Source organism: Neltuma alba, unplaced genomic scaffold, assembly GCF_004799145.2.
Source record: "Neltuma alba isolate B1F8T4 unplaced genomic scaffold, ASM479914v2 tig00004055_pilon, whole genome shotgun sequence".
Classification (NCBI taxonomy): domain Eukaryota; kingdom Viridiplantae; phylum Streptophyta; class Magnoliopsida; order Fabales; family Fabaceae; genus Neltuma; species Neltuma alba.
In genome coordinates, this window is record NW_021633545.1 from 83,839 (window position 1) to 155,552 (window position 71,714).

The 71,714-nt window shown below is 31.7% G+C and overlaps 8 protein-coding genes across 14 annotated transcripts; 5 read left to right on the plus strand and 3 right to left on the minus strand.

Annotated features, from left to right (window-relative positions):
- Window positions 1-18,974: 18,974 nt before the first annotated feature.
- Window positions 18,975-26,875, minus strand: LOC114743582 (BURP domain-containing protein 3-like). Of its 2 annotated transcripts, XM_028931800.1 has the most exons (5): window positions 26,871-26,875; window positions 24,585-24,617; window positions 24,341-24,440; window positions 23,484-23,737; window positions 18,975-19,734 (listed from the first exon to the last, which is right to left on the minus strand). In XM_028931800.1, the coding sequence occupies exons 3-5, from the start codon at window positions 24,423-24,425 to the stop codon at window positions 19,204-19,206; spliced, it is 870 nt and encodes a 289-aa protein (XP_028787633.1). In that variant the 5' UTR covers window positions 24,426-24,440; window positions 24,585-24,617; window positions 26,871-26,875; the 3' UTR covers window positions 18,975-19,203. The 2 variants fall into 2 exon arrangements, with proteins under 2 accessions (XP_028787633.1, XP_028787632.1); XM_028931799.1 differs by lacking the exon at window positions 26,871-26,875 and having other exon boundaries at window positions 24,585-24,660.
- A 2,167-nt stretch (window positions 26,876-29,042) lies between these two features.
- LOC114743578 (isoflavone-7-O-methyltransferase 6-like) lies at window positions 29,043-29,732 on the plus strand. Its single transcript, XM_028931794.1, has one exon. It carries the CDS (start codon window positions 29,043-29,045, stop codon window positions 29,730-29,732), a length of 690 nt encoding a protein of 229 aa, XP_028787627.1.
- Window positions 29,733-31,971: 2,239 nt separating this feature from the next.
- Window positions 31,972-35,030, minus strand: LOC114743575 (BURP domain-containing protein 3-like). Of its 2 annotated transcripts, none has more exons than XM_028931792.1 (4): window positions 34,846-35,030; window positions 34,643-34,745; window positions 33,534-33,821; window positions 31,972-32,814 (listed from the first exon to the last, which is right to left on the minus strand). In XM_028931792.1, the coding sequence occupies exons 2-4, from the start codon at window positions 34,736-34,738 to the stop codon at window positions 32,284-32,286; spliced, it is 915 nt and encodes a 304-aa protein (XP_028787625.1). In that variant the 5' UTR covers window positions 34,739-34,745; window positions 34,846-35,030; the 3' UTR covers window positions 31,972-32,283. The 2 variants fall into 2 exon arrangements, with proteins under 2 accessions (XP_028787625.1, XP_028787624.1); XM_028931791.1 differs by having other exon boundaries at window positions 33,534-33,793; window positions 34,846-35,025.
- Window positions 35,031-38,301: 3,271 nt separating this feature from the next.
- Window positions 38,302-38,799, plus strand: LOC114743579 (isoflavone 7-O-methyltransferase-like). The gene has a single exon (XM_028931795.1). The coding sequence runs from the start codon at window positions 38,302-38,304 to the stop codon at window positions 38,797-38,799; it is 498 nt and encodes a 165-aa protein (XP_028787628.1).
- An 11-nt stretch (window positions 38,800-38,810) lies between these two features.
- Window positions 38,811-41,273, plus strand: LOC114743580 (isoflavone-7-O-methyltransferase 6-like). Its single transcript, XM_028931797.1, has 2 exons — window positions 38,811-39,071; window positions 40,971-41,273. The coding sequence occupies exons 1-2, from the start codon at window positions 38,811-38,813 to the stop codon at window positions 41,271-41,273; spliced, it is 564 nt and encodes a 187-aa protein (XP_028787630.1).
- A 2,907-nt stretch (window positions 41,274-44,180) lies between these two features.
- LOC114743574 (isoflavone 7-O-methyltransferase-like) lies at window positions 44,181-45,874 on the plus strand. The gene is made up of 2 exons (XM_028931790.1): window positions 44,181-45,172; window positions 45,343-45,874. Exons 1-2 carry the CDS (start codon window positions 44,402-44,404, stop codon window positions 45,643-45,645), a joined length of 1,074 nt encoding a protein of 357 aa, XP_028787623.1. The 5' UTR covers window positions 44,181-44,401; the 3' UTR covers window positions 45,646-45,874.
- Window positions 45,875-48,132: 2,258 nt separating this feature from the next.
- On the plus strand, window positions 48,133-50,153 carry LOC114743581 (isoflavone 7-O-methyltransferase-like). The gene is made up of 2 exons (XM_028931798.1): window positions 48,133-48,904; window positions 49,851-50,153. The coding sequence occupies exons 1-2, from the start codon at window positions 48,137-48,139 to the stop codon at window positions 50,151-50,153; spliced, it is 1,071 nt and encodes a 356-aa protein (XP_028787631.1). The 5' UTR covers window positions 48,133-48,136.
- On the minus strand, window positions 48,709-54,102 carry LOC114743573 (pentatricopeptide repeat-containing protein At3g22150, chloroplastic-like). 5 transcript variants are annotated; one of them, XM_028931786.1, is made up of 4 exons: window positions 51,485-54,102; window positions 51,067-51,290; window positions 49,843-49,915; window positions 48,754-48,827 (listed from the first exon to the last, which is right to left on the minus strand). In XM_028931786.1, the coding sequence occupies exon 1, from the start codon at window positions 54,084-54,086 to the stop codon at window positions 51,609-51,611; it is 2,478 nt and encodes an 825-aa protein (XP_028787619.1). In that variant the 5' UTR covers window positions 54,087-54,102; the 3' UTR covers window positions 48,754-48,827; window positions 49,843-49,915; window positions 51,067-51,290; window positions 51,485-51,608. The 5 variants fall into 5 exon arrangements, with proteins under 5 accessions (XP_028787622.1, XP_028787617.1, XP_028787620.1 ...); XM_028931789.1 differs by lacking the exon at window positions 49,843-49,915 and having other exon boundaries at window positions 48,709-48,827; window positions 51,608-54,102; XM_028931784.1 differs by lacking the exon at window positions 49,843-49,915 and having other exon boundaries at window positions 48,709-48,827.
- Window positions 54,103-71,714: the final 17,612 nt, after the last annotated feature.

The following is a 71,714-nucleotide window of genomic DNA, read 5'->3' on the forward strand; positions in this document are numbered from 1 at the left end:
CCCTCAACCATAATTAAATAGGAGAGGAAAGGAGAATATTAAGGCAAACGATTATGGTATCTTAGAAAAAATATATCATAAATCAACTTACCTAACTTTCTTAATTTAATTAAATTAGTTAAATAAGTTTTATATTAAGAACTGGAAGAGTATGTTAATATTCCCTCTGTTTCTTTTTATAAGAGCGTGAAAATTGAATTGTCTTAGTCTTTTTTATAAAAGCTTATTTGAAGTTGTCTGAACATTCAATACATTTTTACCATTTTTACCCTCAATTAATTTTATACATTGCATTAATTAAAAGGTTGACAACTTGACATACTACATTTTCTTTCATACTTTCTCTCATTATTACTCTATTTTTCTCCCTTACTTACCCGCTTTTGAATAATGGTATACTTAGAAAGGGAAAAAAAAAGTCATTTCTCACACATTTATTATTTTTAACTAATTTTAACTATTTTTTAAATCAAGTAATTTAGTTATTAGGCTTTAATAAAAAGGACCAGAGAAAGTATTATTAGCTAAGGGTAATAAATTAATAATTTTAACTGTAAGGAATATGCTAATTTTCTAAATATGCCCTTATTTATAAGAGGATAGTTGAGAGAGAGAGAGAGAGAGAAATAGGGGAAAAAATGAAAAAATGTATTGGAAAAATATAATGCAATTAATCAAGGATAAAATTATTAAAACTGCATTTAATATTTAGACAAGCCCAAAATTAAATATTACTCCTCTGATCCTATTTATAAGTCACTTTCAATATGTTTCATACAGACAAAGAAAAAACTTAAACCACTACAAAAAAATAGACTTTAGGCGACGACTTTCGGCGGCGACAAAAGTGTCGCTGCTGAAAGTGGACCTTCAGCGGCGAAAATGGACCTTCAGCGGCGACTTTTTTTGTCGCCGCCAAAAGTGGACCTTCAGCGGCGACTTTTTTTGTCGCCGCTGAAAGTATAATATAATAATATATATTTTATTTTACAATATTAATAAACAAATTGCCGAAAATGGACCTTCAGCGGCGACTTTTTTGTCGCCGCCGAAAGTGGACCTTCAGCGGCGACTTTTTTTGTCGCCGCTGAAAGTATAATATAATAATATATATTTTATTTTACAATATTAATAAACAAATTGCCGAAAATGGACCTTCAGCGGCGACTTTTTTGTCGCCGCCGAAAGTGGACCTTCAACGGCGACTTTTTTTGTCGCCGCTGAAAGTATAATATAATAATATATATTTTATTTTACAATATTAATAAACAAATTGCCGAAAATGGACCTTCAGCGGCGACTTTTTTGTCGCCGCCGAAAGTGGACCTTCAGCGGCGACTTTTTTTGTCGCCGCTGAAAGTATAATATAATAATATATATTTTATTTTACAATATTAATAAACAAATTGCCGAAAATGGACCTTCAGCGGCGACTTTTTTTGTCGCCGCCGAAAGTGGACCTTCAGCGGCGACTTTTTTTGTCGCCGCTGAAAGTATAATATAATAATATATATTTTATTTTACAATATTAATAAACAAATTGCCGAAAATGGACCTTCAGCGGCGACTTTTTTGTCGCCGCCGAAAGTGGACCTTCAGCGGCGACTTTTTTTGTCGCCGCTGAAAGTATAATATAATAATATATATTTTATTTTACAATATTAATAAACAAATTGCCGAAAATGGACCTTCAGCGGCGACTTTTTTGTCGCCGCCGAAAGTGGACCTTCAGCGGCGACTTTTTTTGTCGCCGCTGAAAGTATAATATAATAATATATATTTTATTTTACAATATTAATAAACAAATTCAATCTGGCTCAGCGGCAAGAAGGTTGGACACGAAGGGAGGCGGTCACGAGTTCGAACCTGGAAGAAGACACATTTAAGGTGAAAATATTTAGACGATGACGTGGCGAGGAGGAGTGACGTGGCAATGACGTGGAGGTGGCTAGTGATGATGTGGCGGTCGGCAGTGATGACGTGGCCGTCAATGGCGATGACGTGGAGGTCGACGGTGCTGACGTGGCGGCCGGAGACGATGACGTGGCACCGGCGGTGATGACGTGGCATTGGTAAAGCCAATTCTTCTTAGGCATTACTTTCAGCGGCGACAAAAAAGTCGCCGCAGAAAACACTTTCGGCGGCGACACGAAAAGTCTTTCAGCGGCGACAAAAGTGTCGCCGCCGAAAGTGTTTTCTGCGGCGACTTTTTTGTCGCCGCTGAAAGGCTTTTCAGCGGCGACAAATGTCGCCGCCGAAAGTGTTTTCGGCGGCGACATTTGTCGCTGCTGAAACTTCTAAAAGTCGCCGCTGAAAGTATCTTTTAACGGCGACCTTTTTAGTCGCCACTGAAAGTTTTCAGCCACGGCTGCTACGGCAACGACTTTTCAGCGGCGACTTGTCGCCGCAAAAAACTTTCGGCGGCGACTTTTGTACTTTCAGCGGCGACTTTTGTCGTCGCTGAAAGTCAATTTTTTTGTAGTGAACTTCATTAACTCTTATTTAAAATTTAACAACTTTCTAACTTTATCTCTGTTTAATATATATTATACATCATGTAAACAAAGTCAACACAATAATAAATGAAGAATAAAATCATACATCCATACAAAATTTTTTTCTCAATGCCTTATAAACAGACCAAAAAATATCTTCTCTCTCTGTCTATAAATAGGACTAGAGGAGTATAAAAAGGACCGAGGAGATTCAAAATTTTGGATTTTATAAAAAAAGACTGGAGGTAGTACATGCTTTATTAAGGGGACCGATTTCAAATTTCTCCGAAATTGACCACAAGGTATTTGTTTCTTGGAGGGTCCACTGATCTTAACAATTTGTTTGCCATTCGACTTTCTTCATCTATTGATAAAGATAATTCCATATAAGGTCTCATTTTCATTAATTAAGGACTTGTCTATTGAGTGTGTTTCTACCAATAGTTATCAAGCTTTTAATTACTTCCATAAATTCATTCATACTTTAATTTTTCCTTTGTTTCCTAGCCATTTAACACGTAATATGCACAAAAGTATAATGAAGATACTAGCTTCCAACCCTTCCTGTGTTTTTTTTTTTTTTAATTTTTTAACCAAGGCAAGTAATCAGTTCAGTACTGAGATTACAGTTTAAATTAGTAAGAATCAAGATGTGACACATATAAAATTACAAAGATGGATAGTTTTTAATAATTGATTTTATTAAAAATACTCCTTTTTAATAAAGTATTGAAAACTGGATCATCAATGAAACAAAAAATAGTGTTCCACCCAAGCCGATCAATAGTATGCGGCTTCAATAAGGCTTATCACCTAATTCCCTGTTCATAAGCCGTTCAATTCCCTGTTCATAAGCCGTTCAAGTGCTGTATTCGCCGTTCAATTTATGGGCTGCGTGCAAGCTGTTATTGAATGATGTTTATGAGGTCTCTGCAAGCAGTCATGTGGTATTTGGAATTCAAATTCAAATTGTCTATATCCCGCGTTTTGTTAGCCAAAGATGGATATAAAAAGGTCAGTACAGCGAAGCAGGGATATCATATTTCTTTCGGCCTCTGTTTTTTTTTTATTTTTTATCATCTTCTATATTGTTTTTATTGTTTCCTCTTGTATTTTGATTAAGATAAATCATGTCTGTCTTTTGGGGAGATCCGATCAGCCTTGCAGATCTAACGTATGGAAGAAGTGAGGCTTACATACTGGTAAAGTTTCACTGCATTTTTTTCATGGAGAAGAGGCTATTTGGGCGTGGTTAGAGGCAAGCTTTGAACATGTTGGCCTCTGTCGATCATTTGCTATTTCATGAAGTGATTTATGTTGTTATGATTGTATGTATTTGTTTTTTTCGTCCTTCACAAATTTTTTTTTACTTACCTGGTTTGATTCTTCTATTTCATATGCACCCCAATGAACAGGGTATTTGGATGCCGCCAACCATGGGAGACGATGAAGTCTTGGAACGTCTGGTTGGAAGGTTTAGATAGCGTCGACCTTACAGGATCACAAATTTCTTTATCAACATGAATGGACGACAGGTTAGCTCTACATACCTTGATAGCTTTGGGGAGGAGACGAGAGTCATAGATGCTTGGGACGTAATGAAACAGCACAGTCATTCATCAAGAATTGATTTAAACTTCCGGTTTTATTTGGAACTGCTTTTCAGATGTGTCTGGATTTTTGAATGAATTTTGTGGACCATGTGTTGCTGAAGTAAATGGTGGATATTGCAGTGAGGTTATATTGGCTGATCGACATAGGCAATCTGAGGGAGAAGGGTTACATTGCATGATAATGAAAAGCCACGAAACAATTTCCACTGTAACAACAAAGAACTGAAATTCGCAGAAACGCAGGAAAAGAAAAAAAATAGAAACGCAAGTTCGAAAGCCAATGACCACACTAATTAGTCGATCCCTGATTCATCAAGGAAGCATTCAGAAATCGGTTCTGGAATTACCCCATAGATAATCATAAAAGGAAAGAAGACCCATAATAGAAGATAAGTTTATCTCTTATCAAAAACAAAAAACTTCAAGTCTTTAATCTGAAACGGAAACAAAACGAAGAAGAACAAGCATGAATAATTTCAGGAAACAAGAGATAAAAGAATGAAGGAAGGAACAAGAAACTTTAATCATTGGGGAGAATGAGAATCAGATGAAGAAAGAGAAGAAGTACGAAGAAGGTTCCCTTTCTACAGGACTCAGGTCAGCTCGCATCTCAACCAACACTTCCTTCTTACCCATCTTTGCCGGCCTCACCGCTTCCCCTTCTTAATTTTTCTTTCTTTCCCTTTCTTTTCTTTTTCTTTCACCCACTCTTCCGTCACCTTATTATTAGTTATTGATATTATTGATTACTGATTATTAATAATTGATTTTTTAAAGGCCAAATACCAATAATTAATATATATTTAAAAAAAAAGCTAAATCAAACACCAATAATTAATATATATGTGTGTGGAAAAAAAAAAGTAACTTTGTTACTAAAATATCATTTATCAATCTCTTATTGATAATGAAGTGTTAATGTGGAAGGCTAAGTGAACAATCAAAATCTGATTCTTACAAACTCAACGGAAAATTAACAAAATGAATAATCTATAATTGAAATGTGGTTAAACTATCTAGGAAACATGAACATGAACCAAAAACAAAGTTAAATAAAACCCAAGATATGATTTTTTAATGTGATTCAAGATTCACTTCTTATAAGAATATGATTTTTTATTTACTTAAATAGGATTTAAATTGCAGATACAGAATTTAGGAAAAATACATGAAATTTTGAAATTAATTATTTATTTCTCTATTTAAGCATTTGATTAACATATCATTTAATTATTACACTCTTTATTTAGTTCAATATATTCAAATATTAATTAACATATTATTCAAATTCAAAATTAATTATTAATTTTTTCATTTGAGTCTTCAATAAGAATCTTATTTAATTCAATATATTGAAATCCAAATCAAAATATTATCTAAATCTCATTAATTAAATTTATTTGGATGTCATAATATCATAGATGACTCATTTTTAAATGAATCAGATATTACAAATTTTTAAAAGTATACTTAATCATTGATTAATAGTCAAAAACATTAATTGAGGACACATCCAAATATCCAAATCAAAATATTATCCAAATCTCATTAATTAAATTTATTCCTAATTTTTATCTTTTAATTTTAGCTTAAAACAATTATTGGGTGGCAAAAAATGATGTTTTATTTTTCTACTTGAAATTTTAAACATTCACTTTATCTTATTTGAATATCCAGATTATAAAAAGTTTGAAGTTACATTGATGACACACACACACACATATAAATGTATATTTTAGATCTTGAGGACACATCCCCTTAAACATCAGGATTATGTTTAAGGATACGTTATACAGAATCCATTGACAACAAATGTTGAAATGAATTATGCAATTTCTTTTGCTTGCGGAATAAAACTCATATCTTATGAGCTATTTGAAAATAAATACACAAACTTCATATAAAGCTTAAAAACTTATGAAACATATTATTTAGTATTGTAATAGGATTAAATATTTATTTGTTACTCCTCCGGTCTTTAATATAAAACATATTTAACTAATTTGATTATATTAAGAAAGTTAAATAAGTTAGTTAATTATAAAAAAATATGACATATTTTTTCTAAAACACCATAATCATCTTCCTTAAACATAATCCTCCCTCGCTCTTGTACTTGATTATAGTTCAGAGAGTATTCATAGGGATAATTTACAGAAAAATTAATAAATATAATAATTAGGTCTTATATTTAAGACCAAAATTAGTATCTCTAATGAATAATAAAAATGAAATAAAATTTAGATCTTGGTTTTGCTATCAAAGTATCTTTTTTCGGTCTGCTCAAGCATATACTATATATAATAATTAGAATTGTTCTATAAGATAATATAATGTTGCAACATTTATTTTGATGGCACGGATACAGCGTCAAAGTGAATACCATGAGTTTTCCACAGTCACTTCCCATCAATTTCCCACACATTTGCTATCAATTTTGTACAGTGTTAGTGCTGTTCACTTAGTAATATGTATATGAAAAATTAATATTTAATAAAAGGAATGGCATGGATAGACAGTGAAGTAGCCAATCAGATTGAAGGAGTCATATTGAAATAAAACTATCCAATGGTTATAAACTAATGTCAAGAAAGTTGTTACTATTCATCAACATCAACATCGTCTTTTAAAAGAACATACACATACCTGTTTCTATTGCATTAAAAACAAAGTTGTTTGCCTCTCATTTTAGATGCTACTATTGCTCGAATATTAGAATAGCTTGTATGATCTAAACCCATGTCTTCCGATAATATATTTGAGCGCAAGCTCCATTTGAAATCTACCCACAGATATAGCGATAAATGCATAACATCATCTTCACCATCCATGGGCAATGGATCATATGTTAATGGATGCTTTTCGTCAGGTATTATCTTTACACATGAAAAAGAAATTCTTATGATAAGGATAATTATAGACATATGTTCCTATTTCCTGTATTATGTTCTATTTATCACGTCCTAATTTCTATGTTCTTATTAGGATTAATCAATTTAGCTGAAACCCATTGTTCGAGTTCATCTTCTGCTGGAAACAATAAAGAAGACTCACATACTTATATGGGAGTTGAAAAAATTCAGGGTTTTGGCGACGTTTTAGATTATATCAATACTCAATCATCCACTGATGTTCTACACAAAGGAAGAAAAAAACCTATTATGCTGCAAGATATAACAAACGTATCTTCCAATCTAACAGACAGATTTCAAAGGAATATGCTCACAGGTATGTGTTATGTTTCAATATCTATTACCAATAATTCTATTTAATCCTATATTTGTATGACACAGGCATTTGCAACTTTCAATTTGTCAACCATAAAAGACCACATTTTGGAGTGCAACCTCTAACCCGAAAAAGTGCTAGGAATAGAGGTCTGGAAAATAATGATGTCAACAAACCTCCATGTAGAAGAAGAAAGACAAGTGATCTACAGCAAGGTTAGTCAATGAAATTAATTTCAAAGAATACATTTAAGAGTCACATTCGTTTCTCATGTATGTAACAGAACATGGTATTATTGGTTTGAATATTAACAATTACATAAATTACATGGGTTTAGATGTAACAGATGTTTATTCTCCAATAAAGTATATTTGATAACAGATAACTTGAATAAATATCATTAACGTACAAATTAATAAATTTCACTAAACTCAACCTGATTTCCTTTAAAGTTTACAAGTTACGTAAAAATCAATTAAAAGTATATAAATATTGTTCGGTGATATAAAAATTAAAGTTTTCATTTTTTTATGTAATATTTTAATTTTAATTAAAATCTACAATGGTTTTAAAAATAATTTTCTTATAAAGAATAGAAAACTTTGATTTTTACTTGACTAAAAAATTTTTGCATATCTTTTCATTGATTTTTACACATGTTGTAAATTGTGAAAGAAAGTCCGTTTAATTTAGTGAATTTTATTAATTGATATTAGTTTTAAAAATAAAATGTAGGAGAAAATATAGGAGAAAGTGTAGAACGTTTGGATAAGGACAATATAGTGCTTTTAAATTTATACTTCAATATTTGGTTCTTTTAAATAAATTTAATTGTTATGATCTCTTTCCATAAATATCACTCCCTCTTGGTTGTTCTTTTTCATTCTCCCTAGAATTAATTCAATTTACAAAAGTGATGATGGGAGTTTTGTACATAGATGGTAATTTCCTTTTTTCTTGTAGATTTCACACCACAAGAAAAATATTACAAGGACATTCATCGGATGATTGATGCTAGTGATAGAGATGATTGTGAAGATTATTTTCCAAACACTGACAATGTTGCAGGTTACTACGTGTAAGTTTGCTGTTATATTTGTTATTATTTCATATTTTCACATATATGTGTGTGTGTACATGTATGGATTATAGTATATATGATAGTTTTCTTAAATATGACCATATTTTGATACGTGCCACTCAGGTAGTAATTCTGATTTAGGTCATAGTACCAGAAGAACATGTTTCTAGAATGACATTAATTATGAAGGTAATCTTATTTCCTTTAAATTTGAATCTTCACGCCATAATTTATTCCTCATAAAACTAATTCACTTCTTATATTTTATTAGCATACATTGATGAGGGAGATCCAATACATAAATGCAAATTCTGTGGAGCCAATGGAAATGATAGAGTTGTTGCTACTATATTTGATCAGGACAACAATCAAGACGAAGTGATTGATGAAATAAAACAATATTACAATTGTAGGTATATCTCTGCATGTGAAGCATCATGGCGCATGTTTGGATTTGATGTCCATCATTGTTTTCCTCCTGTTGAAAGTTTGAGTTTTCATCTACCAAATCAACAATATGTGATTTATTCTAATACTGATGATGTTGCAGAGTTACTAGAAAAACCAAGAATTTGTGAATCACAATTCTTGGCTTGGATGAAAATCAATAAAGATGGCGGGTTGGCTTCAACTCTTACATATGTTGAATTTCCTAATTATTACGTCTACCAAAAAGATAAACGTCAATGGAAATAGTGAGAAAGAGGTTTTGCCGTTGGTAGGATCACACATGTGTCACCATCATCTGGAGAATTATATTATCTTAGATTGTTACTAACTACTGTAAGGGGTCCCACCTCATTTGATGATATCAAAACTGTTGATTGTATGGTTCATGATACTTTCAAATCTGCATGTTTTGCTCTGGGACTCTTACAAGATGATAATGAATACATTACTGCAATCAAGGAAGCAGCCATATGGGCATCTGGAATTCAATTAAAGAGGCTCTTTGTCAGCATGTTATTATGTTGTTCTTTACAACAACCTGACATTGTATGGAAAGAAACATCAAAGCTACTATCAGAAGATCTATTTTACATATCTTATAATGATCCGTCTCATCAGGTTCGATAACTTTAATTTATATTTTATACAAAGTATGTTTATCTATAGAGAATATTCATGTTTATATTACTGGTTGGTTGTCTTTTGTAGATATCCATATCTCTCTATCTAAAAAAGAGAATGCTGCTTTGAAAGAGATTGATAATCTACTTCATGCAAATGGGAAAAGTCTACATGAATTTCCTTCATTACCGTTACCAACAGAAACTCCAACAATTGATCTACACAACCATCTCATACTACAAGAATTGAGTTATGATAGACAAGCCTTATCAGAGGAAGCTAATACACTTTCCCAGAGTTTGAATGATGAGCAACTATTCATATATAATATCATATTGTCCGCAGTTAATCTATCTGACGGTGGGTTTTTCTTTGTGTATGGGTATGGTGGAACAGGCAAAACATTTCTTTGGAATGCATTGATAACAACATTACGTGCAAAAAGTGAAATTGTACTTCCAGTTGCATCAAGTGGAATAGCTACAACATTATTACCATCTGGCAGAACAGCACATTCAAGGTTTGCAATCCCCATTCAAATCACAGACTCTTCTGTATGTGGAATAAAGCAAAACTCAGCACTAGCAAATCTGATTAAGTCCACAAAGTTAATCATTTGGGATAAAGCATCAATGGTTCAGAGGTATTGTATTGAAGCATTTGATAGAACGTTAAAGTATATTATGCATTCTAATGCACCATTTGGTGGTAAATGCATTGTCATGGGTGGTGATTTTCGTCAAATTCTTCCAGTCATACCAAAAGGTACAAGAGCTACAGTTGTTAATGCTTCAATTAATTCCTCATACTTATGGAATCATTGTAGAATTTTGAAGTTAACAAAGAACATGCGACTAACTTCAACTGCTATTCCCAGTTATAAAGAAAAGTTAGATTGGTTTTCAAATTGGTTGCTACATATTGGTGATGGAAAATTAGGTGAATCAAGTGATGGTGTTGCAGAAGTTGAAATCCCTAAAGAGTTGTTGCTCACAAATTATAACAACCCACTTCATGCTATTGTGGATAGTACATACACAAATCTCCTTCATAATTTAGCTTCTGGTGAATACTTCAATGACAGAACAATCTTGGCCCCAACAATTGAAATGGTTGATCGAATAAATCACTACGTGTGTTCTTTGTTACTAGGAGAATCATTTGAGTTCCTCAGCTGTGATTATGTGTGCAAATTTGGTCAATAAAGTGATACAATGGACAGCCTCTATACCACAGAATTCTTAAATAGTATTACATGCTCTGGAATGCCACCACACAAGTTACACTTGAAAGTAGGAGCACCAATTATGCTATTGCGAAACATAGATCAAGCTTCAAGTCTGTGTAATGGGACACGCATTCTAATATCTCATCTGGGACAAAGCGTGATTGAAGCCATAACATTGAATGGGTCAAAACCCAACCAAAAAGTTCTAATTCATCGAATGGATATGAATCCTTCTGAAAGTCATTGGCCGTTTAAAATGCAAAGGAGGCAATTCCCAATAATGTTATCATTTGCAATGACAATCAACAAAAGTCAAAGCCAATCATTAAGGCATGTTGGTCTATATTTGCTTAAGCCTGTTTTCAGTCATGGACAGCTATATGTTGCCTTATCCAGAGTAAAGAGCATGGATGGTTTAAGGATTGTTGTTGATGATAAAGATGGTTGCCTGAAGAGAACTACAACAAATGTTGTGTACAAAGAAATATTTACAAATGTAAATAGTACAAATATTTAGTTTGTAGTAAATTATTGATTGTCATCAATACTATTACATGTAATTAGATGCACGGGCGAGTAAAATCTAGTTCAATGAACAAGTCGACACATTGTTTCAATGAAAAGTCTCCGTTGTTTCTTTCATCGATCTCAGTCACAACATAAGAGAAAAGTCTTCGTCTGGTTGCACACTTGCATGTCAATCTTCAATTATTGCAGTTAAATGCATTTACAGCTGGCAAAAAAAGTTAAGTGCATTTATAGCTCAACTATTTATCCATAGGGAACTGTTTCAGTGTTTATCAAGATTTATGATGCTCATCACAATAGTAATATCTGCATTTAAGTATAGTTTCAATATATGGACTAGACCTAAAATTTTCATCTAATTATTTTTAAATGGAAAAATCATCTTTTGAAAAATGACAGTTAACGAATTATTTTTATTTTAGATTTTGCTACACATTAAAATAATTTTTCAAAAATATTAAAAGAAAAAAAAATTATATCTGGACCATTCAAGTTAAATTTGGATGGCCCAGATTTTAGTGCTCATAAAAGATGATCGTTGAAACTAAATCCTTATACATAGTACATATGAATTGTGTAAAATTTTTCAATTATTTGGTCCATTCATACTGAGTGTTAGAAAATAAACCGGCGGGAAAAGAAATGTTACCTGGTTCGAATTGGCATTGAGTTACAATTAGCTCCTGCATAGAGTTTAGACTATTAGACACTAAGCTAAAATGGCACAATGAATCACAGGAGAGAGGAGGTAACTGAAAAGCCCAATGATTTTGGTGTGTCGTAACTTATAACCAAGTTTTGGCAAAAGTACACATGTACATATCCATACATGCATATTTCACTATTAGAAAAAAGATCTTTTATACTAATAAGAATAGACATTTGACATCAAAAAAACAACTGGTGTATAAATAGGAGATGGTAGAAGTCTGATCTTTTTACTCCGGTTGCAAAACCAGTTTAAAAAATGCTACTTTTAATACAACGCGTTGTTATTCCAACCTCTGTGTGTGTATCAAATAAGAATAAAATTAATAAAAAAATTGGTAAATTTTAAGGTAGAGTTAAAAAATTTTGAAGTTTTTATTGACTATGATGAAACATGTTAGAAGCAGCATATAACGAAAACCAAAAGAGTAACTAACTTATATAATTTTCTTAGTCTATGCAAATTGATTGTTTAACTCGTATACAAAGCATAGGAGGGAGAGAGTATTTGCATGTCTATTCTATCCGAAGGCAAAGCCATTCTTTTATTGTACACAGCTTTATTTTATTCAAAGTCATTTGGACGGGAAAAAAAAACTTGAGTCTTAAGCTTTCTAACTAAATATAAATTTATCCGAACACTTTAAATTTACTTTGCGTCTTCAATGTTAATGGGAATGAATGATTCTTTTTATCGTCTTAAGTTACGATAGAATAATAACACTTGCGAAAATAAGACTACCCAGTAGTTTATTGATAGTTTTCTTTGTACTAACTGCGGAGTAGATATAAACGAGAAAGAAAAGTCCTGCCTTTCAGAAGTTTCTTTCAGTGGGGATTGTTAGTTGTTACTCATGCAAAACTCCAGGAAGCCATACGCAATTGGGACGATAATTTTGAGGTGAGAATGAAATGCTATCCCCAATTCATTTTATAACATCCAGTTACCCGAATGCGCGGCTTAAGGAATACTACGTTAATAGAAGTTAAAATAATAAATCTGAGTTCAAGCAATTAGTCGAGGTGGTAGCGGCCTTAACTTGTAAAGAGGAAAACACAAATTTGAATCTCAAAAAACATATTTATTAGCAGAGTTATTTCTTAACCACTCCTGGTCCAAAAGTAATTAGTCTCGAGTCTAATAATTAGTTTCGAGTTCAATATAACTTGAACATAACTTTGTTCTACCTAAAAAGAATAATAAATTTGTAAGTAATGTACTTTAATCACTTGTCTGTTTAGTTTTCTTTTACTGACTGTTAATGATAGTTTGCTTTGAATTCTTTTAGTTCTATTTATGAGAGATTTTCAGTATATTTAACAAAAACTAAATAAAATTTATAAGGCATTTTTAGTATATTTTACATAAACCAAATAAAGTCTTAAATTGTATTAACTCTCAATTGAAATATAAAAATGTTCCAACTTTTCTTTTACTTAATATATATATATATCTTTCCAAAACATAATTACCTACACTGAAAAAACAGAATAGTACATTCATAGTAAAAATTTAATAAAATAACTTATAAATAGGATTCAAAAGATATTTTCTTTTTACTTTATAAATAGGACAGAGGAGTAGTAACTTGTGGAGTACATAAATCAGAAAGAAAAGTCTTGCATTTAATTACTGTTTCAAAGCTATTGCTCTGCAAAACACCAAAAAGCCATACGCATTATGGTAATAATTATCTCAAAATCAAATCAATCACAGCCAAACTCAATATTTCAACTCGAATTTAAACACACCTAAAGTATCTCTTTCATTAGGAAGGGCCATTTTGAAATTTCTCCGAAGATGACGATGTGTTCTTTGTTCTTCCAATGGTCCGTTTAGTCTCTTTCACGTGTCAAATTATTGAATGAAAATGTTATAGGTCTGCAAGACACCAAAAAGGCATGCATAGTACGATACTCTCGCTGTTTATAAGATACGTTACTACTAATTAAATTATGCAGTTTAAAAAAGTAATTAAAATTAATTAAAAGTAATAAATATATAAAAATTAAACATCTTTTTTTATGGGTATCCTTATTTAATAAGAGAGCAAATAAGAAAGAGAAATACTAGTAACAAAATATTTGGAAACAAAATTATATTTTCAACATATTTATTATTTTTAACTAATGGTTCACTATCCATGAATTAGTTATTTGAAGCTTATATTAAGAATCGGACGGAGTAGCGTGATAATAACTATACTCAAAATCGCTCACAACCGGACTCAATATCCCAACTCAAATCCAAACACATAGCAAAATATGTTTCATTAAGAGGGACCATTTCAAAATTTCTCCTAAGATTGCTATGTTTTCTTGTTCTCTCCACGGTCCATTTACCTACCGGTGATGATCAATGCATCATGAAGATATTCCATCCTGTTCAAAATATAAGAAGTTGGTTTTCACAAAAAAACTAGAAGTTGGTTTTCACCAAAAAAAACTAGAAGTTGGTTAACTTTTCTCACATACTAAGAAATGAAAGTTTTGGTCATTAAATGTGTCCTAACATTTACCAAAAAATGATAAATTTTTCCTATTCTACCTTTACAAAAATGATGAAGTTACATTTAGAGAAAATCCCAAAAAAAGCTCTTGGAATATAAGAAATTCCTGATTAGATCCTGAAATTGTGTAAATGACAGAAAGAGTCAATGACCAATCTGTCATTTGTAAAATCAAGAGAAATTGATAACTTTGCCCTAGCTAAGCAAAAGGGAGTAATTATTTTCTAAACGAATCTAAGTAACACTTATACTGTTCTAGTAATTACATAATTTGTTGTAATTAATAACAAGACACCTTCACATGTCTGACTAAGCAAAAGTGAGTAGTTATTCTCTAAATAAATCTAGGTAACGCTTACACTATTCTCATGATTACATGATTAGTTTTAGTTAATAACAAGGCACCTTCTCATGGGACATTCCTGACTACGAAAAAGTGAGTAGTTATTATTTACACGAATCTAGGTAACGTCTAAATCATTATAATGAATAGATACAAATGAGGGCAAAATTGTCAATTCTTCTTGATTTTACAGATGACAGATTGGGTCATTGATCCTTTTTGTAATTTATACAATTCTAGGACCCAATTAGAAATTTCCTATATTCCAAGGGTTTTTTTTGGGATTTTTCCTTACATTGAATGTAATATTTTTATTATCTTTCATCTCTCTCCTATATTTAATAGGGATGAAAACAAAAAATAATAGTAGTTATCCTAATAACGTTTTTTATTTGGATAATAATTTTCTTCTTACCAATGTTTTATATTATGGGCTAGAGGAGTAATTAAAAATTCCAGGAAAGATTCTTTTTTTTTTTTTACCTGGAATTCCAAGGAAGATATCTGAAGCAAAGGAAATGAAGGAAAAGTGATGTGACGTTGTGGGGAAAAAAATATAGCAGTGGTGTGGAAAAGTCAAAGTGCGAGTAGTGTAGGGAAATATATCAAGCGTTTTTCTTTTTTTTTTGGTGAAGGAAATATATCAAGCTTTTAACAAGGAATGACTTATGACAATATTTTATTCGTCAGTCTTTTATAGGCTTTAATATTTTTTAAAGTACACATTCAAATTTAATGGCATGTATAGAAATAGAGGGGCCAGGCTAACGTGCCATCCCGTTAACAAAGCCCTGCATGCCTGTTTTACGCAAAAAGCTCAATTCATTCTTCCTCTTCTTCTATCACGGTAGACAATAATGTCTAAACACAATTTTTTTAATTAATAAGAAAGAGAATGTAGTACATGCTAAGTTACCAGCCTTTTAATTAATGCAATATATAAAATTGATTTGGAAAAAAAATAGTAAAAATACATTAAAGTTCAAACAACCACAACTCGGATTTTTATAAAAAAGGACAAAGGTAATTCAAATTTTAGGCTCTTATAAAAAGAAGCGGAGGAAGTATTAACCTGAATAAATTTGGAGTGGAATAAGAGGAGCCATGATATTTCTGCAATTTTCATTATCTACAGCATAGATATTTCTGCAATTTTCATTATCTACAGCATAGCCCTCTATATATCTATGAAAATAAGTCATCATAATAGTATTTTCGGCCAAATATGCTTTACTACGAAGTTCTCTGGTATGATTGCATCCTACAAGGAAAACACAATCATTTGTTATATATATCGAAAAAAAAGGAAGTACATCACTTCCAAAGAGTTCACTTGATGGCTACATAACTTCAGTTCCCTTATGCATCATATAAGGTGAGGACATAGGTTCATATAAAAGAAATAGGAGCTGTGGTATTTCTGCAATTTTGCTTTGCTTACGTAAGATTTGAAAGAACACTTAAAGAACCTTGTGTATAAAGCTACAAATTAGATGAACTAATTAATCAAGTATAAAGCTACAAATTAGATGAGCTAATTAATCAAGGCGCATGAGTTGGACCCCAAATACAGAAGTTCTTCAGATAAAATAACTCTTAAAAATATTATGAGATATCGTTTAGGAATTTCGTCACATAATTATTGTCTAGGACCTCAATTATTAAGAACAAGCTAAAAAGTCTGCCCATCACATCTAATTCTGGATATTGCAGTGCATGGCCAATAAAATTTCTCAAAAGTTTTTTTTTTGGGGGGGTGTTGCAGTAACAATGCATTTTTCTCTGTTTTGAAAGTTCTTCATACTGTACACTGTAATGACGGCTGACAAGTGACAACTTCAAAGAAATTTCCTATGGCCACACTGCAACGACACAATTAAATTATTGAAAGAGTAAAAACAAATGGGCATAATAATTGATCATCCCAAGACCACAATTCATTATTTGTTTGTACATTCAGAGGTTCTCCAATGGGAGAATTATAAACAACTGGCAACCAAATAATGAAATTGATTATTTATATGACTCGATCAGTGCACACTTTTTTTTTTTTTAATGAAGGGATCAAAGTCCTCAAGAACAATTATTGAGATTGAACGTTATTATGAATAAATTATGCGGACATTATTTGTTCTTTGTTTATAATTTCCATTTTACTCTTCAATTTTCATTTTATTTGCAAGAAGAATAAATAGGAACAAATAGTAAGCAAGACGAAAATGAAGCTTATTCCCTCTGAATATTTCTACAAGAGCCATTGATCAAAGGGAATTTGTATAATGAAAAGGTAAGAGAAGAGAGATTGGTCATATTCACCAAATCATATGTATGTGATTTCAAACTTAGAAAAAGAAATGCTAAACTATTTTGTAAGAAATGCTGATAACTGGTCCTAACGGCATTTCTTATGTCATTAAAATGCTATATAAGAAATGATATTTTATGAACTACTCCTTACGATGAAAGGAATATAATATACACACATATATCACATGAGATAAAAACAAATTTTTCTTGCAAAAACGATAAAAAAAAAAAGTAATTCCCTTAGTAAAACACAAAATTAAAACCAAAAAATAAAGGGAAAATTGGGGATAAACCCCTATTGAAAATTTAATTGGGAAATAGAACCTAAGAATTTTGTGCAACTTAACTTCTATTTTGTGCAACTTATCTTCCTTTGTGTGCAATTTATCTTTCCTTGTGTGCAATGATCTTCTTTTGTACTATGTGCAACTCAATTTCCCTTTGTGCAAATAAAACTCTCTTATATGCAAGTCATCTTCCCTATGTACAAACTAATTCCTTATATCCAAATAATGTTATGTGTTTTCACCAAAAAAAAAAAATAATGTTCTGTGCAAACTCTCTTCCCTTTGTATAACTTATCTTTCTTTATGTGCAACTAATCTTCCCTTATGCAATCAATCATCCCATTTGCCAATTAAATTTCTAATAAGGGATTTATCCCCAATTTTCCCAAAAATAAATTTCAAATGAAATAATAATAAGAAAATAGGAAAGAGATAAGAGATAGAAAACCAAAGACAATAATGAATAAAGAAAAATATAAATATTATATAACTTTGTGACCAATATATAAAGATTTTATTATTAAAAAATACAATGAAGGTCGTGCTAGTGTAGCAACAAGAGTGATGATTGTATGCTTGTTGTCCTTGCTTGATTATTCTTGTATTTCTCAAAAAAAATTAGAAAATGCTTTCTTAAGGAGAATTATAATGAGGTCCTAAGGAAGAAATATAATTACAAAACAAGTCTTATAAATTGTCATTCTCTACTCTAAAACTTAACTTAGATTGTTATTAAGACTTTTTAGTAATTATTTTTTCTTTTTGGGACTTCATTGTAATTCTTTCTCTTTTACCGTTTAGGCTATAATAGGGTTAGGAATTCCAAGTCCAATTAGCTGAACCAGTCATTGAGAGGTACTTGAAACATCAAAACCTTTATTAAGATACACATGAATTTTTGGCCCCCGCACGCATACATATACATAAATATTATGTGTAAGATATGTGTCTTGTTATTTTATTATTGTTAGATGTTAAAATACGTATATGTACTTCTAAATGTGTCTTTCAGTTCTTATAAATTCATCTTTTACAACACATATGTACATTTGTAATGAATTTACGTGTGAACTTGACATAATGGATATATATAAACAATTTGACATCTCTTTAATTGTCATACATCCTCTAACATGAATAAGTTCTCATCACAGGATGACTTCTTGATGCAACCTACTCACTTATTAACTCTTTCTGGTAGTAAAGTGCCATTATGATGAAAGATGTAGCAGTAGAAATAATGCTGATCAGTTCATTGTTGAAGAAGAGGAGTCTATCACTCACATAGAGCCTAGCCTAGCCTCGCACACAAGAGGGGGAGTTCAGATAGGTTTTGCCTCAAATTCGCATGGCCCATTGTGATTGAGATTTTAGTGGATATTATAGGTATAAAATCTATATCTAGATCACATTTATAATTGAGATTTTAGGAGAGGTGTTATTTATCAGCTATGTTCATTTTTTTTTTTTAGAACTCTGTGTATATCAATTCAGTGTCTCAGTCTTCATATAAATGAGACGATTATTCTAAGCTTTATTTCTCATAGTGAAATTTGCTTCTCCTTGTTGTCCGTGGTTCTTTAACTCCCTTATATTCAGTGTCTCAGTCTTCATAAAAAATAGTAAACTTGGAGTGTCCACATCTAATCTGAGCAGTTCAGATCGGTAATAATACTCTCTGAAGTTATCAAATGTCTTATTAAAAAAAAAAACCAAAACAAAACAAAACAAAACAAAACGAAGAGCACCTCCCGAGAGATTCCTTGGATACGTAGAAGCGAAAGGAGCATCAGTGAGATGGATGCTAATTAGGCGTTTGTTTTGGGACCCACAGAACAGTTTCTTGAGCAAGGAAGTGACAGACAGGAACACTCCCTGGCTTCACTTTGAGCACTTGGAAGGCCAAATGTTTTGGGTTCCATTCTGATGTGTCTGTGTGACATACAGCCACTGCCTTCACTCTGCTCCCATCTTCGCCCTGCAACGGCACCGTATAGGCTCTTGTACTCTCCATTTTGTGACAGTAAAAGACGGCATACACATAACTGAGCTTGTGGCTCACCACTAGATTCGCTTCTCCTACCCTCTTCACTCCATGCATTATTCTGTATTCTTGCTTCTTTGTTTCTTTCTTCTTCATCACTTCTGTAGATAAAGCTTCCACGTGTCTCCCAAGCTTGGAAGTGATAAAATCAACCATGGATTCCAACGACGTCGCACAGTACTTCTCCTCTCCTTTAAGCCCTGACTCTTCACACTCTTTAATTATATTCTTCATCATCTCAGCTTCTGTGGACCCAGCTTTCACAGAAAACTTTCCCAATATTTCATCCATCTGCTTATCGAATCATAAACACATAAGTTACATGAGATACTTACACATATACGTATACTCCCTTTGGTCCAAATGTAAGAACTAGTGTAAGATAGTTTGCTTTAAATCCTAAATGCAACACATCAATCTACTTTGAATCTTAAATTTATACTCTTTATGGTTTTTATTATAAACTTCTTATGGCTTTTATCATAAACTTCAAGTAACTAATTTGTGTATAAAGAAATATCAGTTAAAATTAGTTCAAAGTTATAAAGAGGTAAGAAATATTTTGTTCCCAAATATGCCCTTTAAATAAATGAGAAAAATGATAGAAGAAAATGTAATGAGAGAGAGGGGCAAAGGAGAGAAAATAGATAATTAAGGATAAAATTGAAAAAAAATGCATTAAATACCTGCAAAAACCCAAATTTTAACTTATAAAATGGACCACATCTCTTCCCATATTTGAAGCTAATAAATGTAACATCCCGAATTTTCTCAAGATGAACAGAAAAGAAAAAATTTATTAAAATTATTTAATGGCTAAATAAAATTGGAAAAATTAACAAATATTGATTTTCAGGGTTTAGAAATATTTTAGAAAATGTATTTCCCCAAAAGTGGCTTAAATAATTTTAATAGATAATTTTAAGAGAAAAATGGTTTATTTTCTCAGAAAATTGTGGAAAATACTTAGAGACTTATATTTAATCTGAAAATTTTAAGATAATATTTGAGATAGTAAAGAAGGTATTGGAGGCATAAAATCCTTAAAATGAATTAAGGATTAATTTTTGAAATTAAGAACTATTTTTTTTTAGAAAATTCAGGGAAAATAACTATGAGATGATTATTTGACCCGGAATTTTTATGAAAATTATTTTAGGGGTCAAGGAAGCTATTGGTATTGGATAAGAAAAATCCACATAAAATGTGATGGATTAATTTCTGAGTTTATTTTACATTTCCAGAATTATAGAGGAAGGATGAAATCTATTAATATATAAAAGTAGAGTACAAGGCATGAGTACATGACAGCATGACAAGTGGCATCACCAATGATAAGATAAATGTTTTTTTTTTCTTTTCTTTAAAAAAAAAAAGGCCACACCCCATTATGCCATGAAATGTGGGTGGATAGTTTCATAATAAATGTGGGCACGATTTATAGAACTGTCATGCATGACACGAAAAAAAAAGATCCCATGTTTCAGATTTTTTTTCTAATTTATGATTACAAGTAATTTTGAATGTGTGTAGTTTTTTGAATATATGCTAGGTAATAAATTAAAATACCATCCGTTTTAGGAGTGAACGTGGAGAGTTTTTTGACCAAAACATGTTAACATTATGCCACGTGATAGGCTTTTCTCAAAAATAAATATAATGAATTTTTATATGTAAAAAAATGCAGATATCATGTTACAAATTTATTTTTAATTTCCTGATTTCAAGTAATTTTGAACGTGAGCTATTTAATTCCCATGTTTTGGATCATGCACTATGAAATGTGGGTGGATAGTTTCATAATAAATGTGGGCACGATTTATATAACCGTTATGCATGTTTCAGATTTTTTTTTCTAATTTATGATTACAAGTAATTTTGAATGTGTGTAGCTTTTTGAATATATGCTAGGTAATAAATTAAAGTATCATCCGTTTTAGGAGTGAACGTAGATAGTTTTTTGACCAAAACATGTTAACATTATGCCACGTGACAGGCTTTTCTCAAAAATAAATATAATGAATTTTTATATGTAAAAAATATGCAGATATCATGTTACAAATTTATTTTTAATTTCCTAATTTCAAGTAATTTTGAACGTGAGCTATTTCTTCAATATATGGTGGCTGTTAAATTTTAAAAAAAAATTATCTCTTTTAAGGATGAACGTTGGCAGTTTTTTAATTATACTTAAGTGAAGTAATATTTTTTGTTTAGTTAGGATCATTAATTCCAAAAAAGGTGCCACACTGCCATCATAGATAAATAAGAAATTTTTTTTTTAATAAAAATAAAAATTTGAAGGAATCTCTGTGGTAGTGACTTTTGATTATTACATCACATTATTGTGCTGTATTTCAAATTTTACCCCCATACCATTACCTAGGTCCGTCCCACGCCTCATAAGCTAGCCTTAATGGATTTGAACTAAAGGTTCTTAGGAATTATAAATTCAGAGAGGAAGGGTGCATCAAGGTAAGTATATCTTTATTGTTGCTATATTATTAACGTTGAAAAAAAAAATAGTGATAGGTGGAGTTGGTAAGTAGGACAGGATATCAATACCTTAAGCATATGTTTAGATGCAAGATAGATTAAGTTTATTATGCCCAAAAGTAGGTACTATACATCCATTCAAGGGGTTATTTTTAACTGATTATTTATCATCAATGCTATCTATAGGAATCAGAGAATCTTGATGAAGAAAATTATGTTCCTACAATATCAATTGTAGAAAAATAGTATTTGGAAGGCATTAATTGGTGAGGAAGGAACAATAGGTAGCCCCATTAGTGGCACCACTTGTGATGCTATGGATACTGAATGTACTGGAGCAAATGGCCAAGTTTGACTCTTTTCTCTATGCAAGGATAGGCCACTTAGTCATGATGACAAATAAACATGTTGCTAATGTATAACATATTTTCTTTCTTTCTTCTAATTTGTAGGTATAATATATAAGGTTTCGATCACAGTTCAACGAAGGGACATAATGTAAAGTGATAACAACTATTTGGCTTTAATTATCCTACACTTTATCAATGCTTATTATTATATTTGTATTTGAAGCTTTTGTTAGAAAATTGATGTAGAGATACCTAATTTTCATATCAAATACCGCGATGCACAAGTCCCTGTTAATACATTTTTAGTCAAATGGATCTAGTGACTGCTGATCGATATAGCTAATATACCCCGTGCTAAATATCCATCTACTTCACCTTCTATTAAAAATCACAAATGACTTTTATTTTTTTGGAATTGTGAGTGACCTGCTTCTCTAAAATTACATTTCTTTGTGAACTTCTACCAATTTTCTGAATATCTATGTGGTCATATGCAGGTTCGGATTGTCCCAGAAGGTGTTAATAAGTTCAGCAATTTGATTGGTTCAATATATTATCTTGATGGTGAATCAGCCAAAGATCTAGCATTAGAGCTTTGTGGAAAATGTATGTACTTCATTTGAGTAATGATACTACCATTATTAATTTTATTTAGTCAATTGTTATTTTACTTGAGCTTTTATATAATAAGCTACTTCTGCACCACACCTTTTTAGTTGATTTATGAAAACTCTATCATGCTTGTAGCTACTAGAATATGTATGTAATTGAGGTAGCCTTATAAAAGACATGTAGTCCTTAAACTCTAAATGATGGGCATGATATGTTATTGAAGGAATCTTATATTTATTGGTTTCGAAGCTTGTGCTGACCCTTGGATTCAGACAGAACACATTAGTCTTGCTGTTCCTACTGGGCTTTCCTTTGCTTTGAGGGATTTATTAAAAGTGGTTTAAGCCTCTATGGTTTCTATAGACAATCTGTTCTTAATGTATTGTTTTGCTTGATAGAGTAACCCAACATCTCCCCTCATACTTGTTTTTTTCCGTCTTTCTTAACTCTGTATTCTCTTCTTCATGTGCATTTGGGGTGTGATATAATTAATGATAGTCCAGTGCGTGATTCAGATTCGTGTGGACATTTCAATCAGTCACTAGAATTCAAAGTACACCTAAATTAAAACCTTACAATTACCTTGCTAGAAGAGAAGGGAATGGATTTCACGACTTCACGAGGCAGGACGCAGGCTTGGTTAGAAGTGTTGGTGAAGAACAAGTTCATTTTGTGAGCAGGCTTCAAGTCTTTTTCCAGAAAGATGAGAGACGCGTAGGGGTTATGTTGGAGTTGGGTCTCAGGCTCGTCATAAATAATGAATACACCTCCAGCATACTGTTGAAATGCAGCTGACATATAATGATCATACTTGGCGTGCATTGTAGTGTGCCCACCTATAATTAGCACATCAAAGACACTTAGATATATAATGTGAACTTTGAGTTTGCCACACAAGTGCAAGATAGTATTTCTTAATTAGAGAGGCAGTAATATACTACGGTTACCAGCAGGATTAAACGCATTTACAGGGAGTGCTCAAGCCACTAACTCTACAATGCCAGTGGCAAAATAGTATTTCTACAGCAAGACTATTGTACTACTCAATACAAGACCTAATTAACTTGAGTAAATTAAGAATATTAGTTAAATTAGTTAATATGATATGTTTCTTCTAAAATACCCTGAGTTTCTCCTTTAATTTCTTCTCTTTCTCTCCTACTTGATTATTGTTTTAAAAAAAATCAATGGGGTTAATTTTAAAAAAAAAAAGTGATAAATATGTGAAATAGGTTTTGCATATAGGATCAATATTAATTCTCCAATTAGATTCTATATTAAGGACAGAAACAGTACCGACTATTGGGATGATGGTGTAAAAAAGTGTGGCGGATAGCATTTTCATAAATAAGGTGTGAAACTTTTTATAAAACCGGTGCGGAGAATCTTTTTCAACTGCAGTAAAAGAAAGAGCCATGAGGCAGAGCTACAATACTAACCAGCTGATGAGTGGAGGACATCTGAGATAGATTTGGGCATGGGAGTATTGGGAAGCATGGACTTCCAGTAAAGTTCAGGAGGCATGGCAGCATGGGCAACCTGAGATTTCATAGATAATATACAAATACACATCCAGAATATAGTTTCATTAGTCCAAGAAAAAGAAAGAAAGAAGAGAAGGATGCACTAACAGAAACACATGAAGTTTTGGGATCCATATTGTGAAAGTAAGTCGAAGCTCACCGTGAGAAGTGCAAGGATGGGGAGGAGTGAAAGCTTCATGATAAGAGAAACTTGATACTAAAACTGCAAATAATGAGTCTATGATAGTAATGAGAAGCTAAGATGAATTTAGATGGAGATATGGAGAATGGCAAAAATACTGTTATGCCTGTGAGGTATGGGACCCAGACTCGGATCTCAATATCCATATGATTTGGAAAGCTCACATCATTTTTTTTTGTTTTGTTTTATAGCTTACATCAATTATGAGTGCTCACTTTGATTAAAACAAAATATTACGAGTGTTCCCATTGTCTTCAACATCAAAGAATGGGAAAAACAAGTCAAAAATCCCTACTTAAAATTTTTTGTTAATGAGAATGATCTGAACTTGAGTATTGATGCTCGTGTATGAAATTTTACAGGATATCCATACTTTCTATATATAAAAACATACCAAGTTCTTCTAACTAATAAAATTTTTAAGCAGAAAATTTTCACTTATTTTCCTTAAAAAATATTAGAATAATACATTTTTTCAATAAAAAATTAGCACTTTCCACTTATTTTTAAACTAATAAACTTTTTTGGAAAGGTGTATATAAACTTTTCAAACATTTGTTGAAGCGTGTGAATACAATTTTGGAACATATGATCTACTAAGAAGAAAAGGAAAAAAATTATGACCGTGGACAAATTTTGCATTTTTTTTTAATTCTCAAACACCTAAAATAGAAGAAATTATTATGAAGGCTCTTCATCCTTCTTTGCAAAAGAAAATAATGTTTGGAAATTGAATTGCCCTGGCGTTAACTACAGCACCGAAACTGACAGTTATAAATATATAAATAATTGTAATCTTAGTGTTAAATAATAAAACTGTCACTTAGCTTGCTTATAACAATTTACCACTTCCAGGTCTAATATCTAATACGAGCTATGTAGTCTTCATACATTTTTTTTTCCTAAGTATAAGTATCTTTCTATCGGAGGCAATCCTATTTGAACCAATATCAAGCACTAATATGGGTACTTCTCCCTATCCCAAATCTTAGTTTGTCATATTATAAAGGACTAATATCTTCTATTAAATCCAATCCCCCTATTGGCTACCTTATTTATTTTTTGCATAAAAGGACGATGAACCTCCGTGATAATTTCACGTATTCAGTTCCTTGCGTATAAAATATTTATACATTTGGCAATATAATTTTTTTGACAAATAATCAATTCTCCATACACCTTTATGCTGTGTTTGGTTCGACAAAGGAAAAGAGAGGAGAAGGATTTCAATGGAGGAAAGGAGAGGGCAGGGGAAGGGGGGAGAGATATAGAGGGGAGGGGAAGGAAGGAGAGGAGAGGGGAGAAATTTTAATAATCCTTTGTTTAGATTGATTGGAGGGAAGGAAGCTGAGACATTTTAATGATATCTTATTTGACATAAGAGGGGAAGGACATGAGCTATTCAAAAATTAACTACTTCACTCGTATAAAATTTAAATAAATGTTTTTATTTTTTTATTTTATCAATATGCGTGAGGTAATTTATCAACTTAAAAAAAAGAGACTAGGTTGTGCTTTTGCCAGAAGCACAACTCATTGAGAAAAACAAAAAAAAAAATTAAAATCAAATTTCTTTCCGCAATGCTATTCGTTGATTCTATTGGGTTCAAAAGGAAAATTACATTTATTATCTTTTATTTCCTTATTTTTAAATTTTAACTAATTAAAAGATTAAAAATTGCTTAGTATCTAGCTTAAGTTAATACTACATTTGGTCTTAATTATAAGACCTCATTTGTACTCTATATTGACTTTTTCAAAAATATTATAATTCTTCATTGATTCTTTTTTTGTCCCAATGATTTTTATCATTTCATTTTTTTTAAACAAATTTTGAATAGTTTAATTTTTCTAGTTGAATTGTTGAATATAAGGGGAGAATGAAGTTGAGTTGATTAGAGCTATTAAAATTGTAAGATTGAGAGAAAACTGTAGAATGAAATTAAAGGGTCAAAAAGAGGATGAAAGAAAAATTATATTATTTTACTAGGGCTGGTTATGAAATTAAATATTTTCTCTTTCATCTCTCTTCTGAAAAAACCCACTTTTGAAAAGGATACCAAGAGAGAGAAAGGAGAGAATGGAAGCCCCTCCCCTCCTCAAAAATTGTTCCAACCAAACGAGGGGATGGGAACAGCTCCTTTCCCTCTATTGAAAATGTTCTAGCCAAACGAGGAAAGAGGACCACTTTCCTCCCCTCCCCTCTTTCCTGAAAATCGCATACCAAACACAGTGTTAAGCTACTATCTCTTATCTTCAATATAAAATCCAGTTAACTAATTTTAAAAAATTAAAAAAATTATCAAATTATTTTAAACTACTTATATTTATCATTTTTCTCCAACTAATTTGCCTCATTTATAAATTAATATATAATATAATGATACACTTAATTGTTTTAAAGAGATTATGTAACATATACTCTAATTAAGTAATTTACTAATTTTTTTTATTTTTTCAGATTAGTCAACTGAGTTATATATTAAGAACCAGAATAATATTATTTATTATCATACTGTACCTTTTGATACGAAAAAGCTATCATCTTTAGAGAAACATGACTTTTTAACATTTTTAAATACGGCTGATTACATTTCTGCTCTTAATTCTTTTATCTATTTTCTCTCAAAATGTCCAAGCAGATTCTGGTAACATCTTTTGTTGATGACTCTCCTTAAATTTAATTCCTAACAAAAATTATATATATTCAACGATTTAATTCGTATAATCTTAATGCATAAAAACTTGTGTGAAATATCCAATTGAGTTGTTAAATATAATTTCCTGCAGAACACTCAAGTTTAATAAAAACTAAAAAGTTTTTTCCAACAACAAATGTTATTTCATGAATATTACATATTCTAACCATAATATAATGAAATGAAAAAAAGAAAAACAAAGGCAATCAAATCAATCGCTCATCCATAATACAGTTCAACTATCAGAGAGCGTACAAAGGCAAAATAAGGCTCAATAATTCATCATCCACCTGGCCATAATTGTCCAATCCTTCCACAAAAGTATTGGCTCTCTATTCTCCCATTGTAACGATAGTTTATTGGAGAACAGGGCTTTGGATCATGATCCATCTTTTTCCTATTATGTTTTGTAGGATGAGGAGATAAAATCGGGACAAAAAGAAAATGAGATGACAAAGAAAAGAGAAAGAAAAAGTGTAGAGAATATGTTTAAATGAATAAAAAAACATAGAAAGATGACTTATTTTACAATCACAATAATACTTGCATAATAAAGAATAAAGATGTAAAAATACTTATAAAATTTGAACAAAGCAAACACTACCAAAAAAAAACCTAGTACTGCTGAAAAATTATTTCATTGCTAATTTCTAATTAATTATTCAGTTAGCATCGCAAACTTTGGTGATTGAAATTTTTTTGTCAATGATTTGTCGCCATTGATAATTCATTGCTAAATAAAAATTTCATTGCTAAATTCCGTCGGTAATCACATGTTTTCTTTGTAGTGAGAAGCCTCTAGTCAAAGGAAAGTACAAAGGATATGAGGTGGAAGAATCCTATGTCAAGGAGACCCATCCTCCTCTCATGTTGCGATGATGATGAGGCAGGATCAATGAAGATGAGAAAGAAGCCGAGATGTTGTACGTTGTGCTTGATTCAGATGTGCAAAGAAGAGGTTGGCGACTTTGCCTTTATCAAGGCGGCAAGATTGAGGGCATGGTAAAGAGGGAGTGATATAAAGCATTTTTTAAAGCAATTTTTATTTTAAATATAAGTCATCAACTAACTCATTAATTACTACTTTTCAATTTTGTCTTATTAATTATGGTTTAGTGTTAATAAAATCCTCAAACTTCGTGTTTCACTATCTACGTCATTTAAGTTGCGAGTAAACTAAAAAAGAAAAAATAACATTTTAGGAAAAATTTAACACTTTATCTGCTATCCCTTGATATATGAAAATTTGTTGAGAATGGCTTATAGTAAGGATAAGATGGAGTAGCAACAGCTTGTTTTCTCTTTCAAAGATACTTTATCGATGTTTTCATTAAAAGGATCCACATTTAGTGAATGAACACTTTTTTTTCAACTTGTAAAGAGACCAGAGGCTAATGTCTCGTTGCAAGAACAAAAGCTTAGATTCATCTTTTATGATTGGCAAAAGCATAATTCCAAACAATAAAGTGAATCAAAAGACAACTCATCCCTAAATCATATCTAACAATTAATTACATGAATACTTTCTTTAGTTTATAAAAAGATAAGACGAAAATGTTTAATTCCAAGAAAAGTTTAGAGGCGTTTCACAATTGGTAAAAAGGATGATTCCCTACAACTAAAGAACTTAAATGTATATCTATAAATAGTTCACCACATTGGATACGAAGGAAGACACAACAATTCATTAGGCAATTCCAACGTTCTCTCCATCCATATGGATGAAACTGAAAACAAAATCACTGAGATGTTTCATGGCCAAGCCCAACTGTATAAGGTCATGTATCTTTGGATACCCTCTTTATGTCTAAAATGTGCCATTGAGCTTGAAATACCAAAAATAATCTACAAACATGGCCAACCCATCCCTCTTTCTCAGTTGGTATCAACCCTCAAACTTCCACCCTCTAAAGCTACCTTTGTGAAAGGGCTCATGCAGTTGCTAGCTCACAATGGCCTCTTCACTATCATCAAAAGAAACAACAATGAAGAAGAAGAAAGTGAAGTGGCATATGATCTCACTTCTGCATTAAAACTTCTTGTGAGTGGCACAGATCATTGTTTATCTCCAATGGTTCAACTGGTAGTAAACCCTACTATGATTTATTTGTATAATCACTTGGGGAAATGGGTTCATCAGAAGGAAAATTCAGTCAGAGAGACAATATCTGGTATCAGCCCTTCTGACTTTCTTAAGCAAAACCCGGCAGAATTGGCAGCCTTCCAAGAAGCAATGGCTAGTGATTCTAGATTCTTGAAAATGGCACTGATCAAAGGCTTGGATTCTGTTTTGGACGGATTGGGTTCTATTGTTGATTTTGGTGGTGGAAATGGGACCACAGCTAAGATAATATGCGAAGCATTCCCCAAATTGAAATACACAGTGCTTGATCTTCTGAGACTGTAGCAAAATTACCTGGGAACACCAATTTGAGTTTTGTTGGTGGTGATATGCTCAAATCCATCTCTCAAGCTGATGCAGCTCCGATTAAGGTATAAGTATAATTTTTCGAAACCCAATACACTTTCCTACTTAAATTATACCCAAGAAATACGTTATATATCAATTTTATATCACACACAAAATTTTCCAAGTTTTTCCCCTTTAGATCAAATCATTTAATTATGAATTTCAATTCACACGCATATGTGTTTCTATTTTTAATTAAATGTTTTGCGATTAATGCTTTTATCATATTTTTAATTTTGTGAGGGAGGAAATGGAGGTACGGAACAAGAGGAACAGATTATTATATCGTTAATTCAACGGATTCAGTCTACTCTCTGCCTTTCTTTCCCCAACTTTACGTACATTCATTTGAAGAGGATCATTTTTTTTTTTTTTAAAGAAGGGCCAAGTTAAATTCTTTATACTATGTCAGAACTAGCTATTTCAACTATGTCCAGATCATGAGAGCTGTAGCTTTTATTATAATGTCCAACGTTGTCAAGTTAGCTGAACATCATACTACGTTTCTTATTTGAAAAACGTTGAACAACTTTTTCACAGATCAAGAAAAAAAGTTAAAAATATTTACTCTTTTTAATAAATATGTCCGTATCTGAATTATTTTTTAAAATTACCCTTCATCAATAAAGTTTATTAAATTGGTGTAGCCCTGTCTCTCACTATAATTAAGGATATTTAAAAAAAAGTCATTGGTGTTCTAAAAGAAGTTTAATTTAAAGTTTCTTATAAAAAGGACAATAACACTTTCATAATTTTTTTGGTCTAAAAAGGACCAGAGGGAGTAAATTGCATATTATTATCATTAGGAAATGAAGAACTATGAATGTTAAATTGTTGCCTATTTTATTCACACTATTTTCACCTTTACAGTGGGTGTTACTTGATTGGGGTGGGGTGATGATGACTGCATAAAGATACTTAAAAACGCGAAGGAAGCTGTCTCAGGCAAAGGCAATGAAGGAAAAGTGATAATCATAGATATAGTGTTGAATGAAGAACATGACCAGAATGAAATCCTAAAAACAAAGCTCTTAACCAACATTGTCTTGAACGCTGAGCTTAATTCAAAAGCAATATCTGAGCAAGAATGGAAGCAACTGTTCTTGAAGGCGGGCTTCAAGGATTACAAGATATTTCATATATTCGGTTTAGGTCTCTTATATTGTGCTTCATCCTTAGATTTGCTCTGAATGTATTGGTCGAATCTCCATCAGGAGAGATACCCACATTTCAAACAAAGTTACTTTCAATAGGAGGACACCCGTGTCTAGGGAAAAATAATGAGTAGTCTTATAAGACTAGTTATGAATTTATGCTAAATAAATTTGCGGTGGAATAAGAGCAGATACGATATCTACCCATTAGCACTATGAAGAAATTGGTCCCCCCCCCCGGGCGGCTTTTTTTTTCCCCCAATCAAACTAAAAAAGCTTTCTTGTCTACGTAAATATTATTTCGAGTTGAGTAAAAAAGTATCTAAATCCTAAATATATGAGCTAATTGAGGCGTCTACATTTCTAAATCCATCACCAACCAACCAACCAAGTCCTGCCACATATCATTCCACCAACATGCCTTGTAAATCAGTGAAATTTACATCTGGAGTCTGCACATATATATGGACGAGTAATTGGTACATCTATACGATTCAAACGGCTAAAATTATCAGTTTTAGGATACTTCAAGGCGGCCATACTACTTTTTTCAATAGTTAGCATGGACACGTGGCAACTGGTGGAGGAGTCACATGGTATTTTGAAATTATTAAAAATGATAAACCGGCGACTTAATGAAACAACCCATGAAGCTCCACATTGAAGGTTGTGGAAATTAAAGCTGGGATATATATAAATATATATATATATATATATATATATATCTGGTGAGATTTCTACTCCAAAGGGAACGAACAACAAATTAAGCATTGAAACCGTGGAAGTGAAAATTCCATATGGTTTCCTCATGGCTTGTGAATTTAATGCTACTTACTATAAACAAAGAGCTTCATGTTTGAATTGCTTGGGCTAAAACGCAAAGTCAATTGCAACAAAATCTATCGGTCTTACAATCATACAAGATTATAGAAATAGTTCAAAGAGTATTTTGGGAACGAACCATAAGGAGTTTCTATTTTTACCAGTCAAATTGATCAATATTTAGTCCACACAGAAGTTCAATTAAATAAAAAGAGAGAGATCAATTTAGAAGAGAAAATTGGCAAAACAAATAGTCCAATTAAGTGGATCAATCACTAGAAGCGTCAAAGGGATTATTGTGGTTTACCTTATGGGATAACTAGAACTCAACCTTTTGAATTCATTCTCTACAATTATCGTGACCGTTATTCCTAACGATCTTATTCGCAGTATAGAATGACCGTTATTTCAATCACTCTGTTTTCCTTTAGCTAGTTCTTGCAACTGCTGGATTAAGCCTTAGTTTTATTTAGTAGTTTTGCTTGTGATAAAGCATATCAATGAGATTGATGCTAATTAGGGGTTTTCCTGGGGACCCAGAGAACAGTTTCTTGAGCAAGGAAGTGGCACACAGGAACGCTCCCTGGCTTCACTTTGAGCACTTGGAAGGCCAAATGTTTTGGGTTCCATTCTGATGTGTCTGTGTGACATATAGCCATTGCATTCACTTTACTTCCATCTTCCCCCTGCAACGGCACCGTATAGGCTCCTGTAGTCTCCATTTTGTGACAGTAAAACACAGCGTACACATAACTGAGCTTGTGGCACACCACTAGATTCGCCTCTTCAACCTTCTTCACTCTATGCATTATCCTGTATTCTTTCTTCTTTGCTTCCTTCTTCATTATTAGTTCTGTAGACAAAGCTTCCACGTGTCTCCCAAGCTTGGAAGTGATAAAATCAACCATGGATTCCAACGACAGCGCACAGTACTTTTCCTCTCCTTTGATCCCTGACTCCTCACATGCTTTGATTGTATTCTTCATCATCTCAGCTTCTGTCGAGCCAGGTTTCGCAGAAAACGTTCTCAATATTTCATCCACCTGGTATAGATGAATCATGAACACAAATTAATCACACACACACACACTTATTATATATTCTGCCTCCGATTCTAAATGTAACAACAAGTAGAAGGATTTGCTTTGATTTAAAATATAATATCTTAATCCATTATGTTATCTTCTGAATTCACAATTTTTCCCTAAATTTTTCTCATTTATTGCACATATTTAGGCAGTTTTTCATTAAAGAAAAGTTTCTAATGCAAATGAATGGGAAATTTGGGAAGAAAAAAAATGAATGCATACTAATCTCATTCCTTATTATCGGTCACTTGTGATTAATTTTTACATACAGAAGAAAACATTAAATTGATAAAATTTTCTAAATTTACCCTTATTAAAAATTTTCTCTTTCTGCATGTAAAAATTATTCTTGCTTCGCTCTCCTCCTTTTTTCCTTTCCAACAAGAATTAAATAAAATTAAAATTAAAAAACGATCATTAAATGCTCTACAAGTAACTTATATAAGGACTGGAGTGGTATTTTTCACCTACTAAATTTTTTTAATCTTTACAAATTAATTATAAATCTCTTATACTTAGGATTGGAGGGAGTACAAAACTACATTATTTCATGACTATAAGATGTCACAATGTCTCTCGTTTTATCTCAAAGAGCTGATAATCAAAGGTAAATAAGGACAAAAAGTCAGAAGATCGATGAGACATTAGAATGCCTAAGCCTGAATCAACATTACCTTGGTAGAAGAAAAAGGAATGGATTTGACGACTCGACGAGGCAGGAAGGAGGCTTGGTTAGAGGTCTTGGTAAAGATCAAGTTCTTTGTGTGACCAGGCTTCAAGTCTTTTTCCAAGAAGAGAAGAGATGCGAAGGGATTATGTTGGAGTTGGGTCTCGGGCTCATCATAGATAATGAATACGCCACCTCCATACTTCAGAAATGACGCAGCTGAGTCATCACCGTAATCATACTTCGTATGCACTGGAGTGCCACCGCCTGATGGATTAACATCGTATCCAAAGTACTTAAGAAAACCATGTCAATTTTGAACTTCATGGAAGAAATGTCTATAAGATGATCAATATTATGACTAATATTTTTTAGAATTCAAAGTATGACTGTGGATTCAAAGCATGACTGCAAAAGCACTTTATGACTAATGCAAAGGTAGCTTTTTAGAATTCAAAGATATTTTTGCCCTTACATTTATATTGTTCTTATGCTTTTCTCTCTCTCTATATATATATATATATTTACTTTCCAATCAGTTTTTACTTATTTGTTTTAATATTCGGAAACAATTTTTAACAGTTGTTATAATATTTTTTATTTTTAATATTATTTTTCACTGTATATTTGCATAAATTATAGAGTATGTCATTCAATTAATTATGTAATATTATTTGGTTCAAAAATTTTCACATTAATATGATTTTTAATTTAAATATATTTTATTAATTAAATATAAATTTTTCATATTATAATAATTTAAAATTATTATATTTTGTAAATCCATATTTTTAATCATTTCTCGTTCATTAATAAAAGTTATACCTATTTTGTTCATTTTACAGACAAAACTTATTCAATCGTAATCCACAATTTTTTTACTTTACAAACTAATTTTTATAAAAGTCAATCCAAACACAAATCGTACTATTCAATCTAAAAAAGTAAGTTACTTTTCTACCCCTAATCCAAACGGACCCATTATGAAAACAAGTTCAAAAGCAAAATATATCTCAAGAAATTTGTATTTCCGCGGGAGAGTTATAAACTTATAAACTGTACACTTTACTTTGAGCCTCCCAACGTGGGACTCATAGAACACTCTACTGTACTAACCGGCTGAGTGGAGGAGATCTGTGATAGATGTGGGCATGGCAGTGGTGGGAAGCCTGGATTTCCAGTAAAGTTCTGGTGGTGGCAAATTAGCAGCATGGGCAATCTGTAATTTCATTTATACAATATATATAAATACAAATACTTAATAGTTTCACGGGCCAACAGGCAAAAGAAAATACACAAGAAAGGAAGAGGAAGCTCACTGTGAGAAATGCAACGAGGGGAAGGAGTGAAACCTTCATTATTGGAGGAACTTCTTGGTACTGAGACTGCAAATAAAATGATCCTATGATAATAATATAAAAGAGGAGCTGAGAGGAACCATATAAAGATGGAGAATAATGGCAAAAGATAGTAGTACTGTTCTGCTTGTGATATATAGGACCAAGGCTTGGAAACCTTGCTTTTTGCAGGTCACTTTTTTTATATTAAAAATAATGGTAGAATAATAAATTAATAAAGTTTCTGGAAGATGTATCCACTTTTCAAACAGTTGTTCAAACATGTGAAGAGAAGTTGAAACATTTGCTTTTATTGAGCCCTCATGGATATGTTATTTTCATTCTTTCAACGTTTTACTACCCATTTCTGTAGGGGCTAAATTTATCAAAATAAATAAATATAATCTTCCAAATAATTCTAAGCAATTATCCATCATGTTTTATTTAGTTTGCTAGAGTTTTTTTTTTTTTGGCATCATTTAGTTTGCTAGAGTTTTATGGGAGAAACTAGACATGTTATAATATACGTCATATGGAATTATTAGAAGTGAGTTCACTATAATTATAAAAAGTGTAGCGTGTGTCTGTATTATATTGATTCTAAATTTATCGCTTAACAAGATGGAAAAACTAGGAATGAATTTTGAAAGTGATTTTCCAGGTATAGCCCGTAGAAAGAAAAACTATCATCTTTTTAAAAATATGATTTGTTAACATTCTTAAAAACAGCTGGTCACAAATCTCCCTATGTAGATGCTTGCGAGTCTTTTGATCAATGCAATTTCCTCCAAAAAACTACGGGGTGTTTGGATAAATACAAAACCATAATTTTAAAAGCATTTTTACAATATACGAAGTAAGTATGTAGAGAAATTTGTCTCGATTTGTGAAAAAAGTACTTTTCAAAAGCATTTTTGGAGTTAGGCGAACACGCCGGTGCCAACTTTAATAAAAGTTACTTTCACTGCTACTAAATACAATAAGATAGATAACTAATTAATCAAAATTAAAAAAAATTGAGTTAATTATTTGTAAAAAATGTGATATTTTTTTAAAATATCATTTAATCATTTGCGCTAGAAACTATTTATTTTAATTTAAAGGGAAAACCATATTAGAGGTACGTATACTTTTTTTCAATTTTCAATTTGGTACCTATGTGTTTTTTGTTCTTAACTAAATCTTTATTTTTCCTCTATTAACATCATTAATCCTTATGTAGAGACTAAAAATATCAATAGAACAAAGTTATAAGAGCTAATGTTGCTAAAAAGATAAAATTAAATGTTTAATTAAAGAGAAAAAAAACACATAGGTACCAAATTAAAAATTGAGAGAAAGTATAGGTACCTTCAATATGGTTTTCCCTAATTTAAATATATAATTAATAAAAATAATTCAAAATATTAAAAATTTAGAAGAAGAAGAAGAAGCAAGGCATATCACTAACAGATGCTAAAATCAAATAAACCAAAAGCAATCAAATCAATCACCCACCCAACCATAATGTAGTTCAATTATTCAAGAATATAAAAGGCAAAACGACAATAAAGACGGGCCACTATTGTTGTCCATTTTTTCGGCCATAAACATTGCCTCTTCATTCACCACTTGTTAGAGTAGTTTATTGGAGAACAGGTACTTGAGCGTGATTTAATTTTCTTTCCTCTATTATGCTTTCCTTCGCTTTGGAAGAGAAAATGGAAGGAGAGTTCATCACTCTCCATTTTTAGTATATTTAAAAAGAGATTAAGAATATATTTGGAGGGTTATCAATAAATTGCTAATTCCATCCGATTCTCTATTGTAATTCACATTCTTTGAGAAGAAAACTCTTCTATATTCACTTTCATTCCCGAATTGACATGTGGAACTCGTTCAGACTCTGCTTCAACCCCTCTCTGCTTGCTTGTATATGATTTTTTTTTTTGGGTAACTCAATGTTTTGAAAAAATTTGGAAAAAAACTACAAGAAAAAAATAATAAAAGCACAATCTATTGATTAAGTAATGGCACAAGTCTCATGGCACAATATATGGATAACAACTAGCAACAGTCTCTTTCCCTCTTTTAAAGAGATTTTATTAATACTAGTACTCTTTAGGTTATGGTCCAAATTGTCTTAAAAGCTTGTGCATAGGTACTGTAATTGTTTGGGAGTTATTATTGGACTAATATTACTCCAAAAGTGTTAAAAAAAAAAGGGGTGAAATAATCTAACTATTAAAAAAAGTTCACTGTTACATTTTTAACAGTCAAGAACGATATTATATCTTTTTTAACACTTCTGGGGCAATATTGATAAATAAAAAAATTCTGAATACCCACAATTCGCTCACAAAAATTTTGAAGGCAAAATTATACCTTAATCTGATTTTTTTATGAGTTACAATTCTTTTAATAGATTTAGTCTTTTTGATAAGTTAAATTTTGAAAATGACTTAAATTTTAATACACTTGCTTTTATTTTTACTCCTCTAGTCCTATTTATAAGGCACTTCCAACATATTTTATACAGATCAAGAAAAACCTTAAAAGGTATTAACTCTCCATTAAAATATAATAATTTTCCAATTTTACCCATATTTAATATATACACATTTTAAAAAAGATAACCACCTATACCATAATAAATGAAGGACAAAATAGTACATTCACACTAAAAATTTAATGAAGTGACTTATAAATAGAACCAATAAAAACTTCTTTCTCTACCCTATAATAGGACCAGAGGAGTACCTCTGATTGATTATAGGTCTTTATACTAATTATAATAGTTTTTCACAATCTCTCGCTCGCTCTCTATACGAATAAGTGTATATCTGGAAAAATTATATTTCTTACATATTTATTATCTTTAACCAATTTTAATATTTTCTTGATTTATATATGTAATTTAGTTATTTGTAGTTTATAAAAAGAAATGGCATAATTAGTAGCACTCATTTAAAGACATGGATACCTTTTCAAATGTGTAAGATGACTAGAAGATAATCTCTGGTAAGAATAAAAGCTTGGATCCACCTTTTTACAACTACCAAAAGCACAATTTCCAACAAGAAAGAAAAGCATTGTGTGAAGTATAACTTAGTAGTTCATTTAGTAATAATTATTAATGACATGAATACTTCCTTTAATTTATAAAAAGAATGAAAAGAGGCTAATGCGTCGTTCTAGGAATTAAAGTTTACATGCATGTTTTACACTTGGAAAAAGCACAATTTCCAACAACATTTAGTCAACAAATTGTGTGAAGAAAAACTGAAAACTTCATTTAACAATTAATTGATGACGTGAATAGTTATCGACAAATAATTACGCTCGGTAAAATCACAATTCCCAATAAAGAACTAAAAGTTCTATGTATAAAGAGTTCAACAGGTATGAACAGGGAAAAACTCAACAATTCAATTGACAATTCCAACATCCTCTCCATCCATGGATGAAATTGGAAACAAAATCAGCGACTTGTTTCATGGCCAAGCCCAACTGTATAAAGTCATGTATCTTTGGATGCCTCCTTTATGTCTAAAGTGTGCCATTGAGCTTGAAATACCAGACATAATCCACAAACATGGTCAGCCCATCCCTCTTTCTCAGTTGGTATCAGATCTCAAAGTTCCACCCTCTAAAACTACCTTTATAAGAGGGCTCATGCGCTTGCTGGCTCACAATGGCCTCTTCGCTATCATCAAAAGCAACAACAGTGAAAAGGAATGTGAAGTATCATATGATCTCACTTCGGCATCAAAACTTCTTGTGAGTGGCACAGACCATTGTTTATCTCCAGTGGTTCAATTGGTAGTAAACCCTACTATAATTGATTTGTATCATCACCTGGGGAAATGGGTTCATCAGAAGGAAAATTCAGTGAGAGAGACAATGGTGCAAGGCCTTACGACTTTCTTAAGCAAAACCCAGAAGATTTGGCGTTAGTGCAGGAAGCAATGGGTAGTGATACAAGATTCATGAAACTGGCACTGATTAGAGACTTGGAATCCGTTTTAGATGGATTAGGTTCCATAGTTGATGTTGGTGGTGGAAATGGTGCCACGGCTAAGATTATCAGTGAAGCATTCCCCAAGTTGAAATGCACAGTGCTTGATCTTCCTGAGGTTGTTGCAAACTTATCTGGAAATGCAAATTTGAGTTTTGTTGGTGGGGACATGCTCAAATCCATCCCTCATGCTGATGCAGTTTTGATTAAGGTACGTACGTATGTATGTCAGTAGCTCTGTAATCCATCACACTATCCTACTTAAGTTGCATTATCCATCCCTCGCACACATATCCTGTTTTAATTAAAGGGTTAAGGTGCACCCAGCACCCCCAAGTATTTTGCCAGGTACACCCAGTGGCTTAAAGTAATTTATGGTGCAATTTTACCCTCAAAGTAATTAAAATGGTGCACCGGTATCCCATACTAACAGATCTGTTAGTTTAACCGTTAAATTGATGAGTCAGCACAAATTTGACCAGAAAATCTGACGTGGCATGTCTAATAAGCAGGTGATGTGGAATTTTTTCGGGGTTAAGGTGCATTCAGCACCTCCAAGTATTTTTCCAAGTGCACCCAGTGGCCTAAAGTAATTTATGGTGCAATTTTGCCCTCAAAGTAATTAAAATGGTGCACCGATATCCCATACTAACAGATCTGTTACTTTGACTGTGAAATTGATGAGTCGGCATAAGTTTGACTAAAATAATCTAACCTAGCATGTCTAATAAGCAGGTGACATGGCTTTTCTTGTTAATTCCATTGTTTTGTCTGAATATTACTCCTTTGGTCTTATTTATAAGGCACTTCCACTATGTTTCACACAGACCAAGGAAAACCCTAAATTTCATTAACTCTCATTTAAATTTTAATAACTTTCCAACTTTATCCCTATTTAATATACATTATACCTCATATAAACAAAGTCAATACAATAATAAATGAGGGGTAAATTTATACATCCATACAAAAAATTTCTCTCAGTGCCTTATAAATAGGACCAAAAAATATCTTTTCTCTCTACCCTATAAATAGGACTAGAGGAGTATCTCTAAAAAAATTTCTTACTCTGAAAAAGATTCCAAGAGCCGAAGAAAGCATTTACTGAACAGAGAAAACAAAGCAGTGGTAAACGAAAAAAATTCCACATCACCTGCTTATTAGACATGCTAGGTCAGATTATTTTGGTCAAACTTGTGGTAACTCATCAATTTCACAGTAAAAGTAAGAGATCTGTTAGCATAGGATACTGGTGCACCATTTTAATTACTTTGAGGGCAAAATTGTACCATAAATTACTTTAGGCCACTGGGTGCACTTGAAAAAATACTTGGGGGTGCTGGATGCACCTTAACCCCCAAAAAAATTCCACATCACCTGCTTATTAGACATGCCACGTCAGATTTTCTGGTCAAACTTGTACTGACTCATCAATTTAACGGTCAAACTAACAGATCTGTTAGCATGGGATACTGGCGCACCATTTTAATTACTTTGAGGGCAAAATTGCACCATAAATTACTTTAGACCACTGGGTGCACCTGACAAAATACTTGGGGGTGTTGGGTGCACCTTAACCCTTAATTAAATATAGTTTGAAGAGTAATGTTTTTATCACGTGCGGAAATTTGTGAACCAAAACATCAATTAGGATATATTAGCGAGAAAGGGAACAAAAGAAGTAAAAGGTTATATTGTTTTAATTCAATGGAAGCTACCTACTCTATCTTTTATGGCTCCAAACTTCACATAAATTAATTTGAAGATTTTCGTGATTTTGTACAATTTAAACACAAGCATGCACATAAACATGTTAACTTTAGACTCAAGTTTGGGACTACATCCAAGTGTAGTGTTTGACATTATCACTAAGATAACTTGCCGTTGAAGAATTATTTTAAAAAACTGTTAAAAGACCAAGTTTTAATATCACATCAAAAAAAAATATTTGAACTATCGAGCTCGTCAGAGTTGGCTTTCGATTATAATCTCCAAGATTATCAACTCGGTTGAACATTATCATTGCATATTGTTAGAATTGAAAAATAACTAGTGAGCACTAAGGATGTGAAATTATTGTCTATTTTTCTTACTATTTTCATTTTTGCAGTGGGTTTTACTTGATTGGGGTGATGATGATTGCATAAAGATACTTAAAAATGCCAAGAGAGCTATTTCAGGCAAAGGAAATGAAGGAAAAGTGATCATCATAGACATGGTGTTGGATGAAAAGCATGACCAGTATGAATGGCTAGAAACAAAGCTCCTAATCAACATAGCCTTGATAGCTGACCTTAATTCAAAAGCAAGATCTGAGGAAGAATGGAAGCAAGTCTTCTTGAAGGCAGGATTTAAGGATTACAAGATATTTCCTATATTTGGCCTTAGGTCTCTTATTGTGCTTCATCCCTAGATTTGGTTTGACTATAATCTATAATAACTAGTCTTATAAGACAAGCTACATGTTTGAACTAAATAAATGTGCAGTGGAATAAGATGGGCTATGATATTTCTGCAATTTTCATTATCTACCCATTAGTGCCAAAAAGAAACTGGACCCAGCTTAATTATATTAATTGCGACAGTGTCATTGAGCTATAACAAGCATTGATGTCTGCATCAAGTTATTGTGGAGTTAAGTAAAGAAATTAATTATTTAGTCCCCAAATTTTTTTTGTGGTGTCCTTAGTACCTAAAATTTTAACTCACAATTCAATTTCTTAAGTTTAACTTGTCTAATTTTTCCTCCTCCAGTCACGTAATCCGTAACTCCCTATACTTTCACAAAATTATTTAATCTTTTAGGAATTGAGTTCCAACTAAATCATTAAGTGTAGGAGTAAATGATTAATTTTCTCATTAAAATAATTTTCAGTGTACACCTGTTAGATAATTAAGTGGCATGGCTGGGTTAAGATTAAAAGAAGGAAATTAATGAAATTAGATGGCCAAGATTAGAACTTGTACGGAAATAATCCAATGGTTAAGATTAAAAAGATAATTTTAAAGTGCAATCTATCGGATCAAATTTCTAGTCTAGAAGGCCAAGCTGAAGGCACTTTTGGAAAGTCAACTACGGATTAAATCAAGTTTAATCTGAGATTGAATGATTGTAGTTAGAAAAGTCAAGAAAATTTTGGGGGACTTTGAGATAAATAGTCTATTTTTTATTTATCTTGATAAGCTAATTGAATTAGCTTACCACAAAATAAATTAAAGATAGCTTATTTCAAATACATCTCCATATTTATCTCAAACTTTTTCCTCCAATTCCCTCTTACTCCCCGAACTAAAATCGGTTTTATAATTTTAAACAAGCTCCCCCTAAACTGATATGCAAGGACTGAAAATGCATTTAGCCATGATACTTAACATTTATATATCTCCCATTTCAGGCATTCTTTTTCATCGTGATCAGTCACAAACATTTTAATAAATTTGAATAAATTAAAGAAAAGTGAGTTGACGTGAGCAGCTGTCTATCTTATTTGTAATTTCCTTATAACCCATATTTCTAAAAAAAAATGAAAAAGTTTGGGGAGTAAGAGACTAAAAAGATCGTTCTATCTTATATGTAAGACGGGAGAAAGTAATAAAGACTAAAAAGACAGTTTTTTGGGGAACGAGAAAGGGTGTTACACGATAAAAAATCACACGTAATATATTTTTTACTTATTTTTATAATTTTTCTACTCGTAAATGCTTTATTGATGGTGGAGTAATATAACATTAATGGCATTGCTAGTGGTTACCCATTCATGATCCCATAAAATCTGCTTCATTACTTACTACTCATATTTCATACAAACTAAGAAAAATTTTAAATTTTATTAACTCATTTAAAATTCAACTACTCATCCTGTTCTTAATATAGGACTTAATTGTTCAGTTGATTTTGGTCCTAAATATAAGACATATTTCTCTTATTTATCAGTTTTGTTCTAAATTATCCCTATTGATACTCCCTCAAGTATAATCAAGTAAAAGAGGGAGGGAGGATATTAAGGAAGATGACTATGGTGTTTTAAGAAAAACATATTATATTTCTTATAATTAACTAATTTACCTAACTTTCTTAATCTAATCAAATTAGTTAAATAGGTCTTATATTAAGGACCAGAAGAATATTTTTCAACTTTATCCCTATTTAATATAAATTATACCTCATGTAAACAAAGTGAACATAATCATAAATGAGGGGTAAAATTATACACCCATACGAAAAAAATTTCTTGGTACCTTATAAATAGAACAAAAAAATATCTTCTCTCTGCCTTATAATAGCACCAGGGAAGTACGTTGTCCTTCCTGAGGTTGTTACATATTGACATGGGCAAGTGTCCATCTTATTTGTAATCTTACAAGTAGCCCAATTTTTTATCGTGTAAACTAATCAATTTTTTTTTCCCATTTTTCCCTTATAAGATACAGATACACATTTTGGTGGTGTGGCTTGATCCTATTTACAAGATACATTTAACAGATGTTAAAAATTTTTCATTTTTCCCATTAATTACATGTTACTAAACTTATATTTTCAACCGAAGAGAGTATATCACTACATTGATTGTCTTCCACGCATTTTTTTCCTATTCATCCTCTTTCTCATTCACTTTCTCTCTCCTTAAATAAAGGCAGTATTATTTTAAAAAATAAAATAAAATATATATTTTTAACATTATCCCCTTTACTTAATTTTAACCATTTTTTATTTATATTTTATATATATATATATATAGGATTAGATAGAGTATCACTCCGGTCTCTTTTAATTGTCACTTGCAATAGTTTCTCACATACCAAGGAGATTATTAAATACATCAAAACTTCTACTTTTACCTTTATTAAATAGCTAATATATTTTTTCTCACCCATTCCCTCTCTCCTCATCTTTACATGTGTTTCCCTTAATTAGTAAAGGCAGAATTGGAAACGAATCATTAAAAAAGATACAAATGACAACTAAAAAGAATCAAAATCTTCTCCTACCAGTGACAATTAAAAAGTACTCTCTCATTCCCTTATTATAAGATCCTTTTAACTAAATTGCGTGATTTACAAAAATAATTAAAATTAGTTAACAGCAATTAATATGCAGCAAATGCAATTTTTTTCCAAATATACCCTTATATATAAATGAGTCAATGTGAGAGAGTAATAGTGAGATAAATGAAAAAAGAGAATGTATTAAATGCATTAAATTAAGGGTAAAATAGCTAATAATGCATTAAATGCTTAGACAAACCCAAAGAGGATCTTATAAAAAAGAACAAATCTATTTAAAAAATTGGATCTTATAATAAGAGACGGAGTAGTATCATGATATTGTTTTGATAATAAAGAATCAAATTTAATGACATTAAGTATCCTTCTCATTTATAGCAAGACAATGAATGAGCTAATGTGTAGTCTTACATGCATGTTTTACACTCGGCAAAATCACAGTCCCCAACAACAAACCGAAACTCAATGCAGTGAATAAATTGTATGAAGGAAACGTATCTGCATCAATTCATTTGACAATTCCTGCTCTATCCAGCCATGGATGGAACAGGAGACAAAACAGCAGAATTGTTTCATGGCCAAGCCCAATTGTACAGACTCATGTATCTTTGGATGTCTTCTTTATGTCTAAAGTGTGCCATTGAGCTCGAAATACCAGACATAATCCACGAGCATGGCCAACCCATCTCTCTCTCTCAGTTGGTATCAGATCTCAAAGTTCCACCCTCTAAAACTACCTTTCTAAAAGGGCTCATGCGCTTGCTGGCTCACAATGGCCTCTTCACCATCATCAAAAACAACAACAATGAAGAAGAAAGCGAAGTATCGTATGATCTCACTTCTGCATCACGGCTTCTTGTGAATGGCACAGACCATTGTTTATCTTCAATGGTTCAGTTGACTGTAAGCCCAGCTTTACTTGATTTGTATCAAAACTTGGGGAAATGGGTTCGTGGGGAGGAGAATACACTGAGAGAGACATCGTTTGGCGTAGGTGTTTATGAATTCCTTGCTCAAAACCCAGAAGATTTGGCAGTCTTCCAAGAAGCAATGGCTAGTGATTCCAGATTCATGAAACTGGTAATGAAAGATTTGGAATCTGTTTTTGATGGATTGAATTCCATAGTTGATGTTGGTGGTGGAACTGGTACAACTGCTAAGATTATCTGTGAAGCATTCCCTAAGTTGAAACGCACGGTGCTCGATCTTCCTGAGGTCGTCTCAAACTTATCTGGAAACTCCAATGTGAGCTTTGTTGGTGGGGACATGCTTAAATCCATCCCTCGTGCTGATGCAGTGCTGATTAAGGCAAGTATATTCCACATAAAAAATACAACCTTGCATAACAAATTTAAATCTTGCATCTTCGCAGTTCTACAAGTTTTTCACTTTTAGATTAATTCATGTGATTTTCAGATATTATTCAAACACATGAAATACCTGGAATGATAGATTGCTATCTATTTTCGTTTTTACAGTGGGTTTTACATGACTGGGGTGATGATGATTGCTTAAAGATACTTAAAAATGCCAAGGAAGCTATTTCAGGCAATGGAAAAGGAGGAAAAGTGATCATCATAGATACAGTGTTGAATGAAAAAGAAGAGCAGCATGAAGTGCTAGAAACAAAGCTCTTACTCAACATAATGCTGGCGGCTGAATTCAATTCAAAAGAGAGATCCGAGGAAGAATGGAAGAAACTCTTCCTGAAAGCAGGCTTCACAGATTACCAGATATTTCCCATATTTGGCTTTAGGTCTCTCATTGTGCTAAATCCTTAGATTTGGTGGGAATCTAATGACTAGTTTTACATGTTTTAAACAGAATAAATTTGCAGCGGAACAAGAGTTATGATTCTTCTGCAATTTCAATGAGCTATAACATAGCGCTATAAAGAAATTGTTCCCCATCTTATAACTGCGGCTGAATCATCTAGCAATTTATAAACATTCATGTCTACATAAAGTCATTACCCAGTTGAGTGAAAAAAAATAACAAAGTTATTATTGATGAATGAAAAAAAAACTAATTTGTAGAGTGCATCTTTTAAAACATGTTAGAAGACAAGAAAGAAATCAAAATAGCACTATATCATGCACAGTTATAACCATTAAAGGGAATGAAGTAAGCGACCTGAATTGTCGTATTTCTCCCTTGCTCAATTCTGAATCAATTGAGTTTCCAGCACCTAAGAGCATCGTATTATGCATAGAGATATATTGGCAGCTATTAGCGACGATCTGGGCCAATGAATCCACTTCAAAGGCTCTGTTTCTATACTCAACTGTGCATCATATTATACCAATACACCACGCATGAATTGGTAGCAGTGGAGATCAGTATCAATCTGTTTGATGGAATGAACAGCTCTATAGAGTTAAAATCACCAGTCAAGTGATATCCATGTTTGATACAAACCAAATATTTGCATCAGATATGATAAAGCCATTCAAATAACACTTGGACAATTAAAAACTTGTTACCTTCCAGTGTTGGATGTCCATGTCATGTGCCAAGTCGATGTTAATATTTATGTTTCTTAGGCTGCAGCCAGGCGTCTCACTAGTTTAATGACAAACTACCTTCATTTTCTTGCTTCATGTAACCTTGCCCAACCACAAATTTTGTTCATACTTACAAATCTATTCAAAAATTAATCTCATTCATTGTATTCCAAGATCCTATTCATTGGACTGTGGCTTGCTTTTTAACCTTCATGTTTCATCTCCATCGTTGAACAGTCAATAGGATATTGAATATCTCTTCACTTTCAGGGTGTCTCTTGTCTCTAAACACTAAGTAATTCACAAACCCAGCAATCTCAAGCCAACTACATCCTGTTTCCTTCTGCAAACCTTTTTTCTTCATCTGAATGATCACTTTTCAACATTTTCCCACTCTTCTTCTAAATGCATGTTTGAGACCCTAACATGGTAGCCTGCTATCCTTTTTTGTGACAACACAACGAGCAACTTCTTGGCAATAACTTCACTTAATTCAAAGTGTCCATGGTCTCTGCAAGCACCAATAAGCGATCCCCAAACTTCTAGGGCATTTCCATCTTCACCTAATCCATTGACAAAGTCAGGCTTCGAGCACCCTCCCTGACATGTCAGTAACACAGCAATAGTGTTCAGCTGAGGTTTTATCTGTTTTCTCGTAAAGTCGAGTTCGCCACAAAATAAACAAAAATTTTAGACATTCACATCAAGAAGCCTTTACAAAAATGTCTCTCTTAATCGTGATTTTTCTTGGCAACCCATATTTTAAAAATTAAAAAGAATATAGAAAGAAAAATTAGGGAATAATGACACAGATTTTATGGCACCATAAACGGGTAACAACTAGCAATCCCATTAGTCCCCCATTAATCTTGACTAAGGGAGGTTTCTTTGGTGTGTCATCTTGCTCAATATTTCTAACCAAAACAGCATGTGACCTCTAGACAGTTTTGAATTTGGATACTTTCAGTCAAACAAATGGTAGACTATTTTTTGAAATGTCTGTCACAAGTTGTTCCAGCAGCAACATTACGGTTGGATAAGGTTCCAAACTTAACATTGATATATTTTGATATATTTGTGAGTGCGTGTTTAAATTATATACTATTAGGAAAAAGGTTTTTTTTTTTGAAGTAAATAGAAATACAAGTTTTTTTAAAGTGAAAAGTTCGGGTGAATTAAATTTCAAAGCTCGCCAGAATTAAAATAGATCTCGTGGCTCACAAAGCAGTGACAAAAATTACTGTTAGCGACAGAAGTTTTATGGCACCGTGAATGGTTAAAAATTAACATGTCCATCATCCACCTTTAATCTTGCTAGTGTTTCTTTAACGTGTCACCTTTCTCAATTTTTTTGACGGCATTAGCATTAGCATGTGAGCTAGAGGCAATTAACAAATTAAAATCCTTTCAAATAAATAAATAAATAATAAAATATCAATAGAATATTTTTAAAATCAATAAATTTTCAAAAATAACAAGGGAAAAAAATATATTACAGACAATTTTTATGTGTCACTTTCCCCATCAGTCTTTATTATTATTTTAATTGAGAAGAATCAACATTTAATGACAGAAGTATCTCTTTCATATACAGGAAGACAAGGGCGCTGATGTGTCGCTCCAAGAACAAAAGCTTACATGCATGTTTTGCACTTGGCAAAAGCACAATTACCAATCAGGAAAGGAAACTTAATATAGCTAACAAATTGCCTGAAAGAAATGTACCTACAACAATTCATTTGGGAAGCAATTCAGCCAGGCTCAATCAATGGATGGAATAGGAGGCAAAACCAGAGAGCTGTTTCATGGCCAAGCCCAGCTGTACAAACACATGTACTTCTGGATGTCTTCGGCATGTCTGAAGTGTGCTATTGAGCTTGAAATACCAGACATAATCCACAAGCATGGCCAACCCGTTTCTCTTTCTCAGTTGGTATCAGATCTCAATGTTCCACCCTCTAAAACTACCTTTGTGAAAGGGCTCATGCGCTTGCTGGCTCATAATGGCCTATTCACTATCATCAAAAGCAACAATGAAGAAGAAAGTGAGCAATCATATGATCTCACTTCAGCATCACAGCTTCTTTTGAGTGGCACAGATCATTGCTTATCTCCAATGGTTCAGTGGGCCCTTAGGCCTACTAGGCTTGAGATGTATCAACATTTGGGAAAATGGGTTCGAGGGAAGGAAAATACACTGAGAGAGACAGCATTTGGGGTAGGCTTTTATGACTTCCTTAATCAAAATCCTGCAGATTTGGCGGCCTTCCAGGAAGCAATGGCTAGTGATTCCGCATTCATGAAAGTGGCACTGAGTGACTTGAAGTCCGTTTTTGAGGGCTTCAGTTCCGTCGTTGATGTTGGTGGTGGAACTGGCACCACTGCGAAGATTATCTGTGAAGCATTTCCCAAGTTGAAATGCACAGTGCTTGATCTTCCTGAAATTGTTGCAGGTTTATCTGGAGACACCAATTTGAGTTTTGTTAGTGGGGACATGATCAAATCCATCCCTCATGCTGATGCAGTTCTGATTAAGGTAAATAACTAACCATACCATCTTCAAAACGCCAAACATTATTCATGTATTGCAGATGCTAATTTCAAATGAAATGAGTTGAGTTAATTTTCATTACAATTTAAACTTTATGTAATGTAATCATAATTAAACTATATTGTAAAGAGATGTGTAATCTCTCCTATTCTTTAACGCTCTGGGACCAGGGCCCTTTGAATAAACAATTATATTAATTTTTTTAGTTTTAGTATTATAAATTCCTGATTTTTTTTCTTGTTATGATACAATAATTAACAAAAATTATTAAATATAACATGATATTTTCCTAACTAATAATTTTTCATAAAAAATTTAATCATTATTTTAAAAACTATTGATCATTCAATATATTAGTATTTTTAGACAAATAATTCTTGCATTATTACATGTTTAGCAACAATATGTCATAGTTAAATTCTCTCTGAGAACAAGAGAATATAGACACGATCAAATTGGTGTCTATATTACATAAAGTTTAATTATGAAAAGGAGAGGAGAGACCCACATAAGTGAGACTTAGTAAGCCCCACATCTATTTTAATCCCAAGCTTATATTATCATCACTTTAATTTTTCACCGCGAAGGCTTTTAAGATTGCATTATCTAAATTTTCTTTTAATAAATTTGTTATGAAGTTAGGGAGAAAATCATAAAATGAAAAGCTAAAGCCTATGGGGCTGACTCAGAGGATCGCACCCATAGTTTTTTCCTCTCTCCAGTTCTACCCAAAATTTAAATGACGATTTAGAAGAATTCAATCTCAACTTCGATTTAGCACAAGAATATTTTGACTATTAAGGCCATAGTCAATGCTTATTGTAATCAAGAAGATTTTCAACTTAGCTAGACATTAGAAATTGCACACTGTTAACTTTCAAACACGAAATACTTGGCATATTAAGCTAGTGTTTGTTTTTCACCTTTACAGTGGGTTTTGCACGATTGGGGGGATGATGATTGCATAAAGATACTGAAAAATGCCAAAGAGGCTATCTGTGGAAAAGACAAGGGAGGAAAAGTGATCATCATAGACACGGTGTTAAATGAAAAGCAAGACGAGCATTCACTGATGGAAACAAAACTCCTTTACAACATTATTTTGATGGCTGAGTTCAATGCAAAAGAGAGGACTGAGGGAGAATGGAAGCAACTATTCCAGAAAGCAGGCTTCACAGATTACCATATGTTTCCTATATTGGGCTTTAGGTCTCTCATTGTGCTTCATCCTTAGATTTGGCTGGAACCCAATAGCTAATAACTAGTTTTACATGTTTTAAACCGAATAAATTTGGAGTAGAACAAGAGGAACTATGATATCTCTGCACTTTAATTAGCTACAACATAATGCTATAGAAAAATTTGTCCCCATCTCACAAGAATAGCCGACTGAATCATCTACCAGTTAAAAAGCATTCATGTTTCTACATAAAGTTATCAACGAGTCAAGAGACGCAACAACAAAGAATCAAACATTAAGTCGAGCAATCTGAAATTTCTCATCCAATAGCTATTCCAGATGCTAATGGTTCCTTGCAGTCAACAATCCATCATAGTATTCCAGTCACGCCTCTGTTAAATTAGACTTCTTTTTCGCTTTCATTTGATAAGTCACAAATTTTTTAAAATTCATTTTAGGATGATGATTCTACTCTTTTTTATTTAATTATTGTCCTCTGAACCCAATTATTTTTACTGGTTAGAATGTTCCGATATTTCGTGGAATACAGGCCCTACTTGATTATACCACACAGTCATTTCAAATATGAAGACTAAGGAGATATTCCAATTCATCACGGCCAGCTCCTATTTCATTTCCCATTTCAATTCCTTTAAAACTCTTTCTTGTACCCTAAATAGGCCCTTAGTGACAGGGATATGCCGAAGGCAATATAATAACTTCAAATTTTGCATCATAACACCCAAGTCACTCGGCACACGCAAAATCCAGAAACATAAAACCTAGTATAGACCGCCTGATGAATGAATCAGAATATAGTATGTTAATTGTACAGCCTTAAATGTTAAAATTGGTTAATCGTGTCAATGGGTTTCAAGAAAGAAATCAAACTAGCACAATATCAAGCCTAGTTATAGTTAGATAGAAGAAGACAAGAATATTAGCTTAGGACACGGAAGTGACGTACCTGAGTTGTCATCTTTCTTTCCCTTGCTCAGTTCTGAATCAATTACAATATGGATGGTTATATAACCTCCCTTGGTTGACCTTCCGGCTCTTGAATGCGTCATATTACATATGGACACATTCAGGAAGCTATTAGTGACAACTGGACCGAAGAATACACTTCACAGTTTCTGTTCCCACGTTCAACGGTGCGTGAATTGGCAGCAGTGGAAAATCAACATCAATCTGTTTCAAGGAGAACAGCTTGATTAAGTCGAAGTTTCAGATAGAAAAACTCACGCCAACTAGGCCCGAAAAAAATTAACTATAAAGCATGGAGACATTAAAAAAGCTGTATCCACATTTAACACAAGCCAAACATTTGTATTAGATATACCACATCATTTTTAGTTACACCTCGACTCTACAAGGTTCATTACCTTGCAGTGTTTACACCTTGATTGTGCAACCAAGCCGGTGACAAGTATAATGACAGGATTCCTTCATTTTCTTGCTTTCTGCAATCTTGACCATGCATTTATTTATGTTGACAAAAAATTCACCTCATTCATCATATTCCAAAATCCATAATTTTGGGCTGCAACATGCCTTATAACCTTCATGCTTCATCTCCATAGTTAACCTGTCAAGAATACTATATATCTCATCACTTTCGGGGTGCCTCTCATCTTTAGATACAAAGCAGTTCACAGACCCGGCAATCTCAACCCAACTACATCCTGTTTCCTTCTGCAAACCTTTTTCCTTCATCCGAATTCTCAATTTATCAACATTTTCCCACTCTCCTTCTTCTGCAAACATATTTGAGAGCAAAACATGGTAACCAGCTATCCCTTTTTGTGTCTCCATATCAAGCAACTTATTAGCAATATCTTTTCCCAATTCAAAGTATCCATGATTTCTGCAAGCACCAAGAAGTGATCCCCAAATTTCTAGTGCATTACCATCTTCACCCAATCCCTTGACAAAATCATAGGCTTCAAGCACCCTCCCCTCCCTCCCTAACATGTCAGTAACACAGCAATAGTGTTCAACTGAGGGTTTAATTTTATGTACTTCATCCATAGAGTCAAATATTTCCATACCTTCATCAACCATACCAGCATAACCACAAGCAGACAAAATGGCAACGAAAGTAACTGCATCAGGTTTATGGCCAGAGCCCAGCATAGAATGAAACAGAGAAAGAGCTCTCTTGCCCATCCCATGCTGGCCATAACCCAACATCATTGTGGTATATGTGACGGAATTCTTCTCAGGTATACTAGTAAACACATTTTCCGCATAACTGATTGCACCTGATTTGGAATATGTGTCAACCAAAGCAGTTCCCACATAAACATTTAGGTCCAAGCTGTGACGAATGGAGAATCCATGAAGTTCCTTGGCGAATGCTACGCTTCCCATTGAACTACAGGCTGGAAGAATTGATGCTAAAGTCACAGCATTAGGTGTTACCCTCTGCTCAAGCATCTCTCCAAGAACCAGAAAGGCTTTTTCATGCCGCCTATTTTGTGTGTAACCAGCAATCATCGCATTCCATGTAGAATGATCTTTATCAATAGGACAGTTTTGCTTAAATATCCATTCTGTAGTTTTAACCAAACCGCATTTTGCATACATATCTATAAGATAGCTCTCCATTCCCTCGAATTGTATCCCATGACGAATTGCATAAGCGTGAGTCTGCTTTCCAATATATTTGTTCCTAAGATTAGATGCTGTGGAAAGAAGAGACGTCACAGTCACAGAATCAATCATAAACCCTTGGTTCTGCATCTCATAGACAAGCAACAGTGCTTCTTCATCCAAACCATTTTGCACAAAAGAAGAAATCATGGTATTCCATGAAACTACATCCCTCTCAAGCATCTTATGGAAAACTTTGAATGATGTATCGATTGAATTGCACCTTGAGTACATAACAATAATTGCATTGAGAATAATAATTGATAAAGTTGCCATACTTTTTAAAATAAAAGCATGTAGCTGCTCAGCCATTTTTATCTGCTGCAACAGTGAAATAGCCGTTAGGGCGGATAGAAAAGTCACATCATCACACACAGCCTCTTCTGATTCTAAGGCTTGAATAAAAATGCCGACTGCTTCAATTGGGCAATTATTTTGAACATAGCCACCAATCATAGTGTTCCATATCTCAGTATTCCTCTCTTTACATTGTTCAAAAATCAACCTAGCATGGCTAAGGCAGCCAAGCTCAGCATACATATTAATAGTTGAGCTCAAAACAAACACATCCTCCACATACTCGCTCCCAAATTTATGAAGCAAACCATAAATTATATCAGCAATCTTATAATCTCCCAAGCTCGACACAGCGGGGAAAACATTCACAAAACTGACAGAACTTGGCATTATTCTCATTCTCATCATCGTGCTGAATAATTTAACTGCTTCAGCGTGCGCCTCCATCTTCACATACCATGACACCAAGGTATTCCAAGCAACAACATTACGTTTACGCATCAAGTTGAACACTTTAAGCACATAATCATTCTTCGAACCACAATATTCCACACCACTCAAGCACGCAGAGTACATGTTCAAGAGCGAGTTATAAACAATCCTACTGGGATTTGGGTTAGATTGGCACCGAAGAAAATGGCAATGCACAGCTTTACCAGCTCGAAGATTTCGCGTTTCAGCACAGGCCTTGAGAGTGGAAGAATAAGTATAAGAATCGAATCGAGTACCCGGGGAAGACTTCATTTGACTGTAGAACAGCAAGGCTTCCAAGGGCATATTGTTGCAGATGAACCCAATGATGATGGTGTTCCAGAGAACAGTGGAAGGGCGAGGAAGAGTGTCGAACAATTGGCGGGCAAGGTGAGGCTGACCTTCTTGACATAGTTTGCTCAGGCGAGAGCGAATTGAAGGGGTTTTGAGTGTCGGGTTCGGAATTGACAAGAGTGAGGAGGAATCAGTAGTGTCAGTGGAGAGAGAATGTGAATTGGGAGAGGATAGAGGAAGAGGAAGAAAAGGGGAAGCAGAGGAAGCCATGGAGGAGTTGGAGCCTTGGCTCTTGACTCTTGTGAATAAGCTGCGGATAGATAGTCATCAGAAACGAAGGGACCTACCCAAAAAACAAAGGTGCTCCATACATAATTTCCAATGAAAAAGTATTTGGGGGGAACCAAAAATTTTACAGTACAAAAGTATATAAGAATAATTTTGTTCCCATTAACATAAGAATATTTTTTTAAAAGTGTTTTTTTTATTTATCTAAATACCTCCTAAGTTAACTTAACTAATTCATGAAAATAAGAAAAATTACTTAAATTTCTTATTTCTGTTATGATATTGGGAAAAAAAAGGACAATAGTTTGAAATCATCACCAACTAAGCCAACTGCCAATCTATACTTCTAAAAAAGTTTTTCATTAATATTACATCTGTTTCTAATTATAAGATCTTGTTTATAAACTATAAATAAGATTTTATAATTAGGATTGAAGATAGTATTACAGAAATTTGCTTCCTTTGAACCTTGTTGATTCCTCTTAAGGCTTTGGGCCCTCCATTTGTATCTAAAACCAGAAATCCTACCGGAGAACGTTTTCGGCTTGGAATTTCTTTAAATACATGACAAACTCTTAAAGTATTGTTTAGTAGAATCGAGAATCATTGACATCCAAAGACTAGTCAGATAATTGTACTTTGCAATTCAAATTTGTGTACTAATAATCTTCAAAGTGGGCCTTTACTAGTTTTTCTATACTTAAATATATCTCCCATTTTCCTAAGAAGCTAAATTTCGAATCTCAATTAGAAAAGACATTCATATTTAGGGGGTGTTTGGCAAGATGGAAAAGTACTTTTCTGTAAAACGAGAGAGACTCCTCCACATATTTACTTCGTATACTGTAAAAACACTTTTAAATCATGGTATGTCTTCCATCCAAACACCTCTAGTGTTTAATAGTGTCTCAAATAGAATTGTCTTTAAAACTAGGGGTGTAGAAAAAAAATAAATAAATGTCTCCCCTTTTTACTGCTTTTTGTGATAGGAAAATTAAAAAAAAATATGAAACCTAAAATAAAATAAATATTTAATGAGAAAAATCAATAGTTGAGGCCCGAATTTAACATTTGGCCCAAATTTTGGGGGGGGGGGGGGAAGCCTATAACAATCAAATCAAATACAACCAAAAAGGCTACTTTTCGACAAAGCTATCTATTTCACATGAGGACAAAATTTAAAGTAGGCCACGCTTATGGCAAAAGTCTAGTTTTGTTTGGGGGGTTATTAGTAATTCGGCTTCATGATTTGCCCGAGTTTCCAACGTATATCAAACCTAGGAATAAAAAACACACCTAATCAGGGAAGTTAACATGTTGCTTAAAAGTTGGAAGAAAAATCAGTTCTTGAGAGAGTGTTTAGATTAGTTTTTTGAAAGTGATTTTACGGTACAGAAAATGAAAATATAAAAGAAATTTTATCTTAACTTGCATAAAAATATTTTTTGATTTTTTTTAAGTAAATTGGTTAGTTTGGCAGCTATGTGGACTTTTGGAACTTTTGTGAATCTAATCTAAACTTTTAAGGGATTGTCAATTGTTAGAGAAAATAAGGCGATGCTTAGCAAAGAACTAATTTAGTTAATTAGAAATTTTATATGCCAGGAACATTATGTTTAAAGTTTTATGTTTGAGATTGATTAATTGGTTTGTCACTCTTTGATCTCAAAATTCTTACTCCTGAATTAAACAGCAGAGAATTACAATTAGATCTCAAGCAAAAAAAATAGCTACTCATAAATCTGAATGATAAGTGAGTAGTTGTTATTTTTTATACTAAAATTTGTCATTGCAAGCTGCTCTATTGTTATTAGGGCTTTTTAATAATTATGTTCCTTTTTTAAAACTTTATAACAATTTTTCCATTAAACAAAAATTAAAAAAGCGTTTGTAAAAAGGGAATTGGGATAATTGAGAGTCTATGTGATATTGGGCTTCTTAGGCTTGTGGGCCTCCTAGACTGGTTATGATGTGTGATTTTGATTGTTCATACTCAATCTCCCCAAATCTATATTACTCTCTTCAGTTCTTATTATAAAGTACTCCCTCCGTTCCTTATTATAAGAGACATTTGATGCTTATGGCATGTTCCTATATATAAGAGACACTTATAAGTTGTCTCTACTTTTTTGTGTTGATTTACTATTTTACCCATATTTATTATCTCCAACTCACACTCTCTCTCCCTCTTACTTTTCTTTCTTTTAATAATTTAATTATTCTCTCTCATGTTCTCTCTCCTTATTAATGAGGGCATTTTTGGAAAAAAAATTATACTTTTTACACATTAATTGTTCTTAACTAATTTTAACTATGTTTTTGATCAACGTACTTCGGTTATTTGTCTCTTATAATAAGGAACAGAGGGAGTATCTTCTAGGAGTAGTTTTTAGTTCTAAGTATAAGTTATTAATAGCCTCATTAATTACCTTTTTCCCCTATCATTTTACCCTTGCTTTTTAATTGAGGTTCATAGTCAGAAAAATTAAACCATATTCTTTAAATAGGAGCAAATTTTTGAAAAATTTATTAACTTAACTGTAATATATTGGTATGCTAGAATTAGTTGGAAGTATCGTATAATAAAGATAAGAGGAATTACTTGTTTGTAAACGTTCTAACTGGAGGTAGCTAGAAAATTACTCCCTTTCTATTCTTTAACTAATTTTAATAACTAAACCTGAAGTCATTGCTGGATTATGGGCAAAATTGACATTTTACCCAGAAAAACTCATTTTTTAAGAAAAATTAATTTAACTAATTTTTTTAAGTTACAACAATTAGTTGTATACCTCCCCGTTTTTTTGTTTATTAAAAGGCTATTTTTCGTAGTTATATAGCTCCTATTACCGGAGGGAGTACTTATTTTTTGGCACCTAAAATAATTTTAAATTAATAACAAACAATAAAATCTTTAGTTGTATCTATAGATATGCTCACTCCGTTTCTTATTATCAGAATTCAGAAATAACTACTAATATATAGATATTTTTCAATCATACCTTTATTTTAAAGAGTGCATGAAAAATAATGAGTTGAAATTTAATGTAAAGAGATAATAAGTGGCATATATTTAATGAAGGAAAAAATAAAAAGACTAGTCTAAAATTTCAAATAAAAAGAATTTATTTTTTATACTTAAGAACATTACTGTAGATTATTTCCTATAAAAAAAAAAGGTCGGGAAAGTAACTTTTGTAATGTGACATGAAGAGAAGCTAAAAGTAATTTGGAAAGGAAATTTGGTTCAAATGAGCACTCAAGTGAGTTTCCCCACAAAAGTCAAAAGATGCGTTTCAGGTCTAATGGACTTGATGCCACACCCAACCTTTACATCTCAACGTCAAACGCCATATCCTTCTTTTGTCCCTCATACCAAATCTCAGTCTACAATCCATTCAATAAATCATTTATATATGGATATATAATATGTATCTGTAGGGAGAAGATATATATATATATATATATATATAAAGCACCACTGAAACATAAGAATTCAGCGAGAAAATTCACTCAAATTAATTATTATTACCTTCGTTAATGTTGTTATTCCATAAATTAAATTCGTCACTTGCTCTGGTTTTAAAAAAGTAAAGTTGTTATATACTAAACTATTATTGTCATTTAGTTTTTTTCAAAAAGGGTATTTAGCTAATTTCATAAAAAATTTAATCCTAAACTAGTTCTTATAGACTTTACTATAGATAGGTCATTTTAGGATTCTGAATTGATATTTGTAAATTTAGAGGATAATTTTGTGTTTTTCTCTCATATATGGATGTATTCTTTCTTGTCGCACTATCCATCTCTTTTCCACATATATACATCGCAATTCAAAAAGAAGAGTGAAATAATTAAATACATTAATCATTGAACCATTGACAAATTGCCCCTTCAAATCTCCAAAGATTAAGCTTAATCTCTTAAATTTTGTATATTTCCAACTTAAATTATTATTCTTTCAATTAAATTGGTGGATGGACGAATTCATTATCCCTCACAATCTTAATTTAATCAACTAAATTGAACACCTGTTTCCTAAGCCGTCGGACCTCCAACAAGTGGATTAGGGCTAATAGCCACCTTTGTTCATGAAAAGGCTCCAAGGCACCAATATTCAAAAAGTAAACAAAAATTAACATTGGCTGTAGGTCACATGGAAGTTATATAATATTACCTCTAGTCTTAAATATAAGATTTAATATGTAGTATAATTTACATTACAAATTAGATCTTATATTAGGACAAGAGGTATTATCTCTTGTTTTCTAAACACTAATCTTTCCTTCAGATACAAAAGCTAAATAATAGACTCCTAATTAGATTTTGCTCTATACGCTGGACATGAAAATAAACTTTCAACCATTTGCTTACAACATGGGAATTTCTAAAGGTCATCTTGGTATGAGGAAAATGAAAGGGAAACGAGAAGAGAAAAAATTTTAATGAGTTTGATTTAAAAAATTAAAGAAATGATATTTAAAGCTTTTAATTAAGTTTTTTAATCTGTCTTTCATCTTTCTTTTTATCAAAATTTTATAACCTCATTTCTCTAATTTTTTTAATTGAGTTCATTAAAATTTTTATCACCTCCCCTCTTCTCGAATTTCTTCTTACCAAATATAGGATAAGTTATGGTAAGGGACATGATATCTTTTAAGTGAATTCAAGTACACAAACATTGGGATTCAAAAAACTGTGCTGGAAGAATAACCTTAATCGAAATTGATTTTATATATATATATATATATATATATATATCGTTTTTTAACTATTTCATACGCATTGAGAAAAAGAGTTAAACGTTAATTAAATAACTAAAGTTGTCTTGATTTTCTAGCCAGCAATTAAAGTTCTGCTAATTAAATATAGCATGTAGGTTTCTCTTTTATTTGCACACAAAGGGCATATATATTGCGAAAAAGTATTTAACACCACCAAAATCACAGGGAATAATCCGTCACAAATTCCATCACTAAAATTAGTGACGGAATTGGTAACAAAAAATTTTCGTCACTAAATTAGTGACAGATTAGCGATAAAATTTTATTTTTTCACTAAATTTCATCACAAATTTGTCGTTGATTCTATTGTAAAGGATTAGTAACAAAAATTAGTGATGAAAAAGTTCCATCGCTAAACTAGTGACGGATTCGTAAAGAAATTTTAGTCCATCACTAAATTAGTTATAGATTAGTGATGAAATTTTATTTCATCGTTAAATTCTATCACAAGTCTGTTATGGTTTTGTTGTAAAGGATTAGTGACAGAAATTAGTGACGAAAAATTCTTTCATTAATCTGTCACTAACTCCTATCATGAGACATTCGGTAATGGAATTAGTGACGGAATTTTTTGGTCACTAATTTTCATTGCAATTCCATCACTAATCCGTCACAAAAAATATAATATAAATATATAATAATTATTTCTTAATACTTATTATTAAAATTAAAATATAATATATCATAATTTTAAATAATATATTATATAAAAATACAAATACAAATATTATAAAAGAAAATAAAAATAAAAATATATAATATGCTTATTATTTCATTAAATATTTGAATAAAAATATAAATTATTACAATTTTTTTTACTAAAATACAAAAATTAAATTCAAATAAATAATATATATTAAATTATATATAATAGTTATTATATATATTCACATTTTTTATTAGAAATATTATATATTTATTTTCACATAAAAATTTTGTAGGTATTTTTCAACTTAACTAGCAAAGATTTCAGTATACGTGCAAGAGATCTTAGGCTCGAACCAGCACTCCTTCACAAATTAAGCCAATTTGTGACGTGGTGGCCCATAAAGATAGACATGTAGCAATGATGTGGATGATTGGATGATGTGGCTATGTGGAAGAAAACGTGGCTGCTCACAGTGATGGACACATGACGATGATATGGACAAAGGAATGACATGACAACATGGAAGGAGAGGAGGTGGTGAGGTAGTAGCCATTGATGATGTGACGGCTCATAATGATAGACATGTGGTGATGATGTGGATGAGGGGATGACATGGCAGTGTGGGAGAGAGAGGAGAATGTGAGGTGACGGCCAATAATGAGGCGGCAATCAATGGGTGCCATCTAGTATTTTAAATTTACAAAATAAAAAAAATAACAATGGTTTAATGATGAAAATTTTCATCGTCACTAATCCGTTAGTAAGCTCTCGTTAATTAGTGACTAAATTTTAAATTTTGTCACTAAATAATTAGTGACAGTGGATTAGTAAAGGAAAAAATTCCGTCACTAACTAAATTTTATCACTATTTTTTTTTGGTAGTGTAAAATGCTTCTCTAATACAGTATTTACTAAGTTGGTTAATGATCAGAGATAAAATGGCAAAATAAAACAATAATTAGAACTAAATACAGTTCCTAGAAGGTGTCTTATATTCATAAAAGAAGTGATCAAGCAAAACCTAATAACAGGCAAAGTGATTAAGAAAATTAACAACGCACTCTAGCTTTTACCTGAATGAATGGAGGAAGGAAATCATATGATAAAAAAGCACGATGTAATTAAGACCTGGGAAAACTTGTAACATAATCTAAAAAAAGTTGGCAACTTAATTATTGAGTTCAAATTAATCCGTACCATTATGCATGTTTATGATAATTAATAATACCTTGACCAAATTAGGGTTCGGTGATGCCTAAATGATTCAATCCAGAAGAAGAAAGGACAGAGAGAATATACAATAATTAGTGGAGGAAAATTTGTAGGGACAAGTCATAATTAATTAAAGGAACAAAATTTGTTAGCATTGGGCATGGTGGGTTACATGATATTATTCATATAAATGTCCAAAAAATGATTCTGGGGGAAAATTAAAGAATATATATTTTTAAATTGAAAGATAAGATCCATGCCCTACTTGTACATTTTTTTATGACCACCCTGTGTTTGTGAAACACAAACATATCAATATATGTCCCTTAATTTACAATTAATCTAAACTGGAGTTTTTACTAAATCCAAATTAAACTAAGAAGTGTAATTATCCTGAAGACCCTCTTTTTCTCTTTTTTTTGATTTTTTGACATAATGAGATCAAATCCAAGCCATTTGTAGAGTGAAACTGAGTCCTTATTATATATATATATATTCCTCCAGTTTTAAATATAAGATCCATTTTGTATTACAATTTTGCACTATAAAATAGGTTTTATATTTAGAACTGGAGTAGTATAATGCTTACCATTTTTTTCTTCAATGCACGTACTATTTCATTATGATTTATCATATATTCTTTGAATGACGAATGGCACCAACTTCATACATTAACTTGATTTCCTTCTTTCACTTCAACCCTTCTTTTTAATCAAAACAAACGCTAACACATAGGGTTTTAATTAATAGATTCGAAATTTCTTTAATTTTGAAGTGACGTGTCTAATAGATACAATTATGAAAGGAGTTAATTAGCTAGTTCAACAAACGTCCTCTTCATTGTTTAATCGGACAAAGAAAAAATAGATGTGTTATCTACCATCATGACTCATTTTTTCCCGCAGAATTTTCCTTTTTTTAGCATGTTCAGGATACTATATTTTTATTAGTTTTATTTATTTTGGAATTCTTAATGAAATTATAATTAATCTGAAAATACTCAAAAATTTACAAAAATAATTATTATCAAATTTAATTACTTAGAAAATTATGTATATTATAACTAAAATTTTTTAACAACTATATGCAATTTTACGGGCAAAAAATGGGATGCAATTTGAATTTAATTTCTCAAAAGAACTTATGCCCCCACAAATCAATCTTCCATTATAGTTCTAGGGTTTTACTTGCGTAAATCCATAGTCACCTCTTCTACAATAAAGCTTTAAGTTAACACCCCAAAATCTTTAATATTAGGAGAGATGTTTGGACAAACTAATCGAGGTTGTGAGGCTTAATAGTATGCATCTTAAATACAAAATCCACTTCAGAAGGCTGAAGCACGCAAGGAGCACTAAATTATGAGTCTTTGTTTTTTGCCACGGCAAATTGTCTAGAATTTTAAATACCGGTTCCATGAATGATATCAAAAAATGAAGAAAGGAAGGGGCTTCGAGGCTGACCAAGAGCAATAATTTATGAGTGTTAGTGCTTGCGAAAATCATCAATAAATTAGGGGTTATTATTGTTGTCGTTCTTGAATAGTCTAAGGAACATTAAGGCCATATATAATCAATGGGTTTAGATACTTAGTTTTAAAGCTTTCCTCGGATATAGGTGCCTATATGGTGGTAGTTTGAGCTACCTTTGTTTGGACATGTGGGTGTTTGAGTGAATCCTGGGAGGGTTAAAGAGGAATTTTGAAATTTCGGGTACACTTTGTGATCTTCTGCATTTTGGAGTGGTCTTAAGTACTGTTTCAATCAAGAAAAGAATGGATAGTAATGTAGGGATGGATGTGATTGAGATTATGTGCAAACGTTAGTTATTGAGATTTGGAATCTCGCTCCTCTTATTTACCATATCCCAAGTTAAAAGCCCTAGGGAGCATGTCACAAAGGAAGCAAAGCCTTGACTGGCTTTCCCATCCTGTTATCTTGTCTACTTGAGAAATTACATGTTTTTTTTAGTATTTTGATATACTTGGTTTACTAATTGTGTGATGTAACACTTAAGAATATTTGGGCAGATGAACTTCCCCCCTACAATGGTTGTGGTTGTAGGAATGTTGGGTGGAAGGTTGATGTGCTCATTCCTCTAGCTTTTGGATGGCTTGTCATATGTTCTGGTTGTCTTGAAACAAATATAAGTGTTCCTAGTTGTTGCATGTTACTTTTGGAAATATATGGGGACCAACAGAGAAGTAGGCTTGGTACTCTTTTTATGCTTATAGGATGAATGATTATGTTCATAACAATCAATGCAGTGTGGTTGGCTGCGCTATGCTAGTTGTTTTGGTCAAAAGGTCAAGATCGGGATTATTTAAGTGATTTGGCTTGTATAGGTTCTCAAGTTCCAAATTTTTTGTTTGTGATTGGATAATTATAATTATAAACCAGTTGTCATTGGAAAGGTCTTATTTCTAGTTGTAAATGACACTGTTCACCGCAGCCAATAACGCAGAAAGCATATATTTTTCCTCTTTACATCTTTTGCTATGATGAAAATGGCGTGTGCTGCGATGAAATTATCCCTCTCCTTTCCCTTTTGTCTTCTTCACTTCCCTTCTGTTGTTAGACTTGGGATCAATGTTTTGGGTCCCTATGTCTCTTATTCATCTTTCTTGGGCAATAAACTCATCAATCGTGAAGAACTCATTCAGCGAACCCGAATCTTACTCATTTTCATTAGTTACGTTTGAATTAATCCTGTATTTATACTCTTCTTTTTTGATTTATAAGGGTGCTATCCCCTTTATAAGTTTATATTAATGTTTTATCCAAAGCCTGTTTTTGAGTGAATAAATTATTATAAATAGTATATTAATTAATGAATATCTTCGGCAATGAGAGGGCAGTATTTCCACAAAATCCAAATTTACAAATCATTGATATTCAATAATATCGGAAAGCATTTATATATTAATATCATACCAATTGATTTTGACATTGAGACCAAAGAGGAGACACAATTCAATAATAAACCATAATTAGTCAACAACCCATTTGATGGTCATTAAGATCTTAATTGTATAGTTTAAGCTTTTCAGTGGGACCTCTTTGTGGGCAAGTAATCATATTTTTGAATACGTAAGGACCAGCCATTTCAATCAAATTAAATCTGTGTGGGAGCGATTCTCGCTCACAAATTGTGTGTTTTTAATTCATTACTTTCCTCTATCCCTTATCATACTAGGTCTTAATTTTTAGACTTGTTTTGTTTTTAAATCATGCTTCCAAAAATATATTCACAGAGAAGATCAAAATCATCCATCTTATTCTCCCATATTTAAAACATCGTGGCATTTAAATTGAGGTTATAAAATCCTGGAGAGTATTGTCGGTGCTTTATGTATATAAAAACACGTCAAGTTTTTTTAAAGAATAAAATTTTTATATACATACTTTTCACCGATTTTTCCAAGATAAAAAACTATCAAATATAAAAAGGCAAAAAAAATTTCTTAATTTGTATAATTTGTACATACAAGTGGGTGGAAATAAGTAAATGCTCATAAAAACATGTTTGAAGCTGAGTTTACATTGTGAGTGGAACACGGAATTTCTTCTTTCTCCCAACTAATTCCATTTTAATTGTTTTCAAACTGAAAGTGATATCCTTCAAACTGTATCCTTCAAAGCTTACCTACCCAATGTACCTATATTGACCGTTTTTATTTCTCTTTTGAATTCCCATACACAGATAGATACACACACATTATAAGAGAATTTTTTTTAAAATGGTATGTTTCTATATTTACAAGAGATATCTAATAATCTATCTAAAATATTTAGTACCACCTCCGGTCATTAATATAATAACTAATTGAGAGATTGAATTTGATCCTAAATATATATATATATAAGACCTCAATCCACATTGTCACCTAAATTTATAATTCATCCTCCAAAATATTCATATTGCTTACATATGTTAAGAGAATTTTCATCTGAGGATCATTAGGGAGATCAATTCACATTTTGTTATGAATAACTAACTAAACTAAAATTTTTAATCTACTTGCATTAATTAAATAGCTCTTATATTTAAGACCGAAAATAATATCATATTTCATTTATGTCTTCGTTTGGTTAGTTTCACTGCATTAATTAACTACTTGCTCATTCTTTTTCTCTCACAAAGTCACACTCACTTTCTTTTCAAAAATATTTTTTTAAAATAGGTTACATTATTTAAATATTTACTTTTTAACAAATTTTTACCAGCTTTTGATCTGCATAATTTAGTTGTTTATATTTTGTGTAAAAAGGATAAAGAGAGTGTGTATATTACTGGGGACTCAAATCTCAACCATTATAGGAGTTTCCACTTTGCCTTCAGTAGTTTGAAGAAGATTAGATTTTATTATTCACAGAGTAAAGTGATGTGATAAAAGGCTTAAGTGCACAACATACTTATAAGTTCAATAGAATAATTTACACCTAAATTAAAATTTAAGGAGATATCCTAAAATACTAAGCTTATGGTTAGGAAACTAATGGGGTAATTATTGGCATGGGCTAAAGTGCACAAATTTGAAAATTTTGAAGAGTTTTGTCATAGTTTAAAGATAAAGAAAATTACCTTGACTTAAGGTGTATGAGAATTTTATGCAATTTACCCTATGTTAGTTTAGTACCCTTTCTTTTGCCGGAGTTAGTTTAGTACCCTTTTAATTTTACAACATTGATAAATCTAGGTTTAGTGAATTCTTTTTTTGTTTTTGTTTCTTCTTGTTCTTCACAAAATTAAGCTCCTAATTGATTTAAAATTATTATTAAATTATTTATCAGAATTACATTATATCTTTTGCCATTATCAAGGCTATGTGCAGAGCTTAGAAAACTTTAAAATGTCAAAAATTGATTTTAAAGAAGAGCAAATATGTTGTGTGATTTCCTCTAAATATTATACTCCTCTGGTTTTTAATATAAAATTCATTTTATAGTGTAATTTGTATTATAAAATAGGTCTTATATTTAAGATTGGAAGAGTATATATTGTTGATCTGATTTTCTTTTCGATTGAATAGCATTTTGAATATTATGAAACGACATAACTAGTTGGTATGGTAAAGTTTGTAAGCGTAATAAATAAGATTGAGCCTTTTTGCTTGGTGGGTGTTAGATAATGAAAATTAATTAACTTTCCGTCAAAATCATCCTTAATTTTCAAATCAAATCACTTTCTCTGTTGAATATACCTTCATAATTCTATTTGTCTCACTTGATTTTTCTTTTAGAATGATCTTGACCACTGACTTTTCCTTCCAACTGGACTTAACGTGAACCAACCAACTTTCAATAATTATTTTTTAATTACTTTTTTCTTTATCAATCAATAATATTTTATCGATGGCACCCAATTTGTTTTTTTTTTTTTGTTATCTTATTATATTGATATCCATGAGCATGTGTAGTTTATGCATGCTGAACATTTTATTTTATAATCTAAATGTAGTACTCCTTCCCACATTTTTTATGATATAGAAATAACCGAACTACAAAGATAAACAATAGTTAAAATTGATTAATGATAATAAATATATAAAAATCATAATTTATTATTAAAAAATATTCTTATTTAGAGAGTGCGGGAATGTGTGTGAATGAGAATGAGAAAATATTACTGCAATGAAATTAACTAATGATTAATGGGGTATAAAAACGAAAAATGATACCAAAAATTTCTGACACCCTATTAATAATTTTATTGAGTAAAATACTACAGATGATTTCATATGCATTCTATTGAAAACCGGACCGGTAGGGTTCAACTGAAAATTGGGGAACCGATTACTTGCCGATTCGATCAACCCCTATGAACTGGGAAAAGTTGACCCAAGGGGTGACCCAGTATAACTTAATCCAAACCGATTAACCTACCCGGTTTAGTGGGTTAGCTCAGTTTCTTTTTCTTTTTCTTTTTTTTAATAAAAAGTATTTTGATGCAAAAACTTTTTCTTCTTTCTTAATAACTGTTAGCTTAATGATTAATAGATTGTAGGTAGGAATATTTTGTTATCATACATCTATTTTGATATCTTGCTAGGATTAATACATAGTGATTTTTTTAATATGATACTATGGTGTTAATTTGCCAAAGAAATTACAAAAAAGGTTGGAAAGATACTGTAAGTGTATAATTATTTTGGTTCTAAATATAAGACCCCAATCCACTTTGTCTCTCATATTTATACATTTTTTTTCAAATTAGCCCTTCTAGCAATGATAGTTCTAGTTAATACACTTGATTAGTAAGAATCTTTTAGGAAAGACAACACATATTTAGGACAAATAACTAACTCAACTTATTTCCTTAATCTTCTCAAATTAGTCAACTGGCTCTTATAATTAGGACCGAAGGTAGTATATTATATCTCATAAAAACAAAGTCAACACAATAATAAATAAAGGGTAAAATTATACATTTATGTTAAAAGTTTCTCTCTTTACCTTATAAATAGAATCAAAAAATATCTTCTTTTTCTGCCCTATAAATAGGACAAGAGGAGTAATCTATATAGAGTAGAATAGGATAAAAGTTTAAACAAAATGAATTACCATAAATATATGAAAAGAATAAAATGAATCTAATATATTGAATTATATAAATTTGGTTGGGTAGTTTTACACACCTTTTAATGTACATCTTACAACAAATTCATGAGCGTGTGTAGTGATTCTTTTTCTACCCTACCTTGAGATTTTGCTAAAATTAATTTACAAATATTAGCAACAAAAATATTATACAACATCTGATTTTTTTTAATTATCATACTGAAAATAAAATGGAAGTCTAGGGGGAAATTAATATTGTTCCCTTCTGGATATATATATATATATATATATATATTTAATTTGTCCAACTTGACAGCATGAAAATAGATGAAACCCACTAATGTTTCATCAAGACAAATTAAAGTTGTGAGTGTTGTGACCCCGTTATTAATTATTGTGATTTTTGAGTCCTTCATTCATGTCTTAATTATGTGGTACTAATTTATTATGTGTCTGACACATAACATGATCATTTAACACAAGAATATTAACACTACAAAAAGAATCTATGACCCACTCTTCTTTTTCTTACCCTCTTACACACATGACACACCCCACAATGGCATCAGAGAGAGTGCTTCCCTTTTGTATAAATAATTATTTTTTAATATATTAATTAATTCTATTAAGTTACAGTCAGTGTATCAATTTGTTTATACATTATCTAATAAAACAATGTTGTTTTTAGGCTTTGTGATCTAATAACACCAAATACTTTTCTTAAATTTTTCTTATTTGTGAAGTCGTTAGTTTGAACCCTTTATAAAAAAAAAAATAATAATAATAAATGTGTGAATTATGAGAAAAAATTAATAAAATAATGTTATTATGCCTCATAGTGATTCAACCAGTGAATCCATAACAAAATCATTCTCTTGAAGTTTTTTTTTGTTGATTTTTGTTGCAATTTTTGTGTTGTAAATTTCATTTTTTGTTGCAGTAAAATTTGCAATATAGTCTTCTATTAGTATGATTAAATCATTAAAATAGATCTCTCAATTGAACAATTAAGAAATACTCATATTTTACTAATAGGGCTGAGTCTAGTAGAAGAGATTCGTCTCTCATAACATGATAAACCAAGATTTGGATCTCTTTGGAAGAGCCTGTAATAAAATTGCTTCCAATTTTCACCTAGGAGTAATTTTCATTGCAAATAATTAAAGGAAGTAATTTAGAGAAACCGACCCACATATTTTTTTATGAATAATTAATTTTCTTAATTTTTATAATTTAGTTATCAAACTCTTACCTTTAAGACCGGGGACATTGCGCTTTTTTACTATACAACAAAAGTACTTTCTCCAGCCTCTACAAGTTTGCATTTAGTAATTTGGTAATTGAAGATGTTATAAAAATATTTTATCCTTTTGCTAAGTTATATGTGTACTATACAAATAGGGCCTCTAGTATTGGATGAAAGTGTTACCTATCACAAATTCACAATATGTTTTTTAAGTTATTATCTCTATTTTACTTCATCCTTATTGCTTGAGTTATCTGAAAATGGCAGAATATATAGCTAAATTTTAGTCTCAAATTCAAAGTAATTTGGGGAGGTCCTGACTTTACACAACAACAAAAAATTTTGTTTAAGATTGAATTCCACGTACTCTCATTTGGGTCCACCAAAATTGGAACTATTAGACCACATAGGTGGGTGAATATAAATGTTAATATTATATTAGAAACCCTAGTATTATTATATGTGATCATCATATTAATTTATGTAATTAGATAACATATAGGACCATTAATTATGATCACATGCCTTTTATTATAAAAAAAATCCCCCTAATGCTTGATTGTGGTATGACCAAACTGCCCCTCAACATGCTTTGGTTTTGTCTGGAGCTAAAGGGGGATGTAATATTATAGACGTTCTATTGATTAATTCAGTATTAAAATCCTTTTTAACATTTTAATTCACTAATAAGACTTAAATTCAAAATGCTACCTCATAGGCCCATTTGACATCGATTAGTATATATTTTGTAGAAGTTTCATATAACATAAAAAAAAAAAACTATTATCCTGCTTCTTCCATGAATATAACAAATTTCTGCACACAACTCTGCCCACCGAATTAAAAAAAAAGGAAAATTAATAGTAATTTAGTTATATATTTCGAATCAAAAGGTTATTAACACATTTTTAAATTTAATTTTTTAACTAATTAATTTTCATGGAAAATATTTCTTTCTTTTTTTAAAAGAAAAATAGATCATTTTATTGATTAACAAAAGAAATGTGTAGAAAGTAAAGAGAAAATCGAACCAAAAAGTACAGAACAGTGTACAAAAGAATGGAAAAAAACTATATATATTAGATAAATATATATTTCACTAAAAACGTAAAATTAAATAAAATTTTACGAAGTTCTTAATTTTAGAAAAGGCATATATTTTCAAATAAAAAATTTGTATAATCTCAAAAAAAAAAACTCATAAAAAACTTATTAATCAATTTCAAATAAACAATAATACGGTAAGTTCATCTGCTCATGTCCTCATATTTTTAGGGTGACCTTTATTCGAGTAGAGATTACATGCCATTGATGGGCAATTATATTTAGTAATAATAAGATATCGTTTAAAACAAATTTCTAAATAAAAAAAATTAAAGATTTAGGGATTAAAAAAACTATATTATCCCAAAGATCACACGAGAAACAGAGAAAATATTATTTTGGGGGTATTTTGGTAATTTTGACAAGAAGTCAAAAACGCGAAGCAAAAGCCATCCAAACAAACACTCTTGCCTTGCAAGCTTCCAAATGCAAAGACACTATGACCCCCCCAAACGTATTATTATTATTTATTACAATCTCCCTCTTATCCATACTTATCCCCTGCTTTACCCTATTCTACTCGTATTTTACTCCAACCCTATCACTCACCGTCCTATTCCAATCTCGTGGCTACGACACAATAATGTCCCCATAAAATAAATCCTCTAGCTATCACAAGCATGCATGTGGACAAAAAAATATGATTTAAGTCCAATAATAATAAAATTCAGACAATTCAAAGAGTTTGAATTTGAAGATGAAGCATATTCTTTCTTGCTTGGTGGCATGTATTTAATATCTTATACTACCAATCATTTCATATGTGATCATTATTATTAAGTCTAAATAGGGATAGTTCCAATATGATTCTTTTCATTGGCCAAAAAAAGAAAATGATTCTTTTCAATTTATAATATTTGCATATAATACTACCTCATGTTCTTAATGTACTACTCCGTCCCTAATTATAAGAACATTTTGGTCAAATTGTGCTTTTTAAGAAAATAGTTAAAATTAGTTAAAAGTAATTAATATGTAACAAATGTAATTTTTTTCCAAACATACCCCTAATAAATATAAGAGAGTAATAATGAGATAAATAGAGAGCGAATGTAATATATGAAATTTATTAGGGGTAAAATAGGTAACAATGCATTAAATGTTTAGACAAACTCCAAGAAGACCTTATAAAAAGAGACAAATCCATTCAAAAAAGGGGATCTTATAATTAGCGACAGAGGGAGTAAGAGCTAATTTAATTTTTAATTCAATTTTAAATATAATACTACAATTCATTTTGTCTCTTATATGTTTGTCCATTTTTTAAAATGTAATTCTCGTAGTACTAGTAGTTGCACATGTTAAATATTCTATTAAATAGTAATTCTAGCTAATACACACGATTGATAAGAGTATTTTAAAAAAAAAAAACAACACATATTTATTAGAAATTATTAACTAAACAAACTTTTTAATTTATTCAAATTAGTCAACTAGCTTTTATATTAAGAATTGGAGGTAGTATATTGTTTAAAAGAAACCAAGTCTCTTTTTTGGGATCCGATTTTCGTTGGTTAAATTTAATGCTTTTTGCTTTTTGCACCTCACAAGATGGATTAGTCTTTACTGTTGACAGAGAACGCTTCTATTTGTCACAACCAATTTAGTGAGACATTTTAGATATGTCTCATTATCAAACTCATCAAATGAACTCTAATTGTATTTTTTTTTTAATATTTTTGTTTGACTTGTACTGAAAAAGAGACCATCCAAATTAAATCTTAATAATTCAAATAAATCATATACAAGTCTAATTAAAGTCATTTTTTTAATACATAAGTGAGTTGCATCCTATTAAAACTTTGGCAGGCTTCATGATACTTCGTACCAATAACAAAATTTGAACACAAGTTCATAAAAATATGAATATTTTATACATTACTAATTAGTAAGTTACTAGAAATCAAATTAGTCATGAAATCTGTCGAGACAATAATTAAAATGTTCGGATTGAGATCAACTCAATCATAATTAAAATATATAAAAATATTTATATATAAACCTAAAGAGAATCGTATTTAAATGAAAATATTTTAATTCACAAATAAATAAAAC

What these genes read in the sequence shown, in the direction of transcription:
- LOC114743582 (XM_028931799.1), bottom strand. Translation starts at nt 24,623, where the DNA reads ATGAAGCTTTCACTCCTCCCCATCCTTGCACTTCTCACG. An exon ending in CCATCCTTGCACTTCTCACG is followed by an intron (nt 24,441 to 24,584) that starts GTGAGCTTCGAC and finishes ATGAAATCTCAG; the next exon opens with GTTGCCCATGCTGCCATGCC. An exon ending in TGTCCTCCACTCATCAGCTG is followed by an intron (nt 23,738 to 24,340) that starts GTTAGTATTGTA and finishes TGCTAATTATAG; the next exon opens with GTGGGCACACTACAATGCAC.
- LOC114743578 (XM_028931794.1), top strand. Translation starts at nt 29,043, where the DNA reads ATGGATGAAACTGAAAACAAAATCACTGAGATGTTTCATGGCCAAGCC.
- LOC114743575 (XM_028931791.1), bottom strand. Translation starts at nt 34,884, where the DNA reads ATGAAGGTTTCACTCCTTCCCCTCGTTGCATTTCTCACA. An exon ending in CCCTCGTTGCATTTCTCACA is followed by an intron (nt 34,746 to 34,845) that starts GTGAGCTTCCTC and finishes ATGAAATTACAG; the next exon opens with ATTGCCCATGCTGCTAATTT. An exon ending in AGATCTCCTCCACTCAGCCG is followed by an intron (nt 33,794 to 34,642) that starts GTTAGTACAGTA and finishes TTAATCCATCAG; the next exon opens with GCGGTGGCACTCCAGTGCAT.
- LOC114743579 (XM_028931795.1), top strand. Translation starts at nt 38,302, where the DNA reads ATGGATGAAATTGGAAACAAAATCAGCGACTTGTTTCATGGCCAAGCC.
- LOC114743580 (XM_028931797.1), top strand. Translation starts at nt 38,811, where the DNA reads ATGGGTAGTGATACAAGATTCATGAAACTGGCACTGATTAGAGACTTG. An exon ending in CTGATGCAGTTTTGATTAAG is followed by an intron (nt 39,072 to 40,970) that starts GTACGTACGTAT and finishes TCATTTTTGCAG; the next exon opens with TGGGTTTTACTTGATTGGGG.
- LOC114743574 (XM_028931790.1), top strand. Translation starts at nt 44,402, where the DNA reads ATGGATGGAACAGGAGACAAAACAGCAGAATTGTTTCATGGCCAAGCC. An exon ending in CTGATGCAGTGCTGATTAAG is followed by an intron (nt 45,173 to 45,342) that starts GCAAGTATATTC and finishes TCGTTTTTACAG; the next exon opens with TGGGTTTTACATGACTGGGG.
- LOC114743581 (XM_028931798.1), top strand. Translation starts at nt 48,137, where the DNA reads ATGGATGGAATAGGAGGCAAAACCAGAGAGCTGTTTCATGGCCAAGCC. An exon ending in CTGATGCAGTTCTGATTAAG is followed by an intron (nt 48,905 to 49,850) that starts GTAAATAACTAA and finishes TCACCTTTACAG; the next exon opens with TGGGTTTTGCACGATTGGGG.
- LOC114743573 (XM_028931789.1), bottom strand. Translation starts at nt 54,086, where the DNA reads ATGGCTTCCTCTGCTTCCCCTTTTCTTCCTCTTCCTCTATCCTCTCCC.